The sequence below is a fragment of the Phascolarctos cinereus genome, unplaced genomic scaffold (genome assembly GCF_003287225.1).
Source record: "Phascolarctos cinereus isolate Bilbo 61053 unplaced genomic scaffold, phaCin_HiC Scaffold_726;HRSCAF=1367, whole genome shotgun sequence".
NCBI classification, from domain to species: domain Eukaryota; kingdom Metazoa; phylum Chordata; class Mammalia; order Diprotodontia; family Phascolarctidae; genus Phascolarctos; species Phascolarctos cinereus.
Window position 1 is genome coordinate 99,237,971 of NW_027556098.1, and position 72,089 is coordinate 99,310,059.

The window sequence follows — 72,089 nt, forward strand, 5'->3', positions numbered from 1 at the left end:
CGTTGTTGAATGTGTCTGAATGAAAGGACATGAAACCATTCAGAACATAAAAATATAATTGAATTCATTATGTCCCTTAACCTTGGTGTGAACATTAAAATAATAAAAAGTTCTTCCAGTTCAGAGCCCCAAATAAAGTTCCAAATCACTCTTCATTTGAGACTGACAACTATTGAAAAATAAAAAGCTGACAAATAAATATAAATAACAGTATTGCCATTTTTCAGATGGATAAGCTGATGGGAAACAAGGCAAAATGGATCTCCCATCATTTCAAGAAAGAAATACTACCTGTCAAGTTGCTTTATCTGTGGTTTGATGATGTTCTTTTACTCATTTTCAACATGCACTCTGAGTGCATTCAATTATTTTCTGGTAGCCTCATACAATCAATATGCAACCACCATGATTTTTCCTTGTTTCTAGACATAGATCCTGAAGGGGACTATGTGCTGGCTTCATACTCACACCCAGTGCTACTCATGGAATAGCAGAAAGAGTATTGGAATTGGAGTAAGAGGGCTTGGTTTTGAATCCTAACTCTGCTATTTAATATCTGTATGACTCTAGGCAAATGTCTTAACCTCTTTTTGTCCTCAGTTTCTTCATCTATAAATTAAGGATATTAGATTAGATGATCTGGAAGGTCCCTACCAGCTCTAAATCTTATAACATCTTATAATATATACATAAATAAATATATATATATATATATATATATATATATATATATATATAAAAATATATATGTGTGTATGTGTGTGTGTATATATATATATATATATATATGTAATATAATATAAAATCTTATAATACTATATATCTTGAACGTTGCCTGTCTAGTTGACCTTTATGGTCTTTTTTGGCCGTGATGTTATGTGAATCTATACTTTTCAATCTCCCTATCCCCACCCCCTCACACTGTCCCACATCTATGTAAATCTTTAGAGGATTTCCTTTCACATGCTTGTTAAAGAATGTTCACTGATTCATGGTTCTGATGGAGCTCAGATCTATACTTATTCACTTGGCCAAAGTCAGGATCTATCAGGCATGGACAAGTTTGGAGTTTCCTTGGAGGTGACTTGAAGTAAGTAAGGAATTCTGGAAAACATAATTTCAAGATATCTTTGGAGAGGAGGTTGCCAAAAATGATATTAAGTAGAGAGAAGCACAAGAGAACTAAATTTGGATCCAAAGAACTTGATTTTGATTTTTGGCTTTGCTAAGTAATATCTATGTAACTTTCCTTTCCCTCTTTCTTTTTTCCTTTCTTCTTTCCTTCCTTTCCTACTTTCCTTTTCCTTGCCTTCCTATCAGTTTTAGTCTATTATCTATACATTAATATGATGAAATCATCCTGCCAGACCCCATTCCCAAAAGCCTGATAATGTGGTAGGATTGGACAAAGATTCCTTATACATGATTGTTTCTCTAATAGCCTCAGCTTAAAAAAAAAAAAGAAAGAGAAAGAAAAAAAAAGATTTGCAGGCACAGGCTTATGCTACTCACAAGCAGGCCCTCCATTTATCAATTGCTCCTTGCACCAAATAGTCTACAGAATACAAATGCAAAGGAATAATGATCCTTCAGATACACTCACCCTAAATAGACAGAAATAGCTGGTGCCCTGAGTAGACAATGAGATGCAATGAAAGGCATGTTAAAACATGACTGCCTTCTAGAGGTGATCAGAAATATCAAACCAAGCTATGTCCCAGTGGCATATGACAAATCATCCATCAATCCTACTTAGCTTTCACTAAGCAAAGAGGGAATATACTTCCTGTCACAAAAAGCAAAAGCTTGTACTGGGCCTATTCTGCTAGATGACACAAGGTTAACTTAACTTCCCAAACTTTACTGATTGAGCTGCAAAAAATCCTGATTCTCTCAGCTATCTGATTGTGCTTTCTACAGCTTTTTTGCTATTGACCTTTAGACAATTCAATTGCAAAAGGAATTTTTATTTTTGATTTGTGTCAGATTGGCAGCCTGAAAGAATGAAGCATGCAGATCTGGCAAGGGTCAACCTTAGCAAGAAGTAGACATAGCTACTAGGTGTGATAATAAAGCATCAGGAAGACCCTCTCTGAATCATGTGTTCCATGGACCTCTCTCTTTGACCCTGGAGATTAATGTTATTTATTCATTGCTCTGATTATTAATTCAATCCCCAGAACAAAAATCTTCACTGACTCCCTATGCCCACCAGATTAAGTCCAAATTACCTTCCCTGGAATTCAAAACCCTTTCCAGATTGGCAACAACTTATCTTCCTTATCTCACACTAGTTTCTGCACATACAAAATTTAGCCATGAAGGGAAAGCACTTAATACATGATAATTGATAAATTGATTAATTGCTCATATTTCCCAAACAAATCCATTTGGTTTTCAGGCCTCTAGGTCCTTACTTGCAGCTCTGGATAATATCTTCTTTTCTCTGTCACAACTAGAGGATTAGAATTGGAATAATCCTTTGAGATCTTGCTCAAAAGCTACCTCCCCCATGACATATTCCCTATTTCACCAATCAGAAATAGTAATTAATTGTTTCAACTTCACAAAGTACTTTGTACCTCTCTTGTATACTTAAGATCATAGAATAATAAATCCAGATTTGGAACAAACCTAGAGATCATCTAGTTTAACGCCCCCTCACTTTGAAATCAAAAACTAAGAACAGCAAAGATTACGTGGTTTATTCAAAGTTACATAGATAGTTGATATCAGACTCTGAATTTGAAGCCCTGACCTCTGACTCTACTGTCTCATACTACTTCTCTAATTTAAAACAAAATCAAAACTATATATATATATATATAGTAAGTTTTATATATTTCTAATTTGTTATCTTCTCACTGTAATTAAAATGTAAACTCCATGTGTATATTTTTACCTTTGTATTAGTCCTCTTAGAAAGCACTCTAGGCTCTGCTTCTAGGAGCCAAGATGGCAGAGTGAAAAGGTAGTCACTCTCACTCTCTCCCCTATCAACCTCTGAAAACCCAGAAAATATCACCCCAGGAAAAAAAACCTGGAACACCTGAACTAGAAGAAAGAGGAGGAGGAGCAGTGCAGCAGCCCACGCAAACAGGTCTCCAGTGCCTCAACAAAAATAAGGGAGGCAGAACTACAAGGGGCCCCAGGCAGATAAGTACCCTGTGGCATTCATCTGAAAGGAGGTGAAGAAAACAACCTAAAGGCTTCCTAAAGCTCCAGCCTGGCTGATTCCAACCCAACACATGGTGAGTTGTCAGAGCCCTGAAGCCTCCAACTTTGAAGAAATCCTGAAGCCCAGATGGTAGAACCGGCAAACACCAACACCTCGACCTCCCAGTGCCTCAGTGAGGGCAGGGGGAACCCATGGAAACCAGCTCCAAAACCCACCAGGTGCCTCCACACTCTACCACAAAGGAATCTCCCAGGGCATTAGCTGAAATGAGGGAGATAAAAACACCCTGCAGCACACATCTAAAAGGAGCTGAAGAAAGCTGAAGGAAAGGAAAAGCAGGCAACCTACAATTGCCTGAAAGTTCCAGCCTTGCTGATTCCAGCCCAACACCAGGTAAGCTGCCTGAAACCTACAGCTTCCAAATCCCAGAGTAAGAGGCCCCAGAACGCAAAGCCAGTGACCAAGACCTAGGCTCCCAACACAAGAAGCTTGGGTCAGTACCCTCTGTTCCCCAGCAGGAGAGCTCAATCTCTTTAAAGGCCAGGGAATAAGGAAACACCATGAGTAAAAAGAAATGTACCATAGACTAATATTATGAGAAGAGTGAAGATCAAGACAGAAATTCGGGAGAGGACAACATTGTTAACAAACCCACATCTGCAACAACAAAAGGGAATATGAACTGGTCTGAAGCCCAAAAAGCCTTCTTCCAAGAGCTCAAGAAGGATTTTAATAGTCAAATGAGAGAGGTAGAAGAGTCCTTCAAAAATACAATTGGCCAATTGGAAAAAAGAATACACTGAAGAAAACAAGTCCCTAAAAAACACAATTGGCCAGTTGAAGAAGGGAGTACAAAAACTAACAGAAGAAAACAATCTGTTAAAAACGAGAATTGGACAAACGGAAACTACTGTCTCTATGAGACAGCAAGAATCAAACAGAAAATCGACTCAGGAGAGACAATTTAAAAATTATTGGACTACCTGAAAATCATGATGAAAAAAGAACCTGGACAGTATCTTTCAGGAAATCATAAGGGAAAACTGCCCAGAAGCCCTAGAACCAGAAGGGAAAATACCATTAGAAAGAATCCACCGATCACCACCTGAAAGAGATTGACAATGCCAAGAAATATAACAGCAAAAACTCCAAAATTACCAGATGAAAGAGAAGGTGCTGCAAGCAGCCAGAAAGAAACAATTGAAATATCATGGAACCACAGTCAGGATTACACAGGACCTTGCACCTTCTACGTTAAAAGACCACAGGGCATGGAACCTGATAATCCGAAAGGCAAAGGAGCTTGGAATGCAGCCAAGGATTAATTACCCAGCAAAAATGAGCATCATTTTTCAAGGGACGAGGTAGATATTCAATGAAATAGGAGACTTCCAGACTTTCCTGATGAAAAGACCAGAGCTTAACAAAAAATTTGATCTTCAAGTACAGGACTCGAGAAGACTTAAAAAAGTAAATGGACAGAAGGATACAATATGTTGTTAATGGGAGGGGTGTTTAAACCCCTACAAGGGAACATGAGACTTTCAACCCTTGAGAACTGTATTATCATTACACCTTGTTAAAGGAGTATACATAAAGAGGGTGGTATTAGTTGACTTTGATGGAATGATAAAAAAAAAAAATCTAATCAAGTGGGTTGAATGGATCCAAATAAGTGGATCAGTCTGATCTTAGAAAATGTACTGAGAAAGGAAGAGGCAGACAAGGGTAAATTACATTATAGGAAAAGACACAAAATCCTATTACACCAAAGGGAAAGAAGGAAGGGGGGGGAGCATTGTTTGAACCTTACTCTCATCAGATTAGGCTCAAGAAGGGCATAATATAATCAGTTAAGTATAGAAATCTAACTTGCCCTATAGGCAGCAGGAGGGGAAAGGGGAAAGAAAAGGGAGAGGGGAAAGAAGGGAGGGAAAAAGCAGTAAGACTAAAGGGGAAGAAAAGGGAAAGGGATAATAAAAGGGGGAAGGGACTGAAGGAGGTGGTGGTCAAAAGCAAAACACTAGTGAAGGGGAGAAAGGAAAAAGGAGAAAGAAAAGCATAAATAGGGGGAAAAGGATGGAGAAAAAGACACAGATAGTAATCATAACTGTGAATGTGAATGGGATGAACTCTCCCATAAAAGGAAATGGATTGCAGAATGGATTAAAAACCATAATCCTACAATATGTTGTTTACAGGAAACACATTTGAAAAAGAGTGACACATACAGGGTAAAGGTAAAAGGCTGGAGCAGAATATATTATGCTCAGCTGAAGTGAAAAAAGCAGGGGTAGCAATCCTGATCTCAGACAAAGCAAAAGCAAAAATAGATCTAATCAAAAGAGATAAGGAAGGAAACTACATCCTGCTAAAAGGCACCATAGACAATGAAGTAATATCATTACTAAACATATATGCACCAAATGGTATAGCATCCAAATTCTTACAGGAGAAGTTCAGGGAGTTACAGGAAGAAATAGACAGCAAAACTATACTAGTGGGGGACCTGAACCTCCCCTCTCGCACTAGATAAGTCTAACCACAAAATAAACAAGAAAGAAGTTAAGGAGGTGAATAGAACATTAGAAAAGTTAGGTATGATAGACCTCTGGAGAAAACTGAATGGGGATAGAAAGGAATATACTTTTTTCTCAGCAGTACATGGCACATACACAAAAATTGACCATGTACTAGGGCATAAAAACCTCACAATCCAATGCAGAAAGGCAGAAATATTAAATGCATCCTTTTCAGATCATGATGCAATAAAAATTATATGTAATAAAGGGCCATGGAAAGATAGACTAAAAAATAATTGGAAACTAAATAATCTAATCCTAAAAAATGATTGGGTCAAACAACAAATCATAGAAACAATCAATAATTTCATTCAAGAGAATGACAATAATGAGACAACATACCAAAACCTATGGGATGCAGCGAAAGCAGTTCTTAGGGGAAGTTTTATATCTCTAAATGCTTACATAAATAAAATAGAAAAAGAGGAGATTAATGAATTGGGCATACAACTAAAAAAACTAGAAAAAGAACAAATTAAAAATCCTCAACTAAACACCAAATTAGAAATATTGAAAACCAAAGGAAAAATTAATAAAATTGAAATTAAGAAAACTATTGAACTAATAAATAAAACTAAGAGCTGGTTTTATGAAAAAACAATAAAATAGATAAGCCTTTGGTTAATTTAATTAAAAAAAAAGAAGAAGAAAACCAAATTACTAGTATCAAGAATGAAAAGGGTGAAGCTACCACCAAGGAAGAGGAAATTAAAACAATAATTAGGAATTATTTTGCCCAACTATATGCCAACAAATTTGACAATCTTAGTGAAATGGATACATATTTACAAAAATATAAATTGCCCAGATTAACCGAAGAGGAAGTAAAATACTTAAATAACCCCATCTCAGAAAAAGAAATTGAACAAGCCATTGATGAACTCCCTAGGAAAAAATCTCCAGGGCCAGATGGATTTACATGCGAATTCTATCAAACATTTAAAGAACAATTAATTCCAATACTATATAGACTATTTGGGAAAATAGGTGAAGAAGGAGTCTTACCAAATTCTTTTTATGATACAAATATGGTGTTGATACCTAAACCAGGAAGAGTCAAAATAGAGAAAGAAAATTATAGACCAATTTCTCTAATGAATATAGATGCAAAAATTTTAAACAAAATACTAGCAAGTAGATTGCAGCAACTTATCACAAGAATAATACACTATGACCAGGTAGGATTTATACCAGGAATGCAGGGTTGGTTCAATATTAGGAAAACTATCAGCATCATTGAGCATATCAACAAAAAACCAACAGAAACCACATGATCATCTCAATAGATGCAGAAAAAGCTTTTGATAAAATACAACACCCATTCCTATTAAAAACACTAGAAAGCATAGGTATAAATGGAGTCTTCCTTAAAATAATAAATAGCATATATCTAAAACCTTCAGCAAGCATTATATGTAATGGGGACAGGCTAGAAGCATTTCCAATAAGATCGGGGTGAAACAAGGATGTCCATTATCACCACTGTTATTCAATATTGTACTGGAAACTTAGCTTTAGCAATAAGAGAAGAAAAAGAAATTGAAGGCATTAGAATAGGCAAAGAAGAAACAAAGCTATCACTCTTTGCAGATGACATGATGATATACTTAGAGAATCCTAGAGAATCAAGTAAAAAACTACTTGAAATAATAAACAACTTTAGCAAAGTTGCAGGCTATAAAATAAACCCACATAAATCATCAGCATTTCTATATATTACCAACAAAGCCCAACAGCAAGAGATAGAAAGAGAAATCCCATTTAAACTTACTGTAGACATTATAAAATATTTAGGAGTCTACCTCCCAAACAAACCCAGGAACTCTATGAACACAATTACAAAACACTTTTCACACAAATAAAATCAGATCTAAATAATTGGAAAAACATCAGTTGCTCATGGGTAGGCCGAGCTAATATAATAAAAATGACAATCCTACCTAAGCTAATTTACTTATTCAGTGCCATACCAATCAAACTACCAAAAATTATTTTATAGAGTTAGAAAAAAAATAACAAGATTCATTTGGAAAAACAAAAGGTCCAGAATATCAAAGGAACTAATGAAAAGAAATGCAGGGGAAGGTGGCCTAGCAATTCCAGATCTTAAATTGTATTATAAAGCAGCAATCATCAAAACTGCTTGGTACTGGCTAAGAAATAGGGAGGTGGATCAGTGGAATAGGTTAAATATGCAAGACACAGTAGTCAATGACTATAGTAATCTATTATTTGATAAACCCAAAGACCCCAGCTTCTGGGATAAGAACCCACTCTTTGAAAAAAACTGCTGGGAAAACTGGAAAAGAGTATGGCAGAAACTAGGCATAGACCCAAATCTCACACCATATACCAAAATAAAGTCAAAATGGGTTCATGACTTAGATATAAAGGCTGATACCATAAGTAAACTGGGAGAACAAGGAATAGTTTACCTATCAGATCTATGGAGAACAGAAGAATTCATGACCAAACAGGAGATAGAGAACATTATGAAAAGCAAAATGGATAATTTTGATTACATTAAATTGAAAAGTTTTTGCACAAACAAAGCCAATGCAACTAAGATTAGAAGGAAGGTAGAAAATTGGGAAAGAATTTTTACAACCAGTCTCTCTGATAAAGGCCTCATTTCTAAAATATATAGAGAATTAAGACAAATTTATAAGAACACAAGCCATTCCCCAATTGATAAATGGTCAAAGGATATGAACAGACAGTTCTCAGATGAAGAAATTAAAGCCATCTATAGTCATATGAAAAAATGCTCTAAATCGTTATTGATTAGAGAAATGCAAATCAAAACAACTCTGAGGTACCACATCACACCTATCAGATTGGCCAACATGACAAAACAGGAAAATGATAAATGTTGGAGATATGGGAAAATTGGAACACTAATACATTGTTGGTGGAGTTGTGAAATGATCCAACCATTTTGGAGAACAATTTGGAACTATGCCCAAAGGGCTACAAAAATGTGCATACCCTTTGATCCAGCAATAGCACTTCTAGGGCTATATCCCAAAGAGATCAAACAAATGGGAAAAGGACCCACATGTACAAAAATATTCATAGCAGCTCTTTTTGTGGTGGCAAAGAATTGGAAATTGAGAGGATGCCCATCAATTGGGGAATGGCTGAGCAAGTTGTGGTATATGAATGTAATGGAATACTATTGTGCTATAAGAAATGATGAACAGGCTGACTTCAGAAAAACCTGGAAAGACTTATATGGTCTGATGCTGAGTGAAGTGAGCAGAACCAAGAGGACTTTGTACACAATAACAGCCATGTTATGCAATGACTAAGAATGTTAAACTGAACCCTTCTCAGCATTATGAGGATCTAAGACATCTCCAGAGGCCTCGGGATGGAAAATGCTGTCCACATCCAAAGAAAGAACTATGGAAGTCGAATCGCTATCACTTATTTTTACCTTCTGTTGAGTTTTGTTTCATCTTTCTGATGGTTCCTCATATTGGTTTTAATTTTTACTTACAACTTCACTAATGTGAAAATATGTTTAATGGGTATGTAAATGTAAAGCCTATGTCAGATTGTGCCGTCTTGGGGAGGGTGGGGGAGAAAAGGGAGAAAAAATTTTCAACTCAAAAGCATATGGAAAAAAATTAAAAAATAAAAAAAAAAAAGAAAGAAAAAAAAGGAAGAAAAAATACTTCCTTAAAAAGTAGAATAAAGCAATTGGAAGATAGTGACTTTATGAGAAATCAAGACACAATAGAACAAATCCAGAGGAATGAAAAATTAGAAAACGATGTGAAATATCTCATTGGAAAAACAACTGACCTGGAAAATAGAGCCAGGAGAGAGAATTTAAAAAATTATTGGACTATCTGAAAGCTGTGATCAAAAAAAGAGCCTAGACATCATCTTTCAAGAAATTATCAAGGAAAACTGCCCTGATATTTTAGAACCAGAACGCAAAATAGAAATTGAAAGAATCCATTGATCTCCCCTTGAAAGAGGTCCCCAAAAGAAAACTCCTAGGAATATTGTAGCCAAATTCCAGAGTTCCCAGGTCAAGGAGAAAATTTTACAAGCAGCCAGAAAGAAACAATTCAAGAATGGTGGAAACACAATCAGGACAACACAAGATTTAGCAGCTTCTACATTATGGGACTGGAGGTCATGGAATATAATATTCCGGAGGGCAAAGAAGATAGGATTACAACCAAGAATCACCTACCTAGCAAAACTGAGTATAATCCTTCAGAGGAAAAAATGGTCTTTCAGTGAAATAAAGGACTATCAAGCATTCTTGATGAAAAGACTGGAGCCGAATAGAACAAAATGACTTTCAAATACAAGAGTGAAGTGGAACATGAAGAGGTAAACAGGAAAGAGAAATCATAAGAGATTTATTAAGGCTGACCTGTTTACATTCCTGCATGGAAAGATGATATTTATAACTCATGAGACCTTTGTCAGTATTATATGTATGCATATAGATAGATAAATATGAAGGTAGAGGGCACAGGGTGAGTTGAAGATGAACGGGTGATATCTGGAGAATAAAATTAAGGGTGAGAGGGGATTATACTAGGAGGAGAAAGGGAGAGGTAGAATGGGGTACATTATCTCACACAAAACAGACAAGAAAATTTCTTAAAGTGGAGTGGAAACAGGGGAAGGTGAGAGGAAATGAGGGAATCTTATTCTCATAGGATTTGGCTTAAGGATGGAATAACATACACATTCAATTGGGTTTGGAAATCTGTCTTACCCTACAGTAAAACAGGGGAGAAAGGGGACAAGAGAGCAGGGGGATGATACAGAGAAGGGCAGATTGGGAAAGGGGTAATCAGAAGGAAGTACTTGTGAGGAGGGACAGGGTCAAAAGAAAGAATAGAATGGGGGACAGGATAGGATAAAGGGTAATAGAGTTAGTTCTTCACAATGTGTCTATTATGGAAGTGTTTTGCATAACTGCACATGGATGGCCTTTATTGAGTTGCTAGCCTTTTCAGTGATGGTGGGTGGGGTGGGAGGAAGGAGAAAGTTTGGAATCCAGAGTTTTAGAAACACATGTTTAAAAAAAATGTTTCCACATACAACTGGGAAATAAGAAATGCAGGAAATGAGGTATAAAAATTTGTCCTTCCCTGCAGGAATGTGGAAGGGGAAGGGGATAAGAGAAGAGGGGAGAGATAGAAGGGAGGGCAGACTGGAGGAAGGGGTATTCAGATTTCATGCTATCTTGGGGTGGGGGGGAGGGCAAGATGGGGTTAAAATTTGGAAATCAATCTTGTGGAAGTAAATGTTGAAAACTAAAAATAAAAAAATTTTATATAGAATATTTTAAAAAAGAACATGAACTGAGAAAAATTTTTAAAAAGAACATGAACTGAGTTATAAAATGACAAAGACAGTAATACTGGAGCAACAAGAGATTTCAACATAGAAGGCATGGGTGTGAGTTGATTATGTTAGAAAGATCTCACAAAATGAAGGGAGGAGAAAAAGGGATACACTGGGGAGAAGTGGGAAGGGAGAGGTAGAATGGAAAAACTCATATAAAAAAGTGTGAGAGGAAGAGCTTTTACAATGGAGGGGAACATGGGTGGTGGTGGCAGTGCTTGAACTTCACTCCCATCGAAATTAGTTCAAAGAAGGAAGACTATTAAATGCACACTCAGTTTTATACAGAAATCTATCTAACCCTAGAGGGAAGTAGAAGGGGAGGGGGATAAGATAAAGGGAGAATAACAAAGTTGGAGAGAACAGATTAAGGGAGGCAATGGTCAGAAACAAAACAGACTTTTGAGGAGGGACAGGATGAAAAGAGAGAGGAAGGAAGAAATAGATGATAATTACACAGGAATCATAACTGTAAATGTGAATGGAATGAGCTCACCCATTAAATGGAAACAGATAGCAGAATGGATTAGAAATTAGAATTCAACAATATGTTGTTTATGAGAAATACACTTGAAACAGAACACTCAAAGAACTAAACTAAAGAGCTGGAGAATAATCTACTACACTTCAGCTGAAATTTAAAAAAAATGAAAAAGAGGCAGAGGTAGCAATCATGATCTCAGAAATGCAAAAGGAAAAATAGATATAATTTTTTTAAAAAATTATTTTTAATTAATTTATTCTGATTTATCAACAATCACTTCCATATGCTTTTGAGTTTAAAATTTTTCTTCTCCTTCCTCTTCACTACCCTCCTCAAGAGGGTGCACAATCTGATATAGGCTAGACGTATATTCATGTTAGTGATGTTGTAAGTAAAAATTAGAATCAATAGGAGGAACCACCAGAAAGAGGAAACAAAACTCAACAGAAGAGAAAAAAATAGCACATAATGTGCTTCAATATGCATTCAAATTCTATAGCTCTTTCTTTGGATGTGGATAGCATTTTCCAACATGAGAAAAACAGACGGAATTAAAAGAGATAGAGAAACTGCATTTTGCTAAAAAAAATGCCATAGACAATGAAGTAATATAAAAATTTTTAAGCAAGTTTCTCTTATAAAGATCTCATTTCTCAAATATATAGAGTATAAAACTCAGTCAAATTTATAAAAAAAAAATTAAAGTCATTTTCTACTTGACAAATGGCCAAAGGATATGAAAAGGCAGAAGAAGAAATTAACACTATCTATAGTCGCATAAAAATGTCCTAAATCACTATTGATGAGTGAAAAGTAAATTAAAACAATCTTAAGGTACTACCTTATATCTATAAGAAATGAGAAATGCTAGAGGAGATGAAGGAAAGATAGGCACACTAATGAACTTTAGATGGTTAAAAGTGAAGTGGTCAAAACATTCTGGAGGGGCAATTTGGAACTATGGCCAAAGGGATATAAAACCATCCTAATCTTTTATCCAGCAATATCACTACTTGGTCTTTATCCCAAAGAGATCAAAGAAAAAGGAAAAGGATGCATATGTACAAAAATATTTATAGTAGCTCTTTTTTTTTGTGGCAGCAAAGAATTAGAAATCAAAGTGATGCTCATCAATTGGGGAATGGCTAAAAAAAATGGCAAAAGTTGTGGTGAATTGTTATTCTATAAGAAATGACAAGGTGGTTTCAAAGTAACTTTATGAGACTAATATGAACTGATGTGAAGTGAAGTGAGAACGGGGAAATCATTGTGCACGATAACACCAATAATTTAATGATGATCAGCTGTGAAAGACTTGGGTTATTATGAGCAATAAAATGATCCAAGACAATTCCGAAGAACTCATGATGAAAACAAGCTATCCAGAGAGAGAGAGCTGATGAACTCTGAGTGCAAATTGAAGTATAATCTCATTTTCTTTATTTTTCTTGCTTTTTTTTGAAATATGGCAAACACGCATATTAATAGCTAACACTATCATTCTACCTATCTGCCATTCCTCAATAAATAAGTGGTCAAAAGCCATGAACAAAGAATTGTCAAAAGAATAATTGTCAACTCTTAAACAATACAAGAAATAATTGTCCAAATCACTGATAATAAGAGAAATGCAAATTCAAAAAATCTTGAAGTTTCACTTGACCCCTTGACAAAGATGGCAAAAGGTGAGAATAGTTAATCTTGGAAGAGTTATAGGAAGATGGGCATACTGGTCTATTGTTAGTGGAGATGTAAGTGGGTACAATCTTTTTGGAAACAATTTGTAATTACGCAAAGAAAATAACTAAAATGTCCATAAAATAAATGCTCCAGGCTTATACTTTATAGAGGCCATTGATGTTGCTACATATTTATAGAATGTGAAATTTTTGTAGAAGCACTTTTTTTTTTTTGTGAGGGTAAATAATTGGAAAGAAAGTAGATGCCTATTGATTGGGGAATTTTGGAACTTAAATTCCATGGGATATTGCTGTGTTGTAAGAAATAATTAATCTGATGAATACAGAGAAGCAAGGGCAATTCAACACAAACTGATGAAGAGAGAAGTAAGAAGAACCAAGAAAATAACATAAAAAATGCATATGACAATGTAAGTGGAAAGAACAACTTCACACATAAAAAAATAATCAAAAATTATAAAACGTAAGAATACAAACATAGTGGATACAGCATCAGCCTTGGAGTCAGGAGGACCTGAATTCAAATCTGGCCTCAGACAAACAATGCTCATTAGTTGTGTGACTCTGGGCAAGTCACTTAACCCCAATTGCCTCTTCCCCCCAAAAAAATATGAACAACAGATAGGAAAACAATGCTTCCATTTCACCTCTTTGCCGAAGTGAAAAGTCCACAAATATTTCTACACTGCACATTTTTCATTCTCTTTTGATATATTGATTGGTTATAGTGAATTATTTTTTCTTTTTCTCTTTTTTTTTTGTCCTTAAAAATACTATTTATTATTTGGGTTAGCTCTCAGAGTAGATGTGGGAGAGGGATACTAGGGGAAATTATGCTGTAATACAAAGCAAATGACATCAATAAAAACTCATTTTTCCAAGCAGAAAGATAACTCTTGCTATAGTGAATTTAAGTTCTAATAGGAGAAGAGTAAGACATAAAGCCAGATAATAATAATACACAATATTCCATTATTATTTTCTTTATTATCTCTCCATTCATTTTATTTCTTTTACTCTTTTAATTTTTTTATCTTTTAAAAATAAAATTAGATAATGTTTTATGAATTATATTAGTCTTTAAAATAACAACTCTGGGCTTTTTATAAATTCAATATATTGTTTAAAATTCTATATGTTTTGCTTTTAATTTTTAAGTTTGCCTTATTGGTCTTATTAACATGTTCACTTTGTTGATTCCTCTAGTATTTTAGTGACACAGTCAGTTCATTAGCCGTCTTTATTTTTCTTTTATTAATACAAAATTTCACAGATATCTTGCCTGTAAGGATTACTTTTACTATATAGTATAAATTTTTCTATGTTGTGTGACTCATCATTTTCCTCATTCATTTTTTAAATTGTTTATATGATTTGGTTACTATTTAGTATTACACAATAAAATTGCTGTAGCATTTATTTACAATTTTTCTAAATGATGATCTTTAAGGTTTTTGCCATATCTCCCTCCCTCTCCATTTCTATTGTGTCTCACTCTTAGAAACACTAATTAATGAGAAAACAGTGCCAGGCAGAAATAATGCTATATGGTAAGAGTTACTCTGCTTTCCAAACAGTTCATTATGTTTCTATTTCTGCCCACTTTCCTTACTCACAGCTATGCCATTCCACTTATGGCTCTATGATGTTCCCACTACTCTGAATTCTGTCTTCCAGTAAGAATTCATATACTTCTCCTGGGGCAAAATCTATCCTTCGAAGCACAACAAATCAGAGAGGGGGCCTCCCAATAGGTGAAACTATTCCTAGACTAAGCTCTTTATAGTATCTTCATCTCCCACATGCTCACATCTTTTTTCCACCTCATTAGAATGCTTTTCAGTGGTACCTTTACCCCCTCACAATAAGTGAGTTCCCTTCGTGCCAATCTAGTCCTTTGGCTGTCTCTCCTCTCCACTATCTCCTTCCTTCCTTTTATAACCAATATACAATGAAAAGAAATGCTTTCATTGTTCAACTGTGGACTTGATGAGGGCACAATGTCAATTTCCCTCAGTCTTCTACCTCTGTTCTTCTCTCTAATGTTACCTCCTAGTTTCCTAATCCATTCCACAAACACTTGTAGGAATTTAGGAATGGAGCCTCAGTTCAACTCTTCCATCTTTTCTTCTCCTGAATCTTTGAATAGCCCTGAAATGTTTGTCCTCTTAAGTCCTGGGTGGTCTCCCCTTACTATTTCTTTTACTTCATAGATCAATCTTTTTTTTTTTTCTGTTCCTGTTCATGTAAAAAATAAACCATAAACATGAGAACTACTCCAATCACTTAGTCTTTACTGGATACTTATATTATTTACCTCTTTGTGATTCTGTTTAGGGTGCTCTACAAGTCAAATAATATATATCTCTCATTTTTTCCTCTTTCAGAAATGACTCAAATGTCTTTTGTAGGGCATTTGATGTTCATATTTTTATTGATAATTAAACTTTAATTTATGATATTTTATTTTAAGTTGCAGCTTAAACTCTACTGATTTTTTAAAAATATATTATTACTTTCTCTTCTCTCATTTCTTGTAATTACATTGTAATAGTGGTAGAATAACATGAACTCATTGTTCAGCCACCTCTATTCTCCCATCACTATGTCACAACCTACCTTATTGGATTTTCTGGTATAAAAACTCCTTTTTATTCTGAAGTCACATCAAATGATCTCTATTTTTCAGCTCCAAACTCCCAGCAAGAAATATGCTCTGGCACAATCCCTCAGTATAAAATCTCTTTTTTCACTAGGAATTCTTCCCCTTCAATTGACTCCTCTGAATTGAATTCCTAATAAACACACCCACACTGTTTATAAATATTAATTAAAATTTGAAGTAAATAAAATTAAGCAGACTTTTTTTCATATTCCTGTAGAGAAAGGCTTCAGTCTTCCATGAAAGAGATTGAGGAGAGAAAGGCAATGTATGACTACTGTTTAGGGGGTGTGTAGTTCAGGAAGTTATAGCAACAAACCTTTCAATCTTGACACTTCTCATGTTCAACTGGCCCAAATAACCTCTCTTCTGATGTCCTATTCATTATCTTGACTGTATCTGCTCGTACTTCTATTTACCCAGCTCCATGCTATTTACTTCTTGTGGTCTTTCCTTCACCAGCTCTTACAGTTCTCCATATATCTCAATAGGTGTTGGGTTCTTCCTTGAGTTTGGCTAATGCCTGTACTCACTTAAATAGGTCTCACTGAACAGCTATACAAAATCTCTGAAAGCTGCCCAGTCTTTTTTCTGCTTCACTATTGAAAACCATGTGTTGGCTCCGTTTTCCATTCAAGTTAATAACAAACTGTTTACCACAGAGAAGCCCTGCAAAGTATTGACATTAAATCTCCTGGGGTTCATCTTGCCTTGAGGCCACCACTTTTGTTGAATGCAAATGTACAGTTTGGAAAGGATGAGTCTATGATCAGTTTAGCACTTTCCACCAAATACTGCCTTTATCATTTTCACATCCTTTCTGTCTCTCCTCCTTATAATGACATAGTCTATTAAATGCTATTGCTTACTGTAAGGGTGCATCCATGAAGCTTTATTTGATTTTGGTAAATGGGAGACAATATTGGTGAAAAGGACAAGAGATACGCAAATCTTCAGTAGTAAGTGACCATTGATGTTGCTGTTTCTGATTCCATTCCTTCCAAGTGCCCTCTGCTTTGTCTAATAGTCTTTGCCTGCTCTAGTGTTAAAGTCACCTAAATTACAAGCTTGTCCTCTTTTGGTCCATTGATAATGAAGGTATTTAGGTCTTCATAAAATTTTTCTTTTGGTCTCATCAGGGTTTGTCGTGGTGGAAGCATACACAATGACGATAGTGATGTGACCCTTTCCTTCTGGTGGTAATTGGATTGTCATGAGCCTTTTATTCACTGCTTTTGGGAGGCATACAAGGTTGTTGATTAGATTAGCTTTGATTGTGAAACCTTCTCCAGCTTCATGGTACTCCCCATTACTATAGCCACTCCAGAAAAATGTGTCTCCAACTCTGACTTTGGTAATCTGGCCTTCATTTGCCAGCCTTGTTTCACTCAGGGCTGCTATTTGAATGATATCTGCTGAGTTCTGTCACAAGAGCTGTTCATCTTTGAAGTCTATTGGATTTCTTGTTTACCATGAACATGCACACATTCTATATACCAGTGGTCAGAAGAATTATCTTCACAAAAGGTTTTGTATTATGTGTGTGTGTGTGTGTGTGTGTGTGTGTGTGTGTTTTGACTGCATGATAGGGTCCTTGCCTACTGTAGCAAGTAGACCAAGGTTAGGTTAAATGAAGATAACTTTAAGGGAATGCTTTCTAGCCCCTTCCTCATGCTAAGGGGTGAGCAGTGCAGTCACTAATAAAGACTGCTCAGACTCCTAGGGGCTGCTGATTTTCATTGCTGCTTTAGTCCAGTAAGAAGGCAACCCCATGGCCTAGGCTGCCTGTATGCAGGGCTGTGACTATAGCTTCCAGTGTGTCCACAGCTGCTGCTTTGCCACTTGCTTATCACCACAGAATTTTGAGGTAGGTTAAAAAAATAGGTAGGTAAAATGGCATGAGTGATGTTTTTTGACTTGGGTGTAAATTTAATTTAAGTGAGGCAGAATTGTGCCGTTGTGGACCTCATTCTCTCTTTGAGTCATCAGAGTCCAGTGGCAAGACAAAAGTCAATTGGTGATGGCTCGAGTTGCAGTGAATTACTTTGGCATCTTTGATGTCTAACCAAGTTCTAAGCACTCCACAAAACCTGCTTCTACTTCCTCCACGACCCATTGGAACAAATTGTTTATATCTGCGTATTCTACCAAAGGAAGTCTTCACATGTTTGAGGATATATACTCCCCTAACTCACCAATGGTTTTGAGGCCCCTTGGTTACCTCTCTTCTGAGACAGTTTACTGGGTTATGGCTGCTCTGCATTCTACAGCTTCTTGGAGGCACCAGTGAGATCTCGATGACAAGTGGGCACCAAAGTCACAAAGCAGCCCTCACACCAGTTACTATTCTTTCCTGAATGCTCATATACCCCATTTACATAGGTTTCACTGGGCTGCTATACACTCAGCTGCACATTCTTAGTTGGGCTTCTGCTTGGCTGTTTCAGAAACAACAGAGATTTTTACCCTAGGACTGAGAGAAGCCTTCCTAGTTTCTCTCCCTCGAGGTTTCATCCCTTATGCCTGCCCTGTCCCAAGCAGAATAGGCTTTTACCAGAAAGTTAATGTTCATTTGGCTCTAGCCTCTTCTTTTGACAGCTCTTTTTGGTACAAGCTGGGCCCCTTCATTGACAGACCTCACCCTAATACTTGGTCACTATTTAGCACATTTCCCAAATCTTCATCTCAGTAGGGTTGGCCATGTCCAATTAATGTCAATTTGAGTAAGGATTACCAAATAGTTCTTGGTTTTATGGTTCCCCAGATTAAAAAAAAATCCCTGTTTCTCCTATTGGTCCATGAAGATATTGGGGTACTGAAAAGGGTCAGAGGCAATTATGTCTTTACTCTTTCTCCCTCACACCTGGAATGTCCTCTTTCATCACTTCCTCTTTCATCACTAACAGGATCCACTCCCTGATTTAATTTCTTATGCTTGATGACAAGTCCTGTGAGATCAGAACTAGGTGGTTTTGATTTATAATTTAATCTTCTTCTGACTTGCCTATAAATTACTTTATTCTTCACTGAAGCCCTGGAATTTGATGGTTATTTTGAAGTGATTTTAAAGTGAGGTTTATCTCTGATGGTGTCATATAGTAATTTTATTTTGTACTTCATTTTCAACACTTTAAGGATATTTTCTTGTATTTAGACTCTTTTCTTTCATTTGTTTTAGTTGATGATTGTTAAGTTATCTCCTTTTGCACTGTCCTCACGTTCTCTTATTTTCATTGAAAGGATTTCATATCTTGCAACTTACTTTTAATATTTAAGTTATTTAATTTTTAATATTTAAGTTATATTTGTTTTGCCACCTATTTATTTTTGACATTTATAAGTATCATTCTCTTCCTCAGAGAATCACCTGATTCTCCAGCTGGTCAACACTATTGTGTTCATCTTTATTCATCTTTTTCTATTTTTTCTTTATTGATTTTATATCCATTTTATATTGATGTCACTCTAAAGTTCTAGCAGTATTACCTTTTCTTTTTGGCTTCTAGATATCTGGTTGTTAATGTATTACCATTTGCCTCAAAAGTATTTTCCATTTCTTTTAACAAAATATTCACTGATCTTGGGTAATTTTTTATATTTTTTCAGGCATCAATATATATTATTTTTGTTGGATTGATTTTCCTTGTGAGGACCTTTATGCTCGCTATTTTTGCTTTTTTGCCTTGATTTGCTATTTTGAAGTAATGAAAGTGATCTGAGTTTAGTCCTTCACACCCCTGCAGCACCATTTTCATCCCTAGGTCATTTTGTTCAACCTTAGCCAACTCCCAACTTTCACCAGCCCCTGATTCAGCCCTTGGTTCTCTTTTTCAGTGGCAAAATTCTTACTATTACCTTTAAAGGAGAATTCTTCTGTCTCCCTCATTGCCTCAACTCTTGATTAATTACATCTTGGCAGTTAAGTTCTCTGCCTTAGTTTCTTCTCTATAAAATAGGAATGATATCAAGCTCAAGAATGTCAGAAAGATGAATGAGTTAAGAATGAGCAGAAAGGCACTATATAAGCACAAGGCACTATGTTATTATGATGATGTTCTCACATTAGGAGTGAAAAATATAATATTGCTGTATTGTAGACCTAGAGAACATTATGGAGAAAAGATTTATGATTTGTTCAGTGATTTGTTTTCCTTTGTAGAATTGGAATAATTCCTTGAGGTTATGTAGATAATCTACTTACCTCAGTGCTTGGAGGCATCTTAACATGCCTGCATAAATATTTAAAGTGCTTCAGGGTATTCATAGTAAGAGTGATATATAAAATAAAATGAATGATAGGAGAGGTATGGGCAACTTTTCATAAAGCTTAGTATTATTGTATGTATGAGCAGTTGGGGCTACCCTAGACACAAATGAAAAATACAATATTGTGGGACTTAGTGAGCCTTGTTTAAAAAGGGGAAAAAAAAACCTTAGCTGTATAAAAATCTATAGATTAAAAAAAACTTAGTAAGGCATCTATTATATTTTAAAACAGCATTAATATTTAATCTATAATTAGTTTTTAAGCTTTCTGGAGTTAGACAACTGAAATAGGATGTTCCCTGTGATCTTATTGAAAAAAAATAATTTGTTTAATCATTTAAGTTATTCTATTTGTTTATAAATTTTAAGATCATCTTTTTTAATGTATTTGATGGTGTAACACTGACGACGTATGACATTTACACTATGACTTTTACATACAGAGCTCAACGCCGAGGCATTTGGTTCATGGAAAGTTCCTGCTACTCATTTCTGTAAATGAGAAAAAGGATTATCCTGCCACTCCCTTTCATATCATGAGTGAATAGCAGAAATAAAGTAAAAGATCCCAGATTTCAATTCTGAGCTTCTATGCAGTAGATGACCTTTTACCTGCTTTTACATGTCTTCTATCTTCTGCTACAGAAGTTTCAACCGTTAAATTAAAGTACCAATAATATATATAATAATTATATGCATACTACCACCATCACCACCACTGCTACTGCTGCTACTACTACTACTACTACTACTGCTACTACTACTACTACTACTACTACTACTACTATAATAATTAACCTTCATAAAGAACATTTCAAATTTACCCGTTGCTTTACACATATCAATCAATCAATAAGATTTTATTAAACACCTGTTTACTATGTGCTTGACTCTGTTCTGAGGACACACAAAAAAGCAAAATAGTTCTTTCCCTCAAGAAACTTATATTCAAACAGGAAATACCATATATACATATGTACATCTATATAAATTATGATATAGAAGATAACCTTAGAGGAAAGGCTCTAAGGGCTTAAGAGATCTGCCTCCTACAGGAGAAGGTTATATTGAGCTGAGTCTTGAGGAAGACCAAAGATTCCAAGAGGTAGAAGTGTGGGGGAGAAAAGGTAAAGACATAGAATATGGGATGTCATATGTGATGAACTGCAAATAGGTTTGTGTGGCTATATCAAAAAGAATATGTTGAATGAATTAACACATAAGAAGAGTGGAAAGTAGATAGGGACATTTTAATTTACTTTGAGCTTCACGATAATACATTCAGGATGAAAAGAGGCACTCATAATTCTCTGCACATTTAACAAAGAAAGAGGCTTACTTTGCCCCAATATAGGAAGATTATACAACAAAGATATAGTGGCACAAAGCTTCTGTGGATGCTGCCCCCCACACCTTCATCTGGAAACTGCTTCTGGTCAGGGTATGGTAACTTGTGGTCTCAGGCACCCACCAAGTCTGGCTTTATGCAGCTGAGAACTTTTGTTACTTCAGACCAAGAATTTGGATTATAAAAGTTGGGGCCAATCAAGTTGCATGGAGGAATGAAGCTGTCTCAGGGAAGTCAAGGAAGTTACGTCAGGAAAATACTGGTCCTATCAATGTACCACTATGTCTATTTTCCAGATGAAGACTTTCAGATGAGATTCAGAGATGTTAAACAATTTGTCCATAGTTATACAACTAGTAAGGATTATAGATAGGAGACTAGATATTCTTTGCTATGTGTCCATCATTCTATCCACTACAACTATGGTATAGGACTTGGAGTTAGAAGAGCTGTGTTAGATTCTCTGGCTAAAGAGTTACTAGAAGTCATTTAAATTTTCTGTGGCTGTTTCCCAATGTGTAAAATGGGGCAAATAGATACATCACCTCCTTCTGAAGAATACTGTGAAAACAAAAGGAAATAATTTAGAAGTCTTTTTAACTGTAACATACTGTATGAAAAAAATTATCATTATTACTGGAGAAAGGGATCAATGTGATGAATATTGGTTGATCACGAGGAAGAGATTCAGAGATTAAAAAAAATGTTCGCAACAATAATTGTAGTATTTAACAAACCCAAACAGGTTTTGAAAACCTGGAAGTAGCTGGGGGTGCTATGTGGAAAACAGCAAAATTCTTGTGCATGTTGTACTGCCAGTTTTTAAAGTATTTTCTTCACAAAAACCTAGAGAGTACCCTCATTTGATATATGAGGAAAATAAGGCCCACAGGTGAAGTAACTTGTACAAAATCTCCTATTAATAAGCTTTAAAGCTGGGCCTTAAACCCAGGTTTTAGATTCCAAATCCAACAATCTTTTAAATGACAGTCTTTAAATTTTGGGATGATCATCTCACATCAACAGAAACAAAAAAAAAATAGAGTTTAGCAACACTAAAAGGTTTACACTCATATAATCTCATTGCAGGGCTCTTCAAAGGAAAAATATCCAGTTTAAAGAGGGCTAAACAAAAGTTGAAGTAAACGGAAGCTTGGATGAGGGGGATGTGCATAATGGGCCTTCCAAATCATTAAAAATCACATACACAGAGGAAGTTAATTACCTGCAACCTTTACAACTTAAGTACAAATACAAAAATAATCACTAGTTATATGAAATGCCAAACAAATCACAATTTCAGCTATTATAATTATGGAATTAAGACACAGGAAAAAGACTGAGTGAGGGATGTTTATTTGTTGATGTTGCTTTCACTATGATATTCTGGGATCATCTTGCAAATGTTGCTTTGAATCAGAGGTGAAAAACCATGCGATTCTTTCTTCCAAGTGGATACATTTATTTAGCTTTTGAAAAATCATTGTAATAATGACACTGAACATTTGTGTTTGAGCTACCACAGGCCATATAGCAAGGAAAAGATTTTTAAAAAGCTTAGGGAATTGCCCTTGCATTGTAGAATTCTGTTTCCGTATATTAGTTTTGTCTGCATGCTGTAACCAAACAACTTTATTGGGGAAGAAAAAGAACAAAAAATAATCCCTTCCCTTTTAATCCATAACTTCCATTTAAGCACGAGATAAGATCTGGCTTCTAGATCATAGAACTAAAGTGAGAGTTATTATTTTGGGTTTTGATAACTATATTACAATATAATTGATTTACTTCATAAACCTAACTATTTTATTCCATGCACTTAAAAAATATTTTGAGAACGATACCATAGGCTTCCCCAGACTGCCAACATGGTACATGATACATTTATAAAACATCTGATCTAGATCTGGAAGGGATTGTAGAAGCCAGAGAGCATTTTACAGATGAGGAAATTGAAATTCTGAGAAGGCAATTGACTTGCCCAGAAGTCAGTCAAGAAGCATTTATTTTTTTTTAATGAATTTATTTTGATTTATCAACAATCACTTCCACATAGTTTTGAGTTTTAGATTTTTCTCCCCTTCCCTCCCCACATCTCACCCCAAGACAGCACATAATCTGATACAGGCTATACATATACATTCCTATTAAACAGATTTTCACATTAGTGATGTTATAAGTAAGAATTAGAACCAATAAGAGGAACCACCAGAAAGAGGAAGCAAAACTCAACAGAAGAAAAAAACATAGCAAATAATATGCTTTGATCTGCATTCAAACTCCATAGTTTGTTCTTTGGATGTGGATAGCATTTTCCATCACAAAACCTTCGGAGATGTCATAGATCCTTGTATTGCTTGGGAAGAGTTAAGTTTACCAATATTAGTCATCGCACAATGTGGCTGTTATTGTGTACAATGTTCTCCTGGTTCTGCTCACTCAAGAAGCATTTCTTAAGCACTTGCTATGAACCAAGTGTTGGGGATAAAAAGAAAGGTTAAAACACAGTCTCTGCATTCAAGGAGCTCACATTTTAACCGAGGAGACAATTAGAAAATAATTATGTACATATTAGATGGAGAGAGAGAAAGACAGAAAAACAGAGACAAAGAGACAGAGAAACTTTTCCAGTTATTTTCCATTGTGTCTGACTCTTTGTGACCCCATTTGGGGTTTTCTTGGCAAAGATACCAGAGTGATTTGCTATTCCTTCTCCAGCACATTTTACAGATGAGGGAACTGAGACAAACAGGGTTAAGTGATTTGCCTGCAGTCACAGAGCTAGGAAATGTCTGAAGCTGGATTTGAACTCACAATGATGAGTCTTCCTGACTTCAGACTACACCACCTACCTGCACATGTGCGTACACACACACACACATACACACATACAGATACATATACCTACGTAGGTGTATGAGGGAAGGGATTATTAATGAGGGAAGAGGGTGGGTAGAATGTCAAAGATGTCCTACAGAAAGCAGAATTTGAGCTGATTATTGAAGAACTCCAATAGTTAGAGTTGAAGAGGAAGTACATTACAGGCATTAGAGACAGCCAGTACTAGCTGATAGAAGGTTAGAATCAAAATTTGAATCTAAGCCTTCCTGATTGCAAGTCAATTTTACTACACTGCTGTACTATACTATACATTCTCAGGTCTGTTAGAAGTCTAGTTCTGGCACTTATTAGTTATGGGACCTTTGTCAAGTTATTTAACCTCTCTCAGTCTCACTTTCCTTATCTGGATAAACCTGCTTCAAAGTGTGGTATGAGGCAAACACTTCATAAAATTTAAAATACTACACATACAGGTAAAGTTATTATATGCATATAAGTATATGTACAGATAGCATCTCTATGTGTGCATATGACTTATACATTGTTGTCATTGCTGAGTCATTTTAGTAGTTTCTGACTCTTCATGATCCCATTTGGGATTTTCTTGGCACAGATACTGGAGGGGTTTGTCATTTCCTTCTCTAACGCATTTTACAGATGAGGAAACTGAGGAACACATGTTTAAATGACCTCCTAGGATCATATAGCTAGTAAATGTCTGAGGCCAGATTTCAACTCAGGAAGATGAATCTTCCTCACTCTTGGTGTGGCACTCTATCCCTTGTGCCTCTTAGTTGTCCTATGTCCTAATTTGTACATATATGTGTATATATACATATCATATATAGTTAAAAACAGGAAGTTTAAGAGCTCTTTGTATCCTAACAGTGCTACAGTGTTGGAGGCCAATATATTTCACTGGCTTAGTTTCCTGAAAGAAAGTAATAAGAGACTGGCAGGTGATATTGATTAAAGGAGTAGATCAATAAAGTATTTTAAAGGTAGTGTGCAACAATGGCAAGAACACTGGATTTGAAGTCGTAGGACCCGGGTGCAAATCCTACCTCTCTGTCACTACCTATATGCTGCTGGTGAAATCATTTATCTTTCCGAGGTCTCATCTGTAAAATGAATGAGTTGAAACAAATGGCTTCTAAGGTGCTTTCTAGCTCTAAATCTATATTGCTATGATTTCATAATGTGTGAAAGAGATCCCTGATTTAAAGTTGGAAGGGATCATAGAGGTAATCTTATCCAGAGATTTCAAACACTTGGCCCAGTGGGCTCCTGGCCTAACCAGATTCAAATGTAACTGGGAAATATTTAATAAAATAAATATGAGATAATATGAATATTAATGAAATAAATTAGATGAAATAAATATGAAATAAACAAGAGATAATGTTCATATATGGTCTTCTAAGCCAATATCTGGCCCACAGGGATCCTTATGTACAGTTTAATGACCTCCATTTGTCTTTCAACTTGACATGACTAATAGTCCAACCCCTCATTTCATAAATGAGGAAATTGAGGCCTGGAGAAGGCTAATTGACTTACCAAAGGTCACAAATTTAGCAAGTGACAAAGCCAAGATTCAAACCCATGTCTTCTGACTCAAGATCTATTTATCTTTCTACTCTATTCAACTCTTAGCCGAGTGATTCAGTACAAGCTAGGTTAAGGTCTTTTAATTAAATTCAATAAATATTTATTAAGTACTTACTATGCTCATGGTACTGTGACTCTATAGTCTGTTTGATAGGCACTTTGGTCAAAACATTTATAAGTATATATGATTTTGCAATAAAAATTCAAAAACTTCATCTCTCTAAGAAATTTAATTTATTTCAATGGAAGAAATTAAAGATTTATATTAATGTGACTGTATCATTATGTAAACATTGTTTATTTTTGCCCATGCTCTTTCACACATGTAGATATGTATTTAGAGACCTCTACTAATGATTTTTATCATAGAATACATGTTGTTCAATCATATTTGTTGAGCTGAATTATATTTGTTAAAAAGTTAGAACAACTTTTCATAAGAACTGTAGTTTTTTACACAAGAACTGTAGTTTTTATAGAATTTCATCATAATATCTCATATACCTTTTAGTTAAGATGTCCTTGGTTTCAGCTGCAGAACAGAATCTGAGCTATTCTGGTATATCAAAATTCTCTGATAAAATAGAGGTATGTAAGAAAAATGATTTAAAATACAATATCATTTGTCATTGAAAATGTCACTCAGGCAAAATTATAATATTGCAAATAACTTGGAAAGTTAAATCTTCTCTTTCCTTCCTTAAGCATACCACTCTATTCTCCCTCTCACAGGTGAGGACAGTGCCTCTTACTTCACTGTGAAAAGCAAGGTCACTCAACCTGAACTCTCCCTTCCTTTCTCTTCATCTTAAAACCCTTTGACATTGTCTCCTACTTTTCCTTTTCCCCACTCTATGACAAGGAAGCAACCTTTATTCTTGCCAAAGTTAAACCCTTCATGTGGGCCCTTGATCTTAACCCCTGCTTTCTTGTCCAACCCCTTTCTGCACCAAGCTTGAAAAAAGCTGTCTACACTCAGTCCTTCCGCTTCCTCTTCTTTTCCTCATTGCTGAACCTTTTGCAATCTAGCTTCTCGGTTCATCATTCAACTGGAAGTTCTTTCTCTTAAAGTTACCAATAATCTCTTAATTGACAACTCTGATGATCTTTTCCCTGTCTTCATCCTTCTCTACTTATCTGCTGTATTTGGCACTATTGACCACCCCTCTTTTTCCTGTATACTTTCCTAGCTTTGTTTTGATGGAAATGCTCTGAGTTCTTCTATCTATCCACCCCATGTTAATCTTCTTTGCCAGCTCATCATACATTTTGCACACTCTAACTGTGGATATTCTCCAGGGCTCAGCCCTAGGTCTTCTTCTCTGGTGTCTATATTGTTCAGTTGTGTCTGACTCTTTTACTCATTCGGGGTTTTCTTTGTAAAGAAACTGCAGTGGTTTGCCATTTCCTTCTCTAACTCATTCTACAGATAAAGAAATTGAGACAAAGAGGATCTGTGACTTGCCCAAGGTCACATAGCTGGAAAATGTCTGAGGTCACATTTGAACTCAGGTCCTCCTGACTCCGGGGCCAACACTATCCACTGCACTACCTACGTGCCTCTTGTCTCTTTAGATTTCCTCAGTAACTTCACCAGCTCTCAGGGCCCTGGGAGCTATCATCCCTAAACAGGCAGCAACAAGTTCTTTAAATTCATCTCCAATCTTCCTGTGCCAACCTTTAATCCTATCATCCTGGACATTTCAAATTGGTTGCCTGATAATATCACAAACTCAGCATTTTTAATATTAAACTGTGATTTTCCCACCTAAAACCATTTTCCAAATCTCTGCTTGGTAGAGAAGACACTGCCATCCTTTCAGTCTCTTGGTTTGTTTCATAACCTCTACTTTATCCTCAACTCTTCAAAAGTTTCTACCACCACATCTCTCACATGTGACCCCTTTCCTCTATCCACAGCTACCACTTTTCTTTAGGTCCTGATAACCTATCTTCTAGGTTATTGCAATAGTACCTAACCAATCTCCCTGCCTCAAATCTCTCCCCACTCCAATTCATTCAGTACACTGCCACAAAAGTAATTTTCCTTAAGTACAGATCTCACCAAAATATAACACCTCTGTTTAGCTTTTAACGTCTGCACATTCTCTCTCATTTCCTTCCCCCCTCCCCAGAATCACTCTCTTTTTAAGAAGCAGCTCAAGATCCATCCTCTACATGAAGCCCTTTCTGATCCACCCTCCAAGTACTAGTTGCTTCCCTTCCAAAACTCCTTTGCTTGCATTTCCTTTGTATTTTTATCTTTTCTGCTTTAAATTTAGCTGCATCTACCATTATATGCACTTTTCTTCCATATTAGAATGTAAATTCTTTGCAAGTAGAGACCATTTCATTCTTTGTACTTGTATCCCCAGCATATAGGAGGTGCTTAATAAATGCTTATTGTTTGATTGCATATATTGTATATATTGCATATTCTCCCTTTTTCCTTAATCAATCAATCAACCGGTATTTTTTAGGCTGCCAACTAGACACTGTGAGGAATATAATTAAATGCAAAACAAAGCCAAAATGTGCTCTCTCTCTCTCTCTCTCTCTCTCTCTCTCTCTCTCTCTCTCTCTCTCTCTGTGTTTCTCTCTCTGTCTCTCTCTCTCTTTCTCTCTCTCATACACACACACACACACACAAACATATACATATATACACACATGTTATATACATACACACATATATAATATACATAACACATAATATAGATAGATAGATAGATAGATAGATAGATAGATAGATAGATAGATAGATAGATAGTACACGTACGTAGACATAGAAACATACACTTTGAACACTGGTAAAAGGAACTAGATATATTTGCCTGGAAACAATGACACTTAACTCAGAAATGACTAGAATGTTCAGATATGTAAAGGACTGTCACACTAAGGGGAAATTTATCTGCTTATGCTTAGAACTAGGACAAATGGATAGAATTTGTAGGGAAGTAGCTTTTGGTTCAATATAAGGAGCAACTTCCTGGAAGTTTGAGTTGCCGATAATGGAATGTGTTTCTTCTTGATGAAATGGACTCTCCATTCCTTTACTGAACAGGAATGATTCATCCTTCAGGTATGGGTTCACCTGGATAACCTCTAAAGTTGATTTTAACTCTAAGACTCTGTGGAATCCATTTTTACCTTTTATGTGCCATTCCCCCCAGCCTCCCCCCATCCCAATATCCTGCCCATCATGATGTCTTGTCCATGGTGGGTTCTCAGTGATTAGGTATTGTATTGAATTGCTGATATAAGTTGGGAAGGTAGCCTGGGGAATGAGAGGAAAAGAGAATGATTGTTTATGTCAGAGGAGTTTTACTCTAGAACACTAGACATCTTGTTTCATCTTTTATATTGCTAAAAAATTCAGAGGAGCCTGGGTTTTCCTTGGCAACAATAAAGCACAAAAAGATTCTAGTGGAATTTAGGAATGTGTAATTCCATAACTTGAGATATACTATTGACAGTTTAATAGCACAAGGTAATTCCCAAAATCTTTTTCAGAATTGTACAAACTTGGATCATAGAGATGTGTGATGAATGTGATAGATTTCTATGTCACTCCCCAGAATCCACTTACCTTTCATCTTTTTTTTTTTACCCAAGACTAAATTTTATTAAAAACTAGTCCCCATCCAGATACTAAGACAGTTACATCTATACTGGAGAGAAATGAAATACTTCTTTCTATTTTATATTAATCCAAGTCTTAATGTGGTCAGCCTAAGTAAGCATCATATATAATGTGGCTCCCTTTCAGGGATTAGGTATCACATTTTAAATGAGGTGAAAAAAAGAGAATAATATGTCTAATAACCCACATACTTTCAGCTGAATCAAGCTGGGCTATAGAACATTGGATCAGTTAGACAAGATGGGCCTAAATACATTAAGACTAGGTGATAATAAGCATTTGTTAAACACCTACTATATACAAGTCAGAAAACATTTCCTGCTTGCTCTCCTAAAGTTTATAATCTGTAGGAATGAAAACGTGTAAATAAATAAATGCGTACATAATTTAAGGAGAAGGGGAGAACTAACAAGGAACTTTTAGCCATTAGGGAAATTTGTAGCATGAGAATTAAACACTTTTCATCCTAAAGGTGAACAAAATAGTTTTTTTTTACCCTATTCCCTAATTGAACCATCAAATTGAGAGGAGAAACTTATTTTTCTAAAAAAACTTGAAACTTTTGGTCCTTCAGGGTATAGTTGGAATCATTCTATATAAATTAAAATAGGTTTGTGCTCTTAAAAGATTACTCTTATACAGGTTTAATGTTAATTTGGTAATTACAAACTGTTCCAGTAAAGAAGTCATTTCAAACATTATCATAGTAAAGTCAATAACTAGTTTAGAATGATAGGAATAATAGTCTCATGTATCTTTGCATTCAGAGAAAATTTAAACACTTTATAGAAGGATTGACAATCGTATAATTAAAGTACATTTATGATTGGCAAAAAACCTTTAAGGAAACACCAGGGGATTTGCCTTTAGCAAAAAATGCCGAAGAGAGATCAGTTATTTTGTTGTTGTGGTGGTTGTTAAAGATGCATTATCAAGACAGTAATTTTGTGAAAGGAATTTAAGGTCAAGATCAGTAGCTTTTGGATTCACCTAGTTCTGATATTTTTGTTTATAAGATTAAATACAAAAAGTATTATGGGAGGAGGCAAAATTCCCTCAATCCAGCCCTGGACAAGTCTTTAGGTTCCATTTTGTAGAGTAGACTCCCCCAAATTGCTTGAGGGGACACACTGACAAATGCTGTAGTATATTTCCAAATTGCTTTTTAGAACAGTTGGACCATTTCAGGGCTCCACCAAATGTATAACAATGTGCCTGCCTTTTTTTAAAAGAAAAAAAAGTTTTTGTTATGAACTTTTCAAAAATGAGTATTTTAATATATAAAAAAGAGAAAAATAAATGAACTGTGAACTTTTACATACGGTTTGTTTTTTACAGTATGCATTCAGTTTAACAGAGTAGTAACAAAACTGCCTTCCATATTTGTGTCCCTTTCTGAATATCTCTGTTTTGCGTATTTTCTTAATGTTTCATTGACACTTTTCTTCTATTTTTGGTATCACTATCATCACCCTCCCACCAAATGAATTTCTCCTCCATCCCAAATTAAGCCCTGCCTGGTAATAAAAGATGTTGTTAAGAAAAACACATCTACATATGGTCCTTGTTTGAAAACTCAAGAACTCACACTGCACTTTTAGTTCATGACCTCGCAGTCAAGAGGTATGCATCATGCTTCATCAATAGTCCTCTAAAATCATGATTATTCCTTGTATTAATCAGTGTTCTTAAGTCATTCAAAGTTTTTTTTTTCCATTATTGTACTCATTTTATAAATTGTTCTATGGTCCTGCTCATTTCACTCAGCATCACTTATTGCAACTCTCCTAGTTTCTCTGAATCAGTTCTTTTCATTTTTTTTTATGGTCACATAATATTCCATTACATTCATTACATACATATTCCATTTGCCGCCTCATATGTTAGAAACATCATGGCACAATACATGCAGTTGGTGGCATGGTGAATAGAATACTAGCCCTGATGTCAGGAAAATCTTAGTTCAAATCCATTCTCATCCAGTTGTGTGACTCTGGGCTAGTCACTTAACTTTTGTTTGCCTCAGTTTCTGCAACTGTAAAATGGGGAAAATAGTAATACGTACTTCACAGAGTTGATGTGAAGATCAAATGAGTTACATTTATAAAAAAAGCATCTGGCACACAGTAGGTGCTATGTAAATTTTTATTTTATTCTCTTCTGTCTTCATTCCCTCCTTAGTAGATAGAAAATGATTTTCAGAGCCAGGAAGACAAGAAGTTCAAGTCCCAGTTATGACATATACTGACAATGTGAACACCTTCCTCCTTCTCTTTCTTGCTTTATATTTATTTTGTTTTTACTGTGATATATGATGCAAGAGGTTATGCTAAAATTAATTTCTGTGAAGCTAATTTTCAATTTTCTCATCAATTTCTGTCAAAGGGTTTATTTTTGAGATCATTTTTTAAAGTGTACTAGACACCGAGTTATTTAGTTCAAATGTCTGATTCTTCCTTGTCTCATCTATTCCATTGATTTATATCTCTATTTTGATGAGTACCAAATAGTTTTCATGGTTAGTAAATCATAATTTGAAAGCTAAATGTTCTTTTCTTCTTTTATTTCTACTTTTAAGAAAATTCCTCAGTATTGCCTATCTTTTGTTCATCCAGATGGATTTTATTATTTATTTTTTCTAATTCTGATAGTATTTTCTTTTGGTAGGTTTGCTAGAATAGCATTATGTCTGCAATTTAATTGAGTTAGTATTGTCATTTTTATTACATTGACATGGTCCATCCATGAGCACTAATTGAACCAATTACTTGTCATTCTTTTTTTTTAAAGAGTACTTTGTAATAGTAATTATGTTGGTTTTAAAAATCCCTTTGTAAATTGTCTTCTAGAGATGTTATGCATTTTGTAGTTATTTTGAATGGGGCTTTATATTCTATTATTCCCTTTTGGATTTGAGGTAATGCTATAAAGGAATACCATTAATTATTGTTGGTTTATTTTATATGTTGTTAAATTATTAAAACTATTAATTGTCTTGATTAGTTTCTCTGCTGATTTTCTAATAAAACCATCTTTTTTAATGAATGGGGATAGATATTTTATGTTTCTCTTTGTCTTCTTCATGCTCTTAATTTTTTTGGAGACATTACATTCTCTTGGGAGTACTTGAAAGGCTTTAAATATTAAACATAAGAGTTTGTATTTTATTGTGGAAGCAATAAAGAATCACTGAAGCTTCTTGAGCAGGGGATTGATGTAGGAAAACCTGTTTTTTTAGGAAAGACTCAGGTTTGGTATTTTTGTAAATGCTGGATTTGAGAAGGGAGAGGTTGGATATAGGTAGACCAATCAGAAGTCTGCGATAATTGTTTAGGCAAAAGATAATCGGGACAGTAGGGTGGTAATTGGGTGAATGGAGAAAAAGTGTAAGAGGGAAGAAATGTTATGGGAGTGGAATAAATGAGACTAAGTAACTAATTAAATTTGGTGGTGATGGAGAACAAAATTTAGTATATAACCCCAAAATTACAAAACTGAGCAAATGGAAGTATGGTTATGTTCTTTATAGAAATATACAACATTAGGGAAGGAGGGGGGATGGTGGGAGTAGGAGGGAGATGAGTTCCATTAGGAACATGTTGAATTTGAGATACCTATAGGCCATTGAATTAGATACCATTTTAACAGGCCCATTTTTATATGTATAATCCATGATCTGGGTTTCATTAATACAACCAAGGCTGTGTACATGGGATGTGCCAGGCATATGAAGGAACACACTAATGCCTAAAAAAATGAAACCAAAATGTTCCTTTGTGTTTTAAGCTTTGAAGCATGGATTTTTGTATTATGCAATAAGCTCCTAATTGTGTAATATGAATATTACAGAAATATGCAGAAATCTCATATTTAAAGCCAAGTATATGGCTTCACTTTTACAGTGGTATAATAGTATCAGTTGTTTCCTTCCTGTCTGATTACTCCTCTAGAAAATTATTTGATTCTTATAGACTAGGGTGGGGAACCCGTGACCTCAAGGCCACATGTAGCCTTCTAGGTTTTTGGGTGAGGCATTTTGACTGAGTCCAAGTTTTACAGAATAAATATTTTTATTAAGGGGATTTGTTCTGTGAAGTTTTAATTCGGTCAAAGGGTCACACTTGAGAACGTAGAGGGATATATGGCCTTTAGACTGTAGGTCTCCCACTCCTGATATAGACTATTAAGTCTGATACCTGTAGTAAATACAATCCTTGTTACATATACTGTACTAAAACAGCATATTAAGCTCATTACTTTATATTTTAATTCAATTGTATGATACCTTCCATCCATTTTAAACTATTGATTCTTCAATGTGAAAAAAAAACATAGCAGACAAACCAAATTACAATGAATTCCTCAATCATATCGCAAATACCTTAAACTCCTTGGTTAAAAACTTACATGAAGATAATGACACTACAAGTTCCAGTGACCGATAGAAATAGACTTTCCCACATCATTGAGTCCAGTGTAATTGTATTGCAAGTCATCAAACATTCCAATTTTTGACTTGGTTTGTGATATTCCCCCAAATAGTTTAGAACAATTCTTATCTGACCAGAGTAAGCATGTGTTCTAGAAGTAATATACAGAATAGACAAAGAATTTTTCTGTTATAAAAAGTATAGATGATCAGAATATATACCATTAAGGGAAGCAGTGTTTTGCTTTTACTAATATTTCTTCTGTTATAATGACAGATGCAACCAATAAAGACTCCTCAGATCCAGCAATTAATGAATAGTATGTCAGAAATTGACATCATGCTAATGAATATCAGTAAAGAAAATCAGCTTTTGAATTACCATATTCCGAGTTGTTTTTCCTGGTCATTTTAAAGAAGGCCAGCCTATTGTGCTTTTGGATGACAACAATCAGGGTTATCTATCTAAACTATAAGAACAATGCCTTAGCCAATGTCTATTAGAACAACTAATTGACATTGTTCAGTCTTTGGAAAAAGGTGGGTAACCATTTGTGGGTCACAATGAAAAAATCGACAGTTTTGATAAAGGTTAATTTCCAAATCTTTTCCATATGATCCTATGCTGACAAAACATGTGCCACAATTCTATCTAAATACCATCTGAGTCATTGCCTCCAAAATGATTTAAATTAACATGGCCATGAACAATGTTGATTAACCAAAGATTGTGTCTACACAAAAAGGGCAAATGACCTTAAGAATTAAACATGACAATATTGTTTGAAGACACCATGAACAGACATTCATCAGGATGGAGTCATTTGATGTTTAAAAGCACCATCCAGTTCAACATTTTGCACAAAAGGAGTTTGATTCAGTCAAATTCAGGCAATGTTGATTAATTGTACACCAAGCCCAAAGCACTGGCCTAATCTTTGTGAGGCATAATTATGTAGGTGATACAGTGAGTAAAGTGAGGAATCTGAAGTCAGAAAAGTCTGAGTTTAAATCCAGCCTGAGGTGCTTTCTGGCTGAATGACTCTTGACAAGACATCTAACCTTCTGTGACCAAATTTCTTCATCTGAAAATAGATATAAAATAGATATTTCCCATGATTGTCGTGAAGATAAAATGAGATAATATTTGTAAAGCATTTTGCAAACATTGAAGGGCTAAGTAGGTATCTCTGTCATACACTATTGATAACAGAATTCAATCTGTTTTTTGACCAATACAAAGCCATCTTTGGAATTTTAAAATTTACTGGTAGTCTGAGATATTTGCCTATTTGATGGCAAATCTACTATGTCAGGATATACTCTGAGCATTCAAACAAAATCTGAAAGAAAAACAACAACCAGGAATGCTTTATTACTATGTGCATTGTTTGAAACTCTTCTTATTAGATGTATACATTTCAAATGAACAAGAGATTTATCTTTTTCTTTAGTGTTCTTCTTTAGTGTTCACAAAAGAGAATATTATTAAACACGCAAATAGATAAGATTTCATAAGAAATATGATGCCATTTGAAAAGTCTGAAGTTATTTGAAGACAAGATGAATATGTAGAACAAAGTTAGTGGCTGCTATTCAACAAATATAATTTTGTAAGATTTACAAGAGTGTTAAAACAAATCACTTTGCTGGTGCTAAAATAAAAACCAGGGTTCTTATGCTTTTAACTAAATTCATTCAGGTTTATCTTTGCCCTCTTCATAATGAATGCTATTCTCTAGGTCAAAGGCCAGAAGGTCATTCAACACTATGGGTGCAGAACCAGATTAAAATGTAATTGGGAAATAGTTAACAAAATAATTAAAAATACAATAGATCATAGATATGTTAACATCAGGTCTCCCAAGTAAATACGTGCCCTGTATGGATTCTTAGTTCCTCTGGTTTTAGTTGAGTTTCACACCACTACTCTTTTTGTTGTTCAGTTGTTTTCAGTCCTGTCTGATTCTTCATGACCCCATTTGATATAAACAGGGTTAAATGGCTTGCCAGGGTCACACAGCTAGTAAGTGTTTGAGGTCAGAATTGAACTCAGGTCTTCCTGACTCCTAGCTTGGTACTCTATCTACTGTACCCTATAGCTGCCCAGACCACTACTCTAGATGATTATAAAAGTAAGAAAAGCTCTTCAAGATACAAATCTCAACATGCTGAAGTTCAGGGCTGAAAAGCTTATATAACTCCCTGGCTATGAAGAAAAGTAGCTGAAAATATTCTCAGCTTATTTTCAATTCAAAATGTGAAAATATGCATAGATATTGATGTTTTCCAGTTAAGAAGACCTAAACATCCACTTATATTAAAGGTATGTTTAAGTCTCAGTATCCTTTGATACAGAAGTCAAATAAGAGAGAAAAAAAAACCTTTCATTTTGCCCACTCCGAAACTGATAAGTAATGACATTGACCATCACTTTGAACAATTTACTTGTAAAATTTTGACCATAATGAGAAACTGCTCATCTTATATATTGGAAGGGACAATAGATGAATCACTGGGAAGACATTTGAAGAGTCTTCGGAAGAGTTGTAAACTGAAGTCAGATTACTCTGGGATTATAACAGATTTATTCTTAAAGCTAAACTACAAATACAACCAAAGAGTGACTAGATTAGTTAAAGGAATTGGGTTTGTTTTTCATGTTCTAGGGCTTTTAGCAATCTCTTCAAGTGCAAGGTTGTCTTATCTAATACAAAACTCAAATGAAAGAGACTTTTTAAAGACTAGCACATGAAAATAACCCTTCCAGATAAAAATAGATGATTATATGGTAACAGTGAATGACCTATATTCTCACAGGATTGTGGTGAGGAAGTGCCTTATAAAACTCTATGCAAAATCAGGGCTTTTATTATGAATCTTCTTAGAGCTGTCTGTTGTGAATAGTTACTATCTAATTCTACATGGTAATATTTTAGTTACTAATTTTGGTCTATTCAAAAGCTCTCAAAACATGTGTAAAGATTCAACACAGTTCAAATGCTGCAGATCTTTCATTGACTTAAGCTGTAGAGCTTCAGGGGAACCCAAACACAATTCATTTTGATAACTCCAGGTCTGACCTGGGCCTCCATCCAGGTTCCCCCAGGCTAAAAATAGTTGAACAATCTGCCAGCTGGTAAGACAACAGCTGGGACATTTTTAGTTTGGTGGGCTCAGCTGTGGAGTCAGGCCAGACTTGTCAGTGGTGGACAAATCTGATGGCCAAGATTCATCCCCACTGGTGAAAAATCTGGACTCTAGTCACAAAAATGAGGAAGCAGCCAAAAAACTCAGAATTGGTAGAAGGATGCTAAGGAGACAAATAGAGCTGAAGAAAGAAGAGGAAAGTGCTTAGGGACAGAACTTGGAGGACCACTGCTTTTAGAAGGCCATGAACAGATAGTGATCCAGTAAGGAAGTCGAAGAAGGAATAATTACACAAGAAAGAGGAAAACCAAGAGAACAGTTCATGCATATTATGAGTCTCAAATCTCATTTGCATAGCACTCTCTTATTGGTGGAGATCAATGCCCTGTGCCTACATGAGATTTGGGGAAGGGTTGGTGAGAGCTGGAGAGAAGAAAGTTTATATTTCTTCAGTTTCTTCAAGATCTGCAGTTGCTTTGGGTACTTCCAGCTTCCAACTTTGAAAAACAAGATGTGCAAGGCCAACTTTATTTCAGGTTACTGAGGGGAGAATAAGACTCTGGGAAGAAGCCAACATAAGAGGAGCTAGCAGTCTCCATTATGTTCCTATTTGTTGCTATACTAGGGCTTCAAGGAATTTGTCCTTGGGTGAGATCTGGGACACATAGAGTATCTCCCTCTCTCTCCCTCCCTTCCCCATCTCTGAGTTACTTCATTCCCAATTGGACAGCACCTTTACTCTATATTGTCTGGTATATATTCTACATGTACTTCCTCTGATTTTTATTTCACTATTTATTTGGTTAAATGAGCTAATTTACTACTCACTATAAGTAGTCATTGTAGAATTGATATATGGTGGAAAGTGAGACAACTTTGGTTATATAACTTTGCTCTTCCTTTCCACATTAATGAATAGTAGTCAGAAGTTTAGCTTGAATCTGAAAACTACATCCCTTCTTCTAATAATATCAAAAGGAGCAGACAGATGTAATTCTAGCCCAGTTGCTCCCTTTCTCTGAGCAGAGCAGAATGGTCAGCTGTTGTCCTCCAGTTCCTGCTTTCCCTCCTGGCAGTAAGCAAAGTATTCCTTGGATAAGGATGGAGAGAGAAGAGGTTAGGGATAGCTATTCTTCCTCCCTTCAAGTCATACAACCACGTGTGAAGGACAGACTTATTACACATGGAAGCCAAAAGGAAGGAAAATCCATTAGAAGGATAGTCATGATTACCAAAGTTGCAAAGAAATTAAGGTAGACAGATGATGAGGACTTGAAAAAGGACATTAGATTTAGCAGTTAAGAGATCATGTCACCATTGAGAAAACTTTTTTTTTAATAATGTTGGGATCAAAAGCTAGATTGAAAAGTGAGTGTAGGATGAAAGAAAATGAAATTATAGATGACTAGAACTTTCTCAATGAAATAGGAAGAGAAGGCAAAAAAAGAATAAGTATTTATATAGACTTACTATATGTTGGGCAACTGTGCAAAGCACTTTACTAATATTATCTTATTTGATCCTCACAATAACCCTACAAAGTAGGTGCTTTTACTATCCCTATTTTACACTTGAATAAATTGAGGCAACCTGAAATTACATGACTTGCCCAAAGTCACATAGCAAGTTTCTGAGGTCAAATTTGAACTCAAGTCTTCTGACTCCAGGCCCAGTGAACCCATTCTATATACTGATCACCCAGCTTCCCCAGGAGAGACATGGTAAAATATCGTGAGAGGGTGGAAGATCCAAGTAAAGTGTTTTTTTTTTCTTTCTTTTCTTGAGGGAGACCTGTCCATGTCTAGAAAATGGGGAAGGGACCTATAGATAGTGACTAATGATGGGAGAGGGTGTTTGAAGTAAGCAGACTCCTAGAGAAGAAAGTAATGGATAGGATCCAGGGCAGAAGTTAAAGAATTTGCCTAGGCAAAAGGGAGGTCACCTCTTCCTTAGAGACTAGAGCAAAGGAAGAAAGGTGATTATATCAAATGATTTTGAGGCACATGAAAGGCAATGTAACTGAGCTGGTGAGACAAGAACTCTATTTTCTCTGTACTATGGGAGTTGAACTCTCTGCTGAGAGAAAGCAGGGAATGGGATGTAAAAGGTAGTTTAAGGAGAGAGGAAAGAGTTTGCAATAGCTAGCTGCTAATGGGTACTTTGATAATGGTCCAGTTGAAGAATTATAAAATGCTAGCTGTGCAGCAATGAGAACACAGTTGAGATCAGATAACATGAATCTGGAGTAGACTAAATTGGATTACTTGAATCACTTCTTCCAAAAATATTCAGCAGCATGAGAGATGAAGAATAGAAAGCAAATAATGGGGATGCACTGAATTTGAGTATTGGCTACTGAGTACATGATGGTAGAAGGGGGTATAAGAGCCTAAATGGTAGAGGACAGCATACAATTGGTTACCTTCAGTGGTTAACTTTAGTGTCAAGATCATAAGGAAAGGAAAATGAGGCCAAAGTATGGGAGATGAACTGAGACAAAAGGGGGAGCCTGGAGGTCACAGTGAGATTAATAGATTTAGGTGAAATAAGTTAGAGATATAGATAAAATGATAAGGAATTATAACCATTGAGAGCAAATTTCAGCATTCAGGATCACGGAGGTGGCACAGTTATTACGGGTTATGGTGAGACTTGCCAGTGCTTTGCGTTAGGTTCAGATTCTCAAAGTTCAATCCATAGAAACATAAATTAAACAAGGCAAAGTCTGTAAAGGGAAAATAAAGGAAGCCAACTTTATCGAGGTAAAATATTAAAAATCAAATGTGGCACCCCTTCCAAAACCATTAATTGTGCCTTGGCTCACACCATGCTCTTCTCCAACCCATTCCTTCTATCTCTTTCTCTGTTAATGCCTACCTAACCTTTAAAATCCAACTTAATCCCCACCCTCCTCCCATGAAGCCCTCTCATATTACTTTATCTCTAACTTTATAGGACTTCTGTTACATTTATTGTCATATATATCAATGGTCCACAAAATGCAGTCAAAGAACAAAATCTACAATCCATGAGCTAAGAATATTTTAAAACATTTTTAAATAAAACAAAAAAAATTAAATCTAATATCTATCTATCTATCTATCTATCTATCTATCTATCTATCTATATATATATATATATATATATATATATATATATATATATATATATAATTAGCTTGAAGGCCATACAAAAGCAAGAGTTGATGAGGTTGAGTCCATGGGCAAGGCCATGGTTTGCTGGACCCTTCTGTAACAATTATATATTTATACACACACACACATACACACACACACACACACACACACACACACATATACATATATACATATGTGTGTATATGTATATGTATGTACATATGCATATGTAATATCAAATGAAATAATATATTTTAGAAGTGCCACAAACTTTACAGAACTATATAATGTTAGCTATTATTATTATTATTTATCATCATAGTTTAAGATTTAATGGTTTGATATTTTGGTTTTCTCTTTCCATTGGACTATAAGCATATGGAGGATAGATGCTGTGTTACACTTCTCCTGTATCTCCCACAGTATGTAGCTCAGTGAAAATATAATTTATATATGTGTGTATGCATACATATTATAAATAGCTATAACTTTATATATGTGTGTGTGTGTGTGTGTGTGTGTGTGTGTGTGTGTTGTGTGTTCCCAAAGACTGTAAATTTTTGAAGGCAAGGACTATTTCATTTTTTTAAACACTAGAACAATGGCTACTACATAGTAGTCAGTTAACAAATACTTATTGATTGCAATTGGGGATGGTATAAGAGATGGCATAGAAAAGAGAAAGGCTAGATAGAAGATCAGATGTTGGCAAAAATGAAGTGGGTTTGGAAATCAGTACTATGTTGCTTAATCATCTGTCACAATGGGCTTCTATTTAGTGGTAAAATTAAATAGGATGTTCTTTTTATTTATTTATTTTAGATAAAAGTAGGCTAAGAAGCACTATCGTTAGTGAACATCTGTTGGTATAATCTCCATTATAAATATGAAATAACTGCATATTGTGAAATGTGGCATAAAATAAAACACAATTTATATTTAACCAAAGTTTCTAAAAGCAAATATAATCAGGCTGCTTGCTACACACATCGGTACATTGGTAAACTAATCAGCAGAAGAGTCTGTTGCTTACTTTGTAAACAGAATGATAGTTATATATAACACAAATTAGTACATTAATACCCCCAAAGAATTCTGCAAACAAAAGAAAGGGATTAACTGACTGAATTAATCTGGTAAATAGTTTATAAAAAGAGAGACAAATATTGCTTTTACTTTCACACATAAAAAATTATGATCCCTTTCATTACACTACCATATGTATATACAAACTGGAGATGATTTCTAAATTGACATCAACTTAAAGGATCATATGGATTATAAAGGATTATGCTGTCATCATGGCACACTATAATTACCAACTCTCATTAATGATACCTTCAGTTTGCTCAAGTATCTTTCCTTGGTAATTACCTATAATTGAGATAATATTCTAATAGGATAAATAGAGCTTAGATATTTGTTTTTTTTCTTTCAATTCTACACAGTTCCCAAACAAGCAGATTTTTAAATTTATTGTAGCTGCTCATCAGATGGTTTATGTATTAAGTACAAAGGGAACAGATTTCTCATTAAGCATTACTCACAATCTTCTAGGCCATGTAAGCGTACAGCAGCTCTGTGGATCCCAGCGTCCTGGGAGGCCCATCTGTTCATCTGAAGGGATGGTGGTGCCAATGACTATTAAGTAAAAGGCACATGGATGCATCCAAGAGTCCAGGAGATGACTCACTTGTCTAGGAAGTAGATTCATTGAAACTAGCCTTCCACTTGTAACCCATAATTGTACAAGAAGATTCTTCTCTTCCAGACTCTATTCACCAACAGTGGCATGACCATCTCATATCTACAGTTTCCAAGGCTGAGGTTGTGGTAGTTCACTGTCATTGATTTTTTTTTTCCATTGAGGGAGCCTACCTGAACATTATCTCCAAGGCATCTTGTAGATAAGTATTGAGATGAATGTGGAAAAGGTTAATATTTTAAATTCCCTTTTTTCAGAGGAAACTAAGTGTCAAAACAATTAAATTGTGCAATTTCCCTAAATATTACAAAGAAAATCAAATGAGTTCATAATAGACTCAACTCACAATTTAAAGGACCAATGTTGAATGATGGCCTCTTTTTAGAAGATTTCAATTCCTTTCAATGGAACAGAAAATCCCTGGATTTTAAGGTAGATATTGTGGCTCTTTGCTCTTCCTGGTTGCATTAGTTAAAAGGTGTAAGTCACTTAACCATCTGTCTCCTCATGTGAAAAATAAAAATAAAAATGCCTGATCTACTTCTATCATGAGGTTATTATGAAAAAAAAAGAATTTTCTAAACTGAAAACCATTACATAAATGCTAACTTAGTTTTGTTGCTTGGGAGGAGGGGAGTGGACTTAGGAATTAAGAGGGAAGTTTTAGGAAGTATACTTTTAATTCTGGTGAGAGTTTGAGAGACTTCCCAGGTAGTCTATAGTTAAAAGGTGATTTGTTTCTTTTTTAAAATTTTTTAATGTGTCTCTTTTTAAAATTTTATTTTTAATTTACAGAAAAACAATTATTTCATTAACATAGTACAATAAAAATGATTATACATGAAACTGTAAATCTGTTATGCACAACTTGCTATTCCTTTCAAATATACAATAAAATTATTATGGAAATTTCTCTTTTTTTCCCTTTTTCTCCTCTCTCCTCCCCATCCTAGAGATGGCTACCTTTAAACACAAATACGTGTGTGTGTGTGTGTGTGTGTGTGGTGTGTGTGTGTGTAAAATTATTCTATGTATCAGTTCTATCTCTGGATTCAGCTAGCATGTTTCTTCATATATCCTTTATAGTTAACTATAATTGTCATTTATAATTGACAAAACTTATTTGTTCAAAGTCATTCTTAAAACAATATTGGTGTTACTATATACAATGTTTTCTTGGTTACGTTCATTTCACTCTTTATTATTTTATGCAAGTCTTTTCTGATAGGTCATTAAGCTAGTAAAAAGTAGCTAAGCTCTGGAAAATAGATGTTAGGTAACCCTGGGCATCTCTGTTTCTGACTCATTCAACAGAAATAGAATTCATTTGATGGCATATGACCTCCTTCTAGCTCCGATCAATGTCTTTAGGGTTAAGGATCTTTCCAATTAAACAATATAGAAATAAAATAGCTAAGTAGTCTTTATCCTAGGATCAAGGTTCCTTACCACAACTATCTCCAAGACTATGTTTGTCTACCTACATCTAAACCTGCATGCTTTATCTGATCCTGATCTTTTGCCTATATAAACCTTTGGTACCTGTCAGATTCTTTTAAGTTAACTGGATTTCTGTTCCTTCCTAGACATCTTTGTCATGTTAGACCAGAGCTTACACTTTGGTATGACATAATCTCCTACAAGTGTAGAACAAAAATCACCCTTCATAACTTAGCCCCTGCCTACTTTTCCAATGTTCTTATATCTTACTTTCCTCCTTCCATGTACTCTAATCCAGTGATAATGACCTTCTTGCCACTCTTCAAACCCAACACTCTATTTCTTGACTGTGGGCATTTTCACCAGCTATTGTTCATGCCTGAAATACTTTCCTTCCTCATGTCTACCTCCTGGCTTCCCTGATTTCTTCAAATACCAAACAAAATCTTAGCTTTAACAACAAGCATTTCCTCCTTCTGCTTCCGGGAGCCAAGTAGGTAGAGTAAAAAGGTAGTCGCTCTCACCCTCCCCTATCAACCTCTGAAAACCCAGAAAATATCACCCCAGAAAAAACAAACAAACAAAAAAACAAACAAACACTGGAACAGCTGAACTAGAAGAAAGATGGGGAACAGCAGTGCAACAACCCAGCAAATGGGTCTCCCAGAGCCTCAGCAAAAATAAGTGAAGCAACACTACAAAGGGCCCCAGGCAGATAAGCACCCTGCAGCATTCATCTGAAAGGAGCTGAAGAAAGCAACCTAGAGTCTTCCTAAAGTTCCAGCCTTGCTGATTCCAGCCCAACATCAGGTAAGCTGCCAGAAACCAAAGATTCCAATTGCCAACATAAGAGGCCCCAGCACACAAAGCCAGTGACCAAGACCTAGGCTCCCAACACAAGAAGCTTGGGTCAGTGCCCTCTGTTCCCCAGCAGGAGAGCTCAATCTCTTTAAAGGTCAGGGAATAAAGAAACCATGAGTAAAAAGAAATGTACAATAGATTCACATTATGAGAAGAGTAAAGATCAAGACAGAAATTCTGAAGAGGACAACATGGTCAACAAACCCACATTTGCAACATCAAAAGGGAATATGAACTGGTCTGAAGCCCAAAAAGCCTTCTTAGAAGAGCTCAAGAAGGATTTCAAAAGTCTAATGAGAGAGGTAGAAGAGTACTTAAAAAATACAATTGGCCATTGAAAAAAAAGTACATTGAAGACAACAAGTCCCTAAAAAACACAATTGGCAAACTGGACAAAAAAGTACACTGAAGAAAACAAATGCCTTAAAAATACAATTGGCCAATTGAAGAAGGAAGTACAAAAACTAACAGAAGAAAACAATATGTTAAAAACCAGAATTGGACAAATGGAAACAAATGACTCTATGAGAAAGCAAGTATCAGTCAAACAGAAACAAAAAAATGAAAAAAATAGATGAAAACATAAAATACCTCATTGGTAAAACAACCGACCTGGAAAATCAATCCAGGAGAGATAATTTAAAAATCACTGGACTACCCAAAAATCATGATGAAAAAAAGAGCCTGGACAATATCTTTCAGGAAATCATAAAGGAAAACTGCCCAAAAGTCCTAGAATCAGCGGGTAAGGTAACCATAGAAAGAATACACTGCTCACCACCTGAAAGAGATCCCAAATTGACAATGCCAAGGAATATAATAGCAAAATTCCAAAATTACCAGATGAAAGAGAAGGTGCTGCAAGTAGCCAGAAAGAAACAATTTAAATATCATGAAAACACAGTGAGGATTACACAGGACCTTGCAGCTTCTACATTGAAAGACCCCAGGGCGTGGAACATGATATTGCATAAGGCAAAGGAGCTTGGATTGCAGCCAAGGATCAACTACCCTGCAAAAAGGAGCATGAATTTTCAAGGGAGGAGATGGATATTCAAGAAATAGGGACTACCAAACCTTCCTCATAAAAAGACCAGAGCTCAACAAAAAATTTGATCTTCAAGTACAAGATTCAAGAAAGACATAAAAAGGTAAATGGGACAGAAAGATACAAAATGTTGTTAATAAGGGCAGACTGTTTACATCCCTACAAGGGAAGATGACACTTGCAACTCTTGAGAACTGTATTGTTATTACACCATGTTAAAGGAGTATACATAAAGGGGGTGGATATTAGTTGACTTTGATGTAATGATAAAAAAAAATCTAATCAAGTGGGTTAAATGGATCCAAGTAAGTGGATTAGTCTGATCTTAGAAAATGTACTGAGAAAGGAGGAGGCAGACAAGGGTAAATTACATTACAGGAAAAGACAGAAAATCCTATTACAGAGGGAAAGAAGGGAGGGGGGTGAGCATTGTTTGAACCTTACTCTCATCAGATTTGGCTCAAGAAGGAATAACATAATCAGTTAGGTATAGAAATCTAACTTGCCCTATGGGCAGTAGGAGGGAAAAGGGGAAAGAAAAGGGAGGGGGATAGAAGGGAGGGAAGAAGCAGTAAGGGTAAAGGGGAAGAAAAGGGAAATGGATAATAGAAGGGAGGAGAGACTGAAGGACGTGGTGGTCAAGAGTAAAACACTAGTGAGGAGGGAAAAAGAGAAAATTGAAAGAAAAGCAAGAACAGTGGGAAAAAAGGATGGAGAAAAAGACACAGATAGTAATCATAACTGTGAAAGCTGAATCACTATCTTTTTTCTTTCTCTTCTGTTGAGTTTTGTTTCCTCTTTCTGATGGTTCCTCCCATTGGTTTTAATTTTTACTTACAGCTTCACTAATGTGAAAATATGTTTAATAGGAATGTAAATGTATAGCCTATATCAGATTGTGGGCCGCCTTGGGGAAGGTGGTGGAGAGGAAGGGGTAGGGGAAATATTAAACTCAAAAGCATATGGAAATGATTGTTGATAAATCAAAATAAATTAACAAAATAAAAAAGGAGAAAAAAGAAAACAAAGCTATATAAAAAAGAAGCATTTCCTGATCCCTTGCAATGCTAGTGACTTTCTTTGTTGATTATATCCAGTTTATTCTGTATGCTTCTTTTTGTATTGCCTTTCATCAGATGATCAGAATAAACTTTCCATGCTGTGGAAAAGCCCCAGTCACTCTGCCCTCATTATCACTATGATGGAGGAAATACTAATATCAATGAGATCATAGATCAACTGAAATATGTAAATCTACTTTCTTCTTAGCTTTATCTTCTAATAAATATAACTTTAGTCAGCAATACATGAACACATTGATTTTATATCAGCCTCAAGTAAAAAGTGATTTATCTTGCCTTGAATTCCCAAAGGGAATAAATATCTTTTCCAGCCCCTACCTACAATTTAAAGGTAGACATGAGGCAAGATTTCTGTCTTTGAGTTAGCATAAAGTTTAGGGAACACTAAAGTATCTTGTTTCCTTTGGATTCCATGATAGTTGCACTAACACTTTTCTGGGGAAATATCTTGATAGTCTGTGGAAATGGAACTTGAAATGCTTTCCTCTGGTCAATTATTATTTTTTAAATTTTGCTTCCATTTAAACTTCTTGATTTTTGTACTTTGAAAGGTTTATTCTGTTGTATGTATTACCAGCCAATTAGAATACTTCTTTCATATGATAAACCAACTGGACAATCACAATATTTGTGACATCATCTTTGAATATTCAACTAATTTTTTGAGAGGGGCCAGTGTTCTTAGGTGCTACTTATTTACTGACAAAAAAGTTTTTTGGGATTTTTTCTTTTCCTTTTTTCTACCTGCTACCCAATTCAAAGCCATTTCAGCAGATAAAGTATCCTTAAAGGTTATTCTTCAAATAACTGAGCTTTCCCTATAGTTCTAAGACTCTCTAATATAGAAGTGGTAGAAAGAAGGGTAAAAACCAGTCCAAGATTTCATTTTTGAAGCAATATCATTGTCTACTGTCAGTCAATTAAAACTGTTTTCTAATTTGACACTCCTCCAAAGGAAAAAAAGTGAAATTAACCGACGTGATGTAATTGGCTAAACAATCCTAAATCAATAAGAACTAACTAGAAAGAAATCAAAGTATATTTATTTCCCAAAGGAATTACCCCCAGAAAGCAAGAAGTGGACTGCAGAATGAACAGTGTCTAAAATGATGTATAAGAAACACCATAATTTGCTTTTCTCCATAATGAAAATAGTTTACAACATTTAAACTCTTGCCTACTGTAGTACAGAAAAGAAAGCCCTATTTTTGGCTAATTGGATGTGACTGTCAGCCAATTGTGAGCTTTAAATATAAGTAGTTATTCAGTGTAACAACATACTTCAGGGCACAAGCTCATTTTTATGTATGAGGAACTACATGCATAAATCTCTTAGCACCAAGAAAAGAATTACCACCTACATCTTTCCATGAGTTTCAAACTCAGATTACTTGCGAATCTAGCTGTCATCTCTATTCCTTTTCTTTCATTTTGATTCAGCTTAACTACAGTGCTCTAAATCTCATTTTATAGAAGCTACTGCTTTTACAAATGTAATTACTAAGAAAATACTTCAATATCTTAGCAAAGTGATTAACCAATAAAAGTTTCTACCATTCATCCTATCAAATTCTGTTGGCAAAAATACATCTCTTAAATAAGGAAATGCCCAATGAAAGCAGGAACTAAACTTTAAAAGCGAGCTTCTTGAAGTGAATCTGTGGATTAGAATATTGATGGTCAATGCCCAGTGGGCAACACATATACAAAAGGCTATATATTAATGTCATTTATGGGATTCCAGACAGCAACTAATTGAGAAGAGTGCAGACTACTCCACTAAGGACTAGGAAGTTAAGATTAAGCCTGGCTTTTGCCAGTAACTACCTTCATAACCTTGGGCAAGTTACCTAATTTCTGCTTGTTTCTCTGTATGCTTAGGTAAGATTGAGATAATACTTGCCCCTTTGCACTTCAAGAACATATAAGTTCTTCTGAGGAAAGATATAAAGTAGATTTGGTCTTCTAGGAAATCATTCTTATTTCAATAAGATATCGCTCATTGTTCGGCTAACTGTTACAAACATATAATAATAATTGTGTCTTGGGACCTAATTAAATTGTACTAAAATCAAACAACCAATCAATCTATAAAAATGCATCAAGTTTATATTATGGGCTAGGTATGATGCTGATGAATGGTGATACAAAGAAAAGGAAAAGCAAAAAACAAAACAAAACAAATTTCCTGTCTTAAAGGAGATTAATACTAATTAATGCTAACATGTTAGAAAAAAAGAAAAAAAAATAACAACAACAGGTCATTGATAAAGAGTAGAGGGTAACCTTGGAGGGGAAGGCTTAGGTGACTGAAGGGACTGTGAAGGCCTTTTTGCAGAAAAGAACATTGGAATGAAGCTTAGAAAGAACATAGTCCTTTCATGTTAAGAGGCAGAGATGAGGAAAGAGAATATTCAAGACATAGGGAATAGCCTGTACAAAAATATTGAGACCAGGGATGGATTGTGCAAGTCTAAAACTGAGATTGATTGAATAAAGGGACAGGTTTTATATAGACATATGCATACGCACATACTATACATATATGTGTATTATATATATGTATATACATGTGTATATGTGTATATAGACATCTATATGTATATAGGTATGTGTGCATATACATTATAAATAATTACATGTATTAAATGTAATAGAGTCTAGCAATATTGGCCTACTTATTGTTCCTTGGATAAGGCTGGAATGATCAGTCTTACAAAAGTATGGTATAATAAAAGTGAAGCTCAGAGTGTGAATATTTAGCAAAAACTTGAGAGAATAGCCCAGATGCATTTTCTGAGTGGGGCAGCTAGGTTGCTCAGTGAATGGAGTGTTGGGCCTGGAGTCAGGAAGACCTTGACTTCAGATCCCAGCTCAGACACTTATCAGCTGTGTGATCCTGGGCAACTCATTTAATCCTGTTTGCCTCAGTTTCCACATCTGTAAAATGAGTGGAGGAGGGAATGGCAAATCACTCAATATCTCTGGAAAAAAACTCATTAAAGAGAATAACAATAATGAGACAACATACTAAAATTTACAAGTTATAGTCAAAGCAATACTTAGGGGGAAATTTACGTCCATAAAATACATCAATAAAATAGAGAGAAAGAGAGAATAGATCAATGAATTGAGCATGGAACTAAAAAACAACCAAAAAAAACTAAACTAAAAAAAAAGAACAAATGAATAATCCCAAATTAAACACCAAATTGGAAATCTTGAAAATCAAAGGAGAGATCAATAAAGTTGAAGGTAAGGAAAAAAATGAACTAATAAATAAAACTACGAGCTGGTGTTATGAATGAAAAAAATAAAATAGATAAACCATTGGCTATTTTGATTTGAAAAGAAGAAAAGCAAATTACCAGTATCAAAAAAAAAAAAAGAAAAGATTGAATTCACTACCAATGAATATATGGAAATTAAAGCAATTATTAGAAGCCATTTTACCCAATTACACACCAATAACTCTAACTCTAATTGAAATGATGAATATTTGTAAAACTGCAAATTCCCCAGGTTATCAGAAGAAGTAATGGAATACTTAAATAACCTTACATAGAAAAAGAAATTGAACAAGCTATGAATGAGCTTCTTAAGAAAAAAAGCACCAGGAGCAGCTGGATTGATAAATGAATTCTGCTAAACATGTAACAAAAAATTAATTCTAATACTATATAAGCTAATTGGGAAAACAGAAAAGAAGGAATCCTACCAAATTCATTTCATGGCACACATACGGAGTTGATACCTAAACCAGGAAGAGCAAAAACAGAGAATGTATGTTGAATAAAAAATTTTAAATAAAATAACAGGGAGATTATAACAATATGTCACAAAGATCATATACTATGACCAGGTGAGATTAATACCAGGAATGCAGGGCTGGTTCATTATTAGGAAGACTCTCAGCTTAATTCACCATATCAATAACAAAACTAAGAAAAAAATCATATGATTATCTCAAAAGATGCAGAAAAAAACTTTTGGCAAAATGCACACCCATTCCTATAAAAAAAAAAAACCACTAGAAAGCATAGGAATAAATGGATCTTTCTTTAAAATGCTAAGTAATATATATCTAAAATCATCAGGAAGCATTACCTGTAACGGGGATGAGCTAGAAGCCTTCCTAATGAGATCGGGGCTGAAGCAAGGATGCCCATTATCACTACTATTATTCAGTATTGTGCTAGACATGCTAGCTATAGCCATAAGAGAACAAAAAAAGAAATTTTAGGAATTAGAATAAGCAATGAGGAAACAAAACTATTGTACTTTGCAGATGATAGGATTGCTATACAAAACATTTTTCACACAAATAAAGTAAGATCTAAACAATTGGAAAATATTAATTGCTCATTGTTAGGCCAAGGCAATATAATAAAAATGACAATCCTACCTAAATTAATTAACTTATTCAGTGTCATACCAATCAAACTATCAAAGAATTATTTTATAGAGCTAGAAAAAAATGTAACCAAATTCATTTGGAGGAACAAATAGTCAAGAATATCAAAGGAAGCAATGAAAACAAATGTGAAGGAAATGTGTGGTATAGCAATACTAGATATCAAACTGTATTGCAAAGTACTAATTATCAAAACAATATGGTACTGGCCAAGAAACAGAATGGTGTGTCATTGGAATAAATTAGGTACACAACACACATTAGCAAATGACCAATGGCTGTTTAGTGTTTGATAATAGCAAATATCCAAGTTTTGGGGATATGAATTCACTCTGATAAAAATTGCTATGAAAACTTAAAAGCAGTTTGACAGAAACTATACATAAACAACACCTCACAACATATAATAAGATAAGGTTAAAATGGGTAACATGATATAAACAAGGGTTTATAGGGGGAGCATGATGAATTTTATCTGTCAGATCTCTGGATTAAGGGAATAACTTATGACAAAAAATAATAGACTATTACAAGATGTAAAATGGATAATTTGATATTAAATTAAAAAGATTTTGCACAAACAAAATCAATGCAGCCAACATCAGAAGGAAAGCAGAAAACTGGGGGAAATTTTGCAAAAAGTTTTTTTTCTGATAAAAGCCTCATTTCTTAAATACTTAGAGAAATGAGTCAATTTAATAAGAATGTGAATCATTCCCCAATGAATAAATGGTTAAAGGATGTGAATAGGCAGTTTTCAAAATAAGGCATTTAAGCTATCTATAGTCATATGAAAAAAATGCTCTGAATCACTATTGATCAGACAAATGCAAATCGAAACAACTTTGAGGTACCACCTCACACCTTTCAGATTGGCTAACATGATACAAAAATAAAATGACAAATATTGAAAGACATATGGGAATTGAAACACTAATGTACTGTTGGTGAAGTTGAATACTGATTTAATCCTTCTGGAGAGCAATTTGAATCTATGTCCAAAGGGTTATAAAATTGTGTATGCCCTTTGACTTAGCAACCCCACTAGTGCTTCTGTATTTCAAAGAGATAAAAAGAAAGGGAAAAGTACCAACTTATTTAAAAAATATTTACAGCAGTTCTTATTGTTGTTGCAAACAATTAGAAATTGTGGAGATGCCCATCAATTGGGAAATGGCTGAACAAGTTGTGGTATACAATTATGATCAAATACTATTGTGCTATAAGAAATAAAGAGCAGGGTGCTTTCAGAAAAGCCTGGAAAACTTACATGAATTGATGCAAAGTGAAAAAAATAAAAGTAGGAGAACAGTGTGCACAGTAACAACAATATTGTAAGATGATCAGCAGTGAATTACTTAGCTCTTCTCAGCTATACAATCCAAGACAATTCTGAAGGCCATATAAGGCAAAGTGCTATCTATCTCCAGAGAAAGAACTGACAAAGTCTAAATACAGATGAAAGCATACTTTTTATAACTTGCTTTATTTTTTTCTTGTTTTTTTTTTTTGAGGAGGGATTGGGGATATGTTTTCTTTTGCAACATGGTTAGGATGGAAATGTTTTAACAGCACATATGTAATTAATATCTAATTGCTTACCATCTTGGAAAAAGGGAAGAGAAGGGAGAAAGGGAGAGAATATAAAGCTCAAAATTAAAAAAAAAACTTGAAAGTTAAAATTTTTTACACGTAATTTGAAAAAAATAAAGTATAGATTGTCAGAACAAAAACAAAAGAAAACTATGTCTCCTTCAGCATTGCACATCCACTACTTCTCTGCTAAGAGGTAAATGGAATGTTTGATTTTTGATCTCCTGGAATTATGGATCAAAGGTCTTTACTTCTTTAGTCTTTTAAAGTTATTTCCAAAATGTTGTAATCACCATATTGTTTTTTGTCCTAGGTCTGTTCATTTTACTGTGCAATATTTTATGCAAATTTTCCTATTTTTTTTCTGAATCCATCCTATTGGTCATATACTCTGAATTGTTTAGTTATTCCCTTATGATAGGAACTCACTTAGTTTCCAGCTCTTTGATATCAACATAGTACTGCTATCAATATTTTATTTAATGATCATTTCCCTTTGTCTTTGATCTCTTTTTGATATAAGCCTTGTTGTGGTATCACTGGATAAAAGGGTAAGCAAATTTAGTAATGTGAGGAATGTAGTTCTAAATTGTATTCTTGATTGTCTAGACCATTTCTGATATCCATCACCATAGAATAAGTGCTGCCAGAAGAGGAATGAATCACAGAATCTTGGAGTTAGAAGGGACATTAGCAGCCATCTAGTTTCAACTCATACAGAAGAGGAATCTCACCAAAAAAACCAAAAAAAACCCCAAAAAAACCCAACTTGGCAAGTGGTAATTAAGCCTCTACTTTATGATCTCAAAGAGAATGGAAACCATCCCGTCTTTAGGCTGTTCATTCCATTTTTTGACTGTGCTAAATTTTAAGAAGTTTTTCATGACATAGAGCTGGAATATGACTCTTTACAACTTCCATCTGTTACTTATAATTCTGTCCTCTTGGCCCAAAGAGAATAAGTATAATCCCCTTTCCATGTGGAAGCTCTTCAAATATTTGAAGACATCTATCATATTTTTTCTCAGTCTTTTCTTCTCTAGAGTAAAGATACTCAGTTACTTCAACTGATGTTCTTTATTTTCATTTTAAAAAAATATTCTTTATTTCCTCATTTCTCTCTTCCACACTCTACGCACCATTCTTTTTGATATCCTTTGTAACTTTATTTCTAAACAAATATTTTATTGATGTCTTTTGTACATTCACCACCAGATTTCCTCCTTTATGCCCACCCAACCCCTTTACATAGAATTATTGCATAAAATTTTTTTAAAAAGAGATGAGAAAAATCAGTAAAAAAAATTAATAAATCAAAAATATGCAAACACATACAATGCTCTATATCCATGGACCTCCCACTTTTTAACAGGAATTTTCAAAATGGTTCTCTCATATTTCTTTTTTGGAGAAAAAAATTATTCTTTGTAATTTCACAATCTTCATTTTCAGTTTATTTTAGTGGCTCTTTTTATGTAGTTAGAGTAATTGTGCGTATTGTTTTCTTTGTTCTCATTTCACTTTGTATCAGGATTCATCATATTTACTTCTTATAGCATAATAATATTCCTTTTAATTCATGTGCCACAATTTTTTTTAGTATTACCCCTTTAGTGACTTTCTAAGTTATCAACCCTTAATTCTTTCTTTGCCTGGAAGTGACACGTGATTTTTCATGATACATTTTACTATAAACCTTACAACAACTTTAGAAAATATTTACTGCATAATCTCTGGATGGACCTCAGAAGTGTTATAAAACCAGGAATGGGGCCAGCCTGAGCTCCTCTCACTGTGATCCTACAGACCTTTCCTACTGACCTTCTAAGTTGTTTTTGGCATTTGTGAGTTGAGAAATCTGGAAACCACAGCTGCCAGTGATTTAGCCCCCCCCCCCACCCGAGATCTTTGCCTGCAAGGCCCACACTGAACTGCTCTCCTCTCCCGGCGTGGCACGATAGACCTTTCCAATCAACCATCCAGGTTCTCTTGGGCTGGGAATTTGTTTCACTCTGCCTTTTGTGTGGGTTCTGTTGCTCTAGAATTTGTTCAGAGCTATTTTTTACAGGTATTTGGAGGGGTTTAGAGGAGAGCTCAAACAAGTCACTGCTTTCACTCAGCCATCTTGGCTCCACCCCTCAGGGAAACTATTTTACCTTTAATGTAAACCAAGATTCTTTTAGCTGCCCTTCCCCACCTGACAATCCCCACCTTTTTACCTGCACTACTGACTCATATTAAACTTTCAGTTCACTAAAATCCTCAAATCTTCTTTGAATGTATTTATTCAGGGTACCAGTGTCTGAGTTTAAACTGGGAAATATTTTCTGAAATGTTGCAACTATAGTCCCTTCTGTGGAATTTGATGTTATTGATGAAAGCTTGTTTATTTCAAGAGTTAATATTTTAAAATAGAAAGGATTGGTTTCAAATTGTGGTTGGAGGACATGAATATTTATAAACATGTAACTTATGGGAAAATTGCTTTTTTTAATAACAGGAAAATACTTCACAATGTAAAGGGTCATCATGCTGGAGCTTTCCGTACTGGGAAAAACCTTTACAAAAATACACTGGAAAAATGCTAACACCTGTTGTGTAATGTTCTAATGGTGATGTGATTATAGAACCAAGTTATATTCAGTTTAAGTCTTCTGAGCTCCAGTATTCCTTTCATTTCTAAGTCATGATTCCAGTTTAGTCACTAAAGGATAAACAGATCCCAGTGATGAAGTTTTTCTTAACAAATGACTTACATGACTTTCATCCACAATTTCTTGAAAAAAAAAACTACCAACTAAAGAGTTTCTTTATTAGCCATGGAATTTGACCTGGATATTGGAAGGAAATATCTTTCTTAAATGATGATCATAGAGACAAATGCAATTGTAAGCAAAAGTCAAAGAAGATGATGGCTATATATGGTAGACAGTATATATTTACATTCTAGTCCATTATTTCAAATACTTTCTCTTTTCTACAAGGAAAAATGTATTTGTATATATCAATATATTTATAATAAGCAGCTGTTAATAAGTGATGCTTCTAAATACAGATTCATATGCATTAAAATATACTTTTTTTTGAGAGGAAACAAAACACATCAAAAGATAATTTATGTTAAAAAGCAAACAAACTTGAGCACATGTTGTATAGGGAAGATTTTTTTTTTCACTGATGAGATTTTGTTCCCCAAATGCCATAAGGTTGAGGAACAAATAATTCATTAAAATAAATTATAACTATGAGAGATAAAAATTTTCCATAAGACATGTTTCTGTGAAAATAACCAATCATAAAAATGGACTTGGAAGAGGTAGGTCTGGGCGGGTGTGAGGTTGACAGCCTAGCTAAACAGAAGGCAAGAGGAAAACATGAATTTGGCTCATTTAAGAGTATACATAGTTGGAAGGATTGGGTATATACTATAGGCAAAAAAGATGGTGAGTTCTCCATGTATGACAGAATCTTATCGTTTAAGAAGTATACATCAGCAGCCATGAACAATCATGTTGCTTGTCCTGTAGTCTCTGGCTGGGAAGTTGTTCAAGGAGGCTAGGCCTTCCATTTTCTTCTATAGCGCTGTCCTGGAACCAGGAAGTTGTACTCAGAATTGGAAGTAGGTGTTGACCTATGCCTCAGGTTGTGACTTTGTCTTCTGCTATCCCCAACTAGAAGCTATTGAGGGGCAGAGGAAGCATAGACCAGTCTTCTAGAACAGCCCAGACTGAAAGCTCCTGCTGATTTTAGGTTCTATCCCCATGACCAAGACCTTGACAGGATTTAAATCATCTTTGAACTTTCTGCTTAGTAAGTTTCTGAGCTAGATGGAGGAACTCATTAGTTTTGAAGGAGCTTTTAGGTCTTGTTGAATAGTTCTTATATTTGGAGCCCATTTCCATTTTTTCTTGAGTGTTTCTCAGGAGAACTTGACTGAAACTTTTCATGTGCCGTCTGTTGAAAATCTTGACAAATCTTTTAAGCGATAGACATTAGCCTAATCATTTTTCCCAGAAGTTTTTTAATGCCCTTGCCTTAAATTTCACATTTTATTTCAACAAAATTCTTCTTTATGCCAACATCTTACCTAGTAACATATTTTGTCAGTGACACCCAGATTTCTAGAGTAAATCAGGTGAGAATCAATGGCTGAGATGTTGTTAGTCAAGAGCAGCGCTTCATCAGACAAGGTAGAAATCTATTTGTTGGAATTTTCTACAGAATAACAAAGAAATGAGAAAGTCAAAGCTGAGAGTCAAATCAGAGAGTTATAAAGATGAATTTTACATTCTCCCAAATAATTAAAGTAATAGTTAATAACTAGCAATGGCACTTTCGAGTTTACAAAGCACTTTACAGATAGTATTTCATTTTATCCTCACAACAATCCTTGGGAATAGGTGCTGTTATTATTCCCCATCTTTACAGATGAGAAAATTGAGGCAGGCAGAGGCAAAGTTTCCAAGGCTGGATTTGAACTGAGACCTTTCTGACTCCAGTTCTAGCATTCTATGTACTGTACCACCTAGGTTGTTGCAGCTAGACTAAATATTAATATCTCATGCTTATGCAGAGCAATTAAGGTATATACCTTCTTCACAGCAAGCCTATAAAGTAGGTAGCATATAGGCATTATTATTCCCACTTTAAAGATGAGGAAATGGGGGCTGAGAGAAGTTAATTTATCTTCTCAGGATTAAATGGCCAGTAAGTATCAGAGCAAGGATTTAAACTTGATTCTCTTCTAATTGTAGGGCTCTTTCCATTGTGCCACATTGACTCGACATATGAGTATGACAGGTATTGAATATGATGCAAGAAGAAAGAAGCAGCTGGATGAGACAGAGGGTCAACAAAGCCAAACCTAGTCAGTCGTGGAGTTATTATTAAATGAAAATTTGCTATGCTCAGCATGAAATCTAATGGAGAATGAGCAAGAATCCATTTATGACAGACATGGGAGCATACTGGTGACATCACCTTCTGATTAATAAAGGGACAGAGCAACCAAAAGCTGGGACCCATGTATCCCTTGTCAATCAACAACAACAACTCAGTGACGATTACAGAAAAAAAAATTCTTTGCAAGTATTGAGAGGCATTTTGGTACAATGGAAAGGATGCTGGAGTTGATGTCAGAGGTCTTGAATTTGAATGAGGTCTCAGACAGTTATTTGCTCTACAACCTTAGACAAGTCACTTCTTGAGTGCTCATTTTTTTCCTCAATAAAGTAATGGTTTTGTACTTGTAAGGTCATTTTCCAGTTCTAAATCTATGATACTATTAGTACAGTATATTTTAAAATATTAAAATAATAAAAGTCCATCAAAAGTTCTCAATCTCACATTTTTTTGTGTGTGTATGACTTTAAGCTCAAGCAGTCTTTAGAGGTCAGTCACTGTCTAGCAGTTATTGAGAGTTATTAATGTAGCTCTATAGTTATTGAACTACATTAGTAGCTATTTACCAAATTTGGCAGACACATATTATTGCTAAACTATGCCATTCAGTAATTTAACTTATTTTAGAAAAAAACGTAACACTTGCAAAATGAAAACCTTTTTTTTTAATGGTGTTATTCATCCTAAGTTAACGTATTTATTCTCATTACATTTCACTATCTGGCTACCAGAGTCATCTAAAATGTTCTGCAACTAAGATGAAAATAACCAGTGAAAATTTCTTTATAGCAATTCCAAATATGCAATGTTTATGTCAGATATGTTCAGGACAAACAATAAACAGAAGCAGTAATATCACATTAAAACATTAGGGATCTTTAAATAAGTGGAGCAGGAGATTGTTACATTAAGGATTTTTCAAATTGTCTCCTGGTCCTCTTCTTCTTCCTCTTTTTTAAAGTTGTGTTGTTTGTCAATTAGGCAAAAACGTTTTATCCCTTCTACTTACAACAGGGTATAAAAGAAAGAGAAATATAAATGTTCTTCTCTGTTTGTATGGCAGGGATATGGTAAATGGAAATTCCCACTGTCATATTGATAATGTTTTGTGTCATGGTTCTTGTCATGGCTATGATTCTCAAAAACGTTGAACATGGAACAACTGACCAGAGGGTGAAGCCATGCTTAGTTTCAAGTGGCTGCAAGTGGGTGCTACAGGATGATATACAAGAAAGGGAGTGCAATGAGATACTCACAAATCAACAACAGCAGAGTCAGGAAAGCACCTAAGCTGAAATCACAGCACTTGCTCATCTCTTACAAAGAAAAAATAACTTAGCAGATCTCTGCTTATGAGTTGTCTTAATGGAACCTGGAATAACTTATCAGGTTCATCCATGACCCACACTATATTCTGATTTTCTGCCCCAATGGTTTCTAATGAAATTTATTGAGGATAACAGATGGGGTGGGGCCCATCACATTTTGGCTCTTTCAGTATTGTTTTGTCCTTTATCATCTAAATTCATCAAAGTAGTGTTATAATTTTAAATTCATCTACAAGTATGAAATGATTTCTCCTAGATCTATTATTTAATTGGCTTATTGAAGTTCTAATACTTTTTTTTTTCCCATTTGATAGTCTCTGTTTCCTCTAAGAGTTTATTAAATTGAACCTTAAGCATTTCATTAAATCATTCTATCACCCCATTGTTTGGAGATTATATGCTAAATGATAGTTCCACATAATCCCTTAGGCTTTAACCAACATTTTAACCTATGATAAATGATGTATGATCTTTGATCACTGTCAATCATTATAGCCTGTCCATAATAGCCCATTAATGGATTTAAGTCTTCTACAGTAGAGTCAGCTTTGGCTAATGTGCAAAAATTTATAAGGCCTAATCCTATGTACACACCTATCACTGTTAGACAATGATCCTTATTAAATTGACCATTAAGTGAACACATGCATTCTACTTGCCAGACTCCTGCCAGAGCCCAATTTGGAGTAATGTATAAAGTTTATGGTTTCAATAATGCGTCTAGCTTTTTGGAAAATGGGACAGAACAGTATAGTGGATTATATTACTACTTCCCCTATCACTAGGCCCATTGTATCTGCTGCCTAAAATTTGGTAGGCTCAATGTCCATGTGTCAAGTTTTCTCTTGTGGCTTTTATGGCAACTAATCACACAACCCTTGCTTCAGCATATTGGGTTGACTTTCAATCTCCTTTTCTGTAATTTTTTGTAATTTTCTCTCCAGTAGATAGCCACAAAACACTTAATGGTATATATGGTTTGAAGAGGACTCTCATCTATGAACCATGAATTGTTCTTTTAGCTCTTGCCAGGCTAAAGACTACTTAGAAAGGGAGTTGCCTGTTTTAGCAGTATCCTTTCTGAGAGCCTAGTTGGCATGTCAATATTATGAGACACTATCTCTTCATCATGATGGCTTATCTCTATTTCCCCAGCCCTAATTCTGTCCATTATATACCACTTCTACTTGAGCACTGATTGCGTGGTGGAAGTTCCAATGTATCAGGGTTGATTTTGGCTCATGTTAATATGGGATTCAGTAGTGTCAGTGGCATACCTTGGGTCAAGTCCTCTATTTGAATTTATGATGGCATCATATATTGACAGAGCCATCTTTCCCTTGTGGTATATCTAATCTGAAGACAATTTGGATTTTTGAGCCAAAATACTATTGGCATATAAGCCATCTCATTATCTCTCATTGGCTTGGTTCATAATGACCAAGGCAAAATGTCTCCTACATGACTGACATTGAATCTGAAAGAAGGGTCAGAGGAAATCAGAACAAGAATGTCACTCTAATGCTCTAATGCATGCTACTATTTCAGAGTCCATAAAAAGGTTTTCAATTTTCTCATGTCCTCATGCCTTGGTAATAATATCATACCTATAAGGGGAATATGGTTTCTCTAGCAATCATTTAATTCAACTAGTTTCTGTGCTTGTTTTGATATATTTTAGGTGCAGGACTAAGAGCTTATCTACCACCAGGAGAATTGAATGGCTCTCTAAGATCTAAATCATACTTAGAAATTTAAATGATGATAGCTCTTTTTGTCCTTTTTTGTTCAATCTTTAGTAATTTTATCCATAATTTCCTCTACCTTCTGTTTGTCATGCCCCCTAATTATAATATGATTTATCTAATGCTGAATAAGGCAAGTACCTGTATCATTCTATTTAAATCTCATCTACACAAATTTTGGCATAAAACTAGGTTATTATCATATCTTTGTGATAATCAACAGAAGTTATATTGTGCCCCCTGCCATATAAAGGCAATTTGTTTCTGACATTCTTTGGCCATTTGGACTGTGACAAACATACCATTATAAATAAAAATCTGAAAACGAAGGTCCAACATGACCTTAATTTAGTCAATCATTTCTGAAATATTAGGGAAGGCTCCTTTCCCAGTTCAGTCTCAGCTTTAATTTTCCCATATTACACCTTCAATCTCCATTTTCTGCTGGCCTTTTTCAATGGCCAAACTGGAAAATTATAGGGAATAATTGTTTTCCTAATTATTCCTTCCTGTTTCAAATCTTTCTTTTTTAAAAAAAAATATTTTATTTATTTTTTAAAATATAAATGTATTTATTTTTAGTTTTCAACATTCACTTCCACAAGTTTTTGAGTTCCAAATTACTCACCCCTCTCCCCACCCCAAGATGGCTTGCATTCTGAATACCCCTTCCCCTAGTCTGCCTTCTCTTCTATCTCTCCCCCCTCCCTTCTCTTATCCCCTTCCCCTTCTATTTTCCTGTAGAGCAGGATAGATTTCTGTAACCCATTTCTTCTATTTCTTATTTCCCAGTTGCATGTGAAAACATTTTTTTAAAACATGTGTTTTTAAAACTTTGAGTTCCAAATTTTCTCCCTTCCTCCCTCCCTACCCACCCTCATTGAAAAGGAAAGCAACTCAATAGAGGTTGTATATGTGCAGTTATTAAAAACACTTCCATAGTAGACATGTTGTGAAAAACTAACTCTATTTCCCTTAATCCTCTCCTGCCCTCCCATTTATTCTACTCTTTCTTTTGACCCTGTCCCTCCGCAGATATATTTGCTTCTGATTACCCTCTTTCCCAATCTGCCCCCCTCTCTATCATCCCCCTGTTCTCTTGTCCCCTTCTCCCCCTATTTTCCTGTAGGGTAAGACAGATTTCCATACCCAATGTGTATGTTATTCTCTCCTTAAGCCAAATCCTATGAGAATATGATTCCCTCATTCCCTCTCACCTTCCCCTGTTTACCCTCCACTGTGAGAGACTTTTCTTTTCTGTTTTTTTTGTGAGATAATTTACCCCATTCTACCTCTCCCTTTCTTCTCTGAGTATCATCCTCTCTCATCCCTTAATTTTATTCTCCAGATATGACCCCTTAATCTTCAACTCACCCTGTGCCCTCTATCTATCTATCTATATATACATACATACAATTTTTTTCCTTCAACTACCCTAATACTGACAAAGTTCTCATGAGTTACAAATATCATCTTTCCATGCAGGAATGTAAACAGTTCAATCTTAATAAGTCTCTTATGATTTCTCTTTCCTGTTTACCTCTTCATGTTCCACTGGAGTCCTGTATTTGAAAGTCAAATTTTCTGTTTAGCTCTGGTCTTTTCATCAAGAATGCTTGAAAGTCCTCTATTTCACTGAATGACCATTTTTTCCCCTGAAGGATTATACTCAGTTTTGCTGGGTAGGTGATTCTTGGTTGTAATCCTATCTCCTTTGAATATTATATTCCATGCCCTGAGGTCCTTTAATGTAGAAGCTGCTAAATCTTGTGTTATCCTGATTGTGTTTCCACAGTACTTGAATTGTTTCCTTCTGGCAGCTTGTAATATTTTCTCCTTGACCTGGGAACTCTGGAATTTGGCTACAATATTCCTAGGAGTTTTCCTTTGGGGATCTCTTTCAGGAGGAGATCTGTGGATTCTTTCAATTTCTATTTTGCCCTCTGGTTCTACTATATCAGGGCAGTTTTCCTTGATAATTTCTTGAAAGATGATGTCTAGGCTCTTTTTTTGATCATGGCTTTCAGATAGTCCAATAATTTTTAAATTCTCTCTCCTGGATCTATTTTCCAGGTCAGTTGTTTTTCCAATGAGATATTTCACATTGTTTTCTAATTTTTCATTCTTTTGGATTTGTTTTACAGTGTCTTGATTTCTCATAAAGTCACTAGCTTCCAATTGCTCTATCTAATTTTTAAGGAAGTATTTTCTTCAGTAATCTTTTGGACTTCCTTTTCCATTTGGCCAATTTTTCTTTTTAGGGCATTTTTCTCCTCATTGGCTTTTTGGACCTCTTTTGCCATTTGGGTTAGGCTATTTTTTGAGGTGTTATTTTCTTCAGTATTTTTTTGGGTCTCCTTTAGCAAGCTGCTGACTTGTTTTTCATGATTTTCTTGCATCACTCTCATTTCTCTTCCCAGTTTTTCCTCTACTTCCCTTACTTGCTTCTCAAAATCCCTTTTGAGCTCTTCCAAGGCCTGGGACTGATTCATATTTTTCTTGGAGGCTTTGGATGTAGGAGCTTTGACTTTGTTGTCTTCTTCTGGTTGTATATTTTGATCTTCTTTTCACCAAAGTAAGATAATATAGTCTGATCTTTTTGTGCTGCTTGCTTATGATCCCGGCCAATTACTTGAGTTTTAAACTCCTTGTTCAGGTAAGAGTCTGCTTCCAATGTGGAGAATGTACTGTCCCAAGCTTCAGGGGTTTATGTAGCTGTTTTCAGAGATACTTGCAGGGACCTGTGAATTTTCAGTTCTTCCAAGGTGGTATGATAAGGGTCTAGGTATTTACTCCTTTCCTGTCCTGTGACCACAAGTATTCCTTTCTGTCCTGTAACTGTGAGGAGGGGTTCCTGTCCACAGCCACTACAAGCTCCACCAAGCCAGCGCTCCTCCTCACCCCAGCACTGCCGCCCAGAACTGTGACCCTGATCCACACATGGGCAAAGCAAGAGATTCCTGCCTCATCACTGGCAAAGAGATCCCTGCAATCCCTCTCTGATCAGCCACTAGATTCCCCCTCAGCCTGTGGGCTGGAAGCTCAGGAAGCAGCTCCCCCCTCCACCAGGGCCACGCTCTTGGAGAATGGAGCTGAAACCCCGCCTGCCTCTCTGAGCACCGACAGAAACAGACTTTTCCCATTGACCTTCTAAGTTGTCTTTGACATTCGTGGATTGAAGAGTTTGGAAACCTCCACAGCTGCCCCGCGATTCAGTCCTCTGAGGCCTGCTCCAGGTTTGCTGCAGCCTACGCGCCCACTCTGCGCTGCGCTCCCAGCCTGGTGCGATACACTTTTCTGGTCAATCATTCAGGTTGTCTTGGGCTGGAAATTTGTTTCACTCTGTCTTTTTGTGGGTTCTGCTGCTTCAGAATTTGTTTACAGCCATTTTTTATGAGTATTTGGAGGGGTTTGGGGTAGAGCTCAAGCAAATCACTGCTTTCACTCTGCCATCTTGGCTCCGCCCCCCTCAAATCTTTCAGTGTTTGCATAAGGTTCTTATTTCTTCATTGGATTCTATACTGAGATATGCTTACAACTTGCTTTGGGGCAAGTAAGACCAACCAGACCCTGTCAGGCTTTCCTAGTAATAATTAAAAATAAATTTTTTCTTTCTGCTAATAGGGCAAAGTTTTTACTCAATATATTCATTCTAATCTTTGCTTCTCCTGAACCTGGCATGGTAACTGCTCTATAGATTTCCTTAGGCCAGTCCATGATTTTTAACTGCTTATATACTTCCAACTTGGGTTTTCAGAATCGCTGAATTGTTTTATCCAAGTTTGGTTTTATTTTGTTATGTCATGTTACATCATGTTTGGTTTTTTTTTTGTTGTTGTTGTTGTTGTTTCTCTTCTTTTCTTTTTTCTTCTCTTCCTGCATCTGGAACTGGAATTATGTTCTCATTCATGAACTAGGATATGAAAAAGTGAACATATGCTGATCTCAACCCTGCATTCACTGAGTTACTAGTTACAGACAGGGGTCATTGTCCTCTGTTGGAATTTAACAAGGGAATCACTAAACCTCTGTAGTGAAATTAGTTCCTGATCTCTTGGAGGTCAGGGACTACTTTTAGCCTAGTTGACCTGCACTTGAGGTTGTGAAGATCTAAAATTTTCTTAAACTTTTTGCATTACTTTCTTAAATTCTTGGTTTTCCTTTCAGTACATGCTGGAGATTCTGCTGGCTGACAAAGATCATGACTTTGTGTTGGGCCTATTTGGTTGAAAAGTCACGAGTTCTTTATTCCTAATATTAAGGAATCCAAATTTAGTTGCATTTTAACTTTTTTTTTTTACTTCTGTGGGTACCTGTATGTACTTTTTTTTTTTTAGCTAGGCAATCGGGGTTAAATGACTTGCCCATGGTCACACAGCTAGTGTCAAGTGTCAGAGGCCAGATTTGAGCTCACGTCCTCCTGATTCCAAGACCAGAGCTCTGTTCACTGTGCCACCTAGCTGCCCCACCTTTATATACTTTTAATTGCTTTTTATTAATTTTCGAATCAACAAAATTTCAGAGGAAACTATCAATAATTTCTTTTCTACTGACTCTGATCCACCCAGACTGAGTATTAAAAATCCCAAAATGGTCATTCCATATTCCACTTTTTTCCCCACACTGCCCCTTTCTCAATCCTATGCCTCTGTTTCCAAATCATGTCCCAGTCCATCTTCAGGAATAGTTTCCTTTTATTCCTTACAAATGAGCACACTATTCTTAATCATTCCAAATTCATTATAAAGCTTTACTTTTCACTGATCAGATCTAAAACTTCAAGGTTTACAGTTTTTCACTGTGACAAATTAAATGCTTCCAATCTGATTTCTTACTTTAGACCTTGAAATGCAGGATCTCTTTTAATTCATTTTTAGATAACTTTGTTTCTATTTTACTTAATTAAATTCTACTAAATTCTTCATAAAACACCATAGCAGTCAGGTAAACCATTCTCTTTAAGTGAAATTTTGGCTTTTTCAATATTATTATTATTATTAACAAATCTCTTTCTTTCTGGGCTAGAAAGAAGGGATAATAGCTGCATTGGATGGTTCTCAAGCCTCAGATAAGTCTCTGAAACTTTAAACTGCAATATTACTTTATTTTCTTTTTCTTTCTCTCTTTTCACTTTTGTAATCATTAGAGACAAAATATTTAACCTGACCAATTTAGTTTAATCACTGAGTATTCTCTAGGTGGTGAAATCACCTTCTTCCCCTAGGCTAATGTAACACAATATTTTATATCCCTCAGAAGGAAGAGAGTGACAGAGGGGTCTGGGTACTGATTATATGAAAATTCCAAAAAGTGTTTTTTTTTAACAATAGTAGGAAGCTATAACACCCCCCCAACCATTAAAATATGTGTATGTATGTATGTATACATATATACATATAAATGTGCATAGGTGTGTGTATCACTCAAATCACACTCCCATTACAATTGAGAAATAACCCATTAGATTAAATTTGTCACAGATTTTGTTTCTCTTTTGTTACCAATATCACAACTTTTTGTAAATGAAGAAAAGGTACTCTTCTCCTCTCTCTTTCTCTCTCTCTCTCTCTCTTCTCTCTCTCTCTCTCTCTCTCTCAATTTGGTCAGAATTAGGAACACAAATATGGTTCTATATCATTTGAAAGGTTTGAAACTTGCAGAGTTTTCTGCAAAGCAGAAAAATTCTCACTCTATTCACCTGTTTTCTTTAGGCTGATAAGAACATAGTAAAACAAGACAATGAGATTTACCAGGACACAGAATATTCACAATACTGAAAGCATATTCTCTATATTACGTTAAAAACAAACAAATGAGCCAACAAACAAAATACTACTCTTTTACCCCTAAATTCTCAGGAACTAAATCTTTTAATATAGTTCTAAGTCCCCTTTCTAGGGGGCACTACTGGCCTATTTCATCCTTGTTGCAAAGTGTGAGGCAAGGTGAGTGCATAAAACCAATTTAAGGTTATATATGCTTATTAGGATTGTTGATTCACTGATAACATACTCATTAATACATGCAATCAAACTTTATTCACTACTTAATAATAAAAGCATTAAGCCCTCTAGGAATAAACTGCCAACTTGACTTTTTTAAAGTCCTGCTAAATGTGTCAAGTACTGGTACTCATAACAAGGTTCCTTCTCTGCCCAGCTGGAGGCTGTATGTGTCCCTCCTAGGTGACGTTCTGACAAGTCACTCTGTGAGAAAGCATTGTTCCCAAGGGAGTACAGGATGTTCACATTTCTAAGTGTGAAGAATTCAGGAGTCTGTCCTAGTCATGACCCTGAAAGAGGCCTCTGGTGGATTTTTAGGATTCTGGGTATAAGTTACATATTAGTTCTGATTGATAATTGCTTACCTAAGCTTATGATGAAAGAAAACTATCAAAGTTCAATTTCTTAGCATCATTAGCAAGTGTTTAGCAGATTTTTTTGAAGTAGAAGGACACACATCATTGGTTATTATTTACAAAATCATGGAGATCCTTCTCTTTCTCCCTCACTCTCTTTCTCTGCCTATTTCTCTGTCTTTATCCATTTCTTTGCTTTTTGTCTCTATCTCTGTTTTGTCTCTGTCTCTGGTTTTATCTGTCTCTGTCTTTGTATCTGTCTCTCTGTTTATGTAGTTCTGTCTGCTGTATTTTTTTCTCTCTTTCTCTTTCCAACATGATCCCATCCACAGTCTCAGAAACAGCATTTTAAAAGTCCATATAAACCCTGAAGTTTATCTAAGAAATGTCATTTTTCATCTTTGTCAATCTGAGATGGAATCTCAGAGGTATTTTCCTAATTATTACCTATTTGGGACATTTTTCCCCAAATGTCCATTGATAGCTTGGATTTATTCTTTTAAGAACAACCTATTTAGGCGGCAGAGCCAAACGGCAGCGTAAAAGCAGGGACTCACTTGAGCTCTTTACCAAACCCATTCAAATACCTGTAAAATGGTTCTAAACAAATTCTAGATCAGCAGAACCCATAAAAAGACAGAGTAAAACAAATTTCCAGCCCAAGACAATCTTGATAGTTGATGGGATAGGTCTATTGTGCCAGGCTAGGAGAGGAGCACATTTTAGTGTGGGCCAAGCTGGCAAAGGCCTCAGCAAACTTGGAGCAGGCCTCAGGGGACTGAATCACTAGCAGCTGTGGTGGTTTCCAGATTTCTCAACCCACAAACACCAAAGACAAATTAGGAGGTCAGTAAGAAAGGTCTATTGGATCTGGGTGAGAGAGAGAAGTAGTGGTCCAGCTCCAGTACTGGCACAGCCTTGTGGTGGTGGCAGTGGCAGCTGCGGCTACTTCCAGAGGTCTTGGCCCACAGACAGTGGAGGGATCGAGTGGCTTATCAGTGGGGGATTGCAGGGATCTCTTTGTTGGCACTGAGGTAGGATTCTCTTGCTTTGCCAGTGTTTGGATCTGGGTCATAGTCTTGGGTGGCGATCCTGGGGTGAGGAGGAGCTCTGTCATGGCACAGCTTGTGATGTGTTGGAACTTGTGGCATGGTGGAGAAGAAATCCTCCTCACAGTTCCAAGGCAGAAGTGCTTGTGGTCACTTATAGAGCAAAGCACAGGCCAGGAAAGGAATAAACACCTTGCCTTTGATCATAACACCTTAGAAGAACTGAAAATGTACATGTCCCTAGAAGAATCTCTGAAAACAGCTGCACCAAACTCCCAAAGCTTGGGAAAGTACATTCTCCACACAGGAAGTAGATCCCTACCTTAATAAAGACTTTAAAACTCAAGTAATTGGCTGGGAACATGAGCAAACAGCACAAAAAAGTCAGACCATAGAATCTTACTTTGGTAACATGAAAGATCAAAACATATAACCAAAAGAAGACAACGAAGTCAAAACTACTACATCCAAAGCCTCCAAGAAAAATATGAATCAGTCCCAGGCAATGGAATAGCTCAAAGAGGATTTTGAAAGGCAAGTAAAGGAAGTAGAGGAAAAATTGTGAAGAGAAATGAAAGTGCTGCAAGAAAATAGTGAAAAATGAGTCAACAGCTTGCTAAAGGAAACTCAAAAAGTATTGAAGAAAATAACACCTTAAAAATAGACGAGGGCAGTTAGGTGGTGCAGTGGATAGAGCACTGGCCCTAGATTCAGGAGGACCTGAGTTCAAATCTGGCTCACACACATAACACTTATTAGTTGTGTGACCCTGAGAAAGTCACTTAACCCCATTGCCTAGCCAAAAAAAAAAAATAGACTAGGCCAAATGGCAAAAAGGGTCCAAAAAACCAGTGAGGAGAAGAATGCCTTAAAAAGCAGAAGTGGCCAAATGGAAAAGGAGGTCCGCAAGCTCACTGAAGAAAATGATTCCTTAAAAATTACAGTGGAGCAAATGGAAGTTAATGACTCTATGAGAAATCAAGAAATGATAAAAGAAAACCAAAAGAATAAAAAAGAAGACAATGTCAAATATGTCATTGGAAAAACAACTGACCTGGAAAATAGATCCAGGAGAGAAAATATACAATTGTTGGACTACCTGAAAGCTATGATAAAAAAAAAAGGGGGGAGGCTAGACATCATTTTTCAGGAAATTATCAAGGAAAACTGCCCTAATGTTCTAGAACCAGATGGCAAAATAGAAATGGAAAGAATTCACTGATCACCTACTGAAAGAGATCTTAAAAGGAAAACTCACAGGAATATTATAGCCAAATTCCAGAATTTCCAGGTCAAGGAGAAAATATTTCAAGCAGCCAGAAAGAAACAATTCAAGTATTGTGGAAACACAATGAGGATAACACAATAATTAGCAGTTTCTACATTAAGAGAGAGAAGAGATTTGGATATGATGTTCTGGAACTCAAAGCAGCTAGGATTAAAACCAAGAATCACCTACCTAGCAAAACTGAGTATAATCCTTCAGAAGAAAACATGGAAATTGAATGAAATAGAGGATTTTCAAGCATTCTTGATGAAAAGGCCAGAGCTGAATAGAAAATTTGACTTTCAAATACAAGACTCAAGAAAAGTATGAAAATGTAAACAGGAAAGAGAAATCATAAGGGATTTATTAAAATTGAACTGTTTACAATACTATGTGGAAAGATGATATTTCTAACTCACAAGACCTTTCTCAGTATTAGGGTAGTTGGAGGGAATATATATATATATATATATATATATATATATATATGTGTGTGTGTGTGTGTGTGTGTGTGTGTGTGTGTGTGTATATATGTGTGTGTATATATATGTGTGTGTGTGTATATATATATATATGTGTGTGTGTATGTGTGTGTCTATATATACATATACATAGCTATATATACATATATAGGTATATATAGATATGTATGTATGTATATATAGATATGTATGTGTGTATGTATATATATATACATATACACACATACACACACACATACACACACACACACACACACACATATATATATATATATATGAAGGGATGATATCTAAAAATAAAATTAAGGGGTAAGAAAGGATTATACTGAGAGAAGGAGAAAGGGAGAAGTAGAATGTGGTAAATTATCTCATATAAAAGAAACAAAAATAGTTTACATGATGGAGGGGAAGAGGAGGGAGGTGAGAAGAATGAGTGAATATTACTCTCACTGGATTTGGCCTAAGGAGGGAATAACATACACACTCAATTAGGTATGGAAATCTTTCTTACCCTATAAAAGCGACGGCAGATTGGGGTAGGGGGTAATCAGAAGCAAACACTTTTGAGGAGGGACAGGGTCAAAAGAGAGAATGGTATAAATGGGAGGCAGGATAGGATGGAGGGAAATACAGTTAGTTTTTCACAATATGACTATCATGGAAGTGCTTTGCATGACTACTCATGTATAATCTATATCAAATTGCTTGCCTTCTCAATGAGGGTGGGTGGGGAGGGAGGAATGAGAGAATTTGGAACTCAACATTTTAAAAATGAATGTTAAAAATTGTTTTTACATGCAACTGGGAAATAAGATATACAGACAATGGGGTATGGAAATCTATCCTGCCCTATAGAAAAATAGAAGGGGAAGGGAATAAGAGAAGGAGGGTGGAGGTAGAAAGAAGGGCAGATTGGTGGAAGGGGTATTCAGGATGCACGCTCTCTTGGGGTGAGGGCAGGGGAGAGATGGGGAGAAAATTTGGAATTCAAAATCTTGTGGAAGTAAATGTTGAAAACTAAAAATTAATTAATTAATTAAAAAAATAATTACTTGTTTATATACTTTGAATATTTCTCTATTGGGAAATCATTCTTGTTCTTATAAATTTAAATCTGTTCCTATCTTAGATATGAGATCTTTACTGGAGAGATTTGCTACAAAGATTTGTTCCCAGATACCTGTATCCTTTCTATTTTAACTGAATTGATTTTATTCATACAAGCTTTTAAATTTTAATTAATTAAAATTATCCAATTTATCTTCTGTGATCCTCGCTATCACTTGTTTGATCATGAATTATTCAATCTACAGTTACTAAAGGGATTGTATTCTTTCCTTATTGCTCTTTTTTAAAAATAATGTGACCTTTATGTTAAGACATACAATTTTTGAACTCCTCTTGGCATATTGTGCAAGATGTTGATCTGTACCTAATTTCTGACAGACTGCTTTCTAGTTTTCCTAATAGTTTTTGAGTAATTGCTCATCCTTAACTCATGGGTTGTAGTCTTTGGTTTTATTGAATAGTATAAAATTATGTTCATTTTCTTCTATATATTGTGTGCTTATCTTTTTGACTCATTAACTCTTAAAAAAAACCTAATGCCAAATTATTTTTTATGATTCCTGATTTACATTATAAGCAGAAACCTGGAACAGCTAGACCCTTATTCTTTCCACTTTTTTCATTATTTCCCTTGAGTTTACAAGCATTCTAGGACCAAAATAAAAAGATCCCAAGAGTCCTGAGTAGATTTGGATGTATAGCAGACTCAACAACTAGTAGGACCTGGGGGGAAGTCCTCCTTTCCTAACGCTCTTAATAGTCTCTGCATTTTTGAGACTTAGAATTGTCTTTGAAAACCTACTTTTTCTTCCCTCTCCTCTATACCTTTTTCTTCCTCATTCCTTTATCAAAATTGGTTAATATGTTGTCTTTCACAAGTCTTTAGCTATTTTCAGAGAAATCATAAGGACTGAAAAAAATATTAGATAATATTTAACCCCTAGAAGAAAGTGAAGTCTTCAAAGGCCCAACATCTCCTAGGAATAAATTATGTCTGGGATTCAGACTCATTTCTGGGTCCACTGTACCATACTTTCTTTTGGTGCTGCAGATAATAAAATGAAACAGATGTTTGATATGAAAATATCATACTAAAAATGGGTAGCATTTGTTGAGATGCAATTCAAACCAGAAACTACTCTGGGGATGACTATGCTTTTGGACTCTGGCTTGATTAGGAACGAAACCTTTTGCCTCCAAACTTCTACAACTGCTTTGAAGCCAAATGCATCTGGGCCATCAGCACAGAAAATAAGTTTCCTTTAGGATGGCATTTAGTAGGACTCAGTTGTAGCTCTAATGATAGTATGGTGGGAATTGAGCTTGGGCAC